Here is a 72,089-nt window from a genome sequence, read left to right on the forward strand (position 1 = left end):
TGCCAAAACCATGAGAAACCCCTTTCCATACACTCAGTGCCCTTCGGTTTGAGAACTCCTCTCAAACCTTTCCTGGGGAGTCAGCATCGGCCTCACTCTCACCTGGTTCCCATTAACTGTGATCAGGTGTGTTCCACTGCTTCAAAGCACTTTCCCTTGACCCATCACTGAGCACACCACACCAGGAAGTGCATAAAGTAGGGGTATTTATTTGGTTTTTGTTTGTAGAGTGCCATTTATCTGTTCAGAAAGCCACAGGACTGTACACTCTGAATATTTTAACCTACATTTGTTTGATACCTCATTTTCAGGACTCAAAAATTATTTGGAAGAATTCATTCATGCTCTCTTGCATACACTGAAAAGCCTTGATGCTGCTGCTGTAAACATTTGCTCATTAAGTAGTTGGCAGAGATATCAGTCTCAAAAGTCCAATTTAGGTATTCTTGCCTCTAGGTTTGGCAACATGGAAGCAAGGGTTTGGTAGCTTAGTACTTAGTCTTTGTGTGAAGAATGCATGTCTGGAAACGTCCACATAACCAAGAACCACCTGGAACAAGTGTGCCTCCCTTTCTGAAGAAAAATCCAAGTAATTGGGGCTAAAGATTTCATGAAACTGCCAATTATTCTAAGCTTTTCCCTTTTCTGTTTGAATCAAGCTGCATCATTTTCTGAAAGGTATCCACTTTAACAATAGTGCTGGGGATAAGATCTCCTTTGACCACAATGGGGAGTTGGTGGCTGGATTTGATATTATCAACTGGATTATCTCCCCAAACCAAACCTTTCATAGAGTGAAGGTGGGGAAGATAGATCCCCAGGGTCCTCCAGAAAAAGCATTCAGCATCAGTGAGGATGTGATAACATGGCACAAGTGGTTTAATCAGGTAGGATCCAATTTTGTGTTTGGAAAATAGTTCAGTTTTGAGTGACCACTGATGACCTCTTCTTTTCCAAAGCTATCTGAGTTGGTAGCCATCACTGCCTCCTGTGGAAGTCAGGGTCCTGAACCTTCCAACATTCACCATCACTGGAGGTCCATGAGTAGAGAGTGTTGGTGCATTCGGGTCCTGCTTCTGGGCTTTCCATAGGCATTTGGTCAGCAATAATAATAATAAAAAACTTTAAAAGAGCCTGCTGGATCAGGCCAATGGCACATGTAGTCCACCATCCTGTTACCAGCCCAACGTCACTTGGGATTCCCAGTAACTGGCATTCAGAAATCCCAATGTCACTTGGGATTCCCAGTAACTGGCATTCAGAGGCAGTAGAGATAGAAAGCAGCTATCATGGCCAGTATGAGAAGGCAATGCTGCTCTAGAGGGCCCTGATGTGGCAGAACTATTCCTAGGTTCTCATGATGAGTACCCATCCTACAATAAGCATCCATCTTGAAGCACAAAGCAGTTGGGTCTGGAACATGCCTATTCTTCTCCCCATCAACCTCCCAGCATTTCCAAGTTTAGCACAGCAGCATAAGATGAAACCTTAAAAGAGTAGTTCCCATGCTGCTTCAATATCATATAAAAGCCCTCGTATCATTAAGATTCCAATGTTATTGTTCTCAAGATTAATATCCTGTCATTTCCGGTATGAAATAGGTCCAGCCTCTTTCTTTATGCACTGAGCATTGCAATCCTGGCTTTAGAAAGAAAATGAAGGAGGGGGAGCCATTTTGCTGCTATGATTGCATCCCATGTCCAGACGGGAAGATTTCAGAACAAAGGGGTAAGTAATATTTTGTATAGTTGAACTATTCCATTTTCAAAATTTTTGTCTAACTGCTCCATTTCACATTAAACTTGAGCTTTAACATGATGTTAAAGCCACTTCTGGATATATGTCAAGGAGCTTTCAGGCAAGCACAGATCATCTACAGGGCAGGAAAGAACATGAGGCATGAAGTGCAATTAGCTTTTATTCAGAGAAAGTAACAACACAGCAGAGTTCCTCTGCCTCATCCCATTCAGCTGGAGCCATTGCTGAAACTGACCACTGGCACCGCCTTGCTCCACTAGCTTCCCCCTGTGTATCAATTCCAAGCAGACAGACTGTGACAAGGGGGTGGGCTCCTCCTCTGAGCCTGTCTGGCCCATTACTTATTTCACCAATTAATTTCTATTAATTATCCAAATTTTTAACAGGTTAACAACAAATTTATTCAAATTTAACACAATTTATAAAATTGACTTTCCACCCCCCTTTCAAAATGCTACTTTCCCCTCCCTCTTTTACTGTTCACAATAAAATACTTTAAAAAAAAATTCTAATACTTTCCCATCTATTCTATTTCCATCAACAGATCATGTTCCATTCCTGCTGTAATGGTTCTAGGGGTTGCTCGTGCGTAAGCCTGTGCCAACACCTGGCTGGGTTGCCTGAGTGAACCTTTCCTGTCCGGACAGCCACTCACCCGTGGCTGTCTCAATCGCTGGCAGAATCCGTCAGTGGGCGTTTCTTAAACTTCTTCCAGCAAAGAAGTTCTTTGATGCCCAGTCTCCTCCTACTCTCACTGCGCGGAAGCCTTCTGCGCAAGGAGGGCGTAGGCAGCGGAGGACCCTTCCTCTCCCCGCTGGTCCCCGGCAAGGAGTCATGTGACCGCCTCTCTGATTCCACCATTTGCCCCCCTTCTCCACTGGAGCTAAGCTGATTCCCTTCCCCAGAAGATGGGCTGCCTCTCCCAATCCCGGGACGCTCTCTGGGATCCCTCTGGAACTTGCTCTCTCCCTCCGGCACTGATGGCAGTTCCCTGACATCCACCTACTCCTCAGGACCCCTCCCACCCCTGGCGCGATTTTCCAACACAACCTCCTCTCTCTCCTCGGCCGACGATGCGGGGAATCCCCTGAAAGAGCTGTCATCCTCTTCTGAGGATTCAAAACCAGCCTCCCATCCACTCGGATCTCTTCCTGCTGGTTGAACCTCCCAGTCTGATTCTTCTCCCTCGGACACCTCCTCTCCCTCCTTTTCGGAGGCAGGAAAACCCACAAAGTCCCCTTCATCGTCTGTGGGTCCAAATTCTTCCTCCCAAAATCTAGCTAATGGTTTGGGCTTATCCGGGAACAAACTGTGGAATTCTTCCACCAGATACCCATCAGTGATTGATTCAGCAGGGACCCACGTGTTTTCCGACCTAGGTTCCCCCTCCCAGGCTACCAAGTACTCTACCTGGCAACCTCACCACCTTGAATCGAGTATTTCCGTGGCTTCGTTACCGTGTTCCCTCTCCTCGACCCGCAGGTGGGTGGTAACCCCTCCCTCCCATCCCGGGAATTCCCGCCCCTCCCTGTAAGGTGAAAGTAGGGACGTGTGGAACACCGGATGTATCTTCATGCTGTCAGGCAACTTGAGTCTAAATGCCACTGGGTTCACCTGGTGTATTACCTCAAAAGGCCCCAGCCACCTCGGCTGCAACTTCTTGCACCCTCCCTTTAGGGGCTACTCTTGGGATGACAACCACACCCGGTCTCCCACCCGTATGGCCTCCCCCTCCCGACGGTGCCTGTCTGCCTGCCTCTTGTAAACTTCCTTGGCCCGCTCCAAGTTCAGCCTGAGTTGCTGGTGTAAGGCCTCCATTTCCTCCACAAATTGCTCAGCCACAGGTACGCTCCATCCTTCCTCCCCCCGCCCTGGGAATGCCCTGGGGTGACACCCGTAATTGGCCATGAAATGGCTCATTCCCGTGGACACGTGTTCAGCGTTATTGTACGCAAATTCAGCCAAAACTAATTTCTCTACCCAGTCGTTCTGTCTCTCACTGACATAGCAGCGTAGGTATTCCTGGAGTATGTCGTTAGCTCTTTCGGCTTGTCCGTTGGTTTCTGGGTGCCTCGCCGTCGAGAAACTCACCTCGACTTGTAGCAAGCTCATGAGTTTCCACCAGAATTGGGATGTAAATTGTTTCCCGCGATCTGAGATTACCCTCAAGGGAGCCCCATGCAGTCTAAAAATGTGATCCACAAACAGTCTGGCTGTCTCCTCTGCCGTTGCTGCATGTGAGCAAGCTACGAAATGGCACATTTTTGTCAGTAGATCGACTACTACCATGACCGCTGTCTTTCCCCTTGACTTGGGCAGATCTGTCACAAAATCAATGGACACCACCTCCCAGGGCCTATCCGGTGTGGGTAAGGGTTCCAGTAACCCCGTGGGGACAGCCCTTTCCCCCTTAGCCCTCTGGCATCGGTCGCACCCTCGTACATATTCTCTTACGTCTTCCCTCACCTTTGGCCACCAGAACTGCCTGGTGACAAGTAGCATGGTCTTGTGCTGTCCAAAGTGCCCAGCTGTTGGGTTGTTGTGGAGTTGTTTAAGTACCTTCCCCCTCAAAGTCTCCCCCGGTACATACAGCGCCCCCTTATAGTACAACAGCCCTTCCTTTTCCTCGAACCCTCCATTGACTTCCTTTCCGTCCCTGAGTTCCCTGATTTTTGTCTGAGCAAACTCATTGTCTCTGGTGAGCCCTGCCAGTTCTCGTTTCCCAACCAACGCTCCCCCCCCACACCCACCGGTCCTCGGGGAACATGTGCCTGGTCTCTGGTGGCCCCTCTCCTTCCATGTACTCTGGTTTCCGGGAGAGAGCATCTGCCCTTACGTTTTCCTCTCCCAGCACGTATCAGATCTCGAAGGAAAACTTGGCGAACTCCTGGGACCATTTGATCTGTCTCTGGTTGAGCACTTGCGCGGTCCGCCAGTATTCCAAGTTCTTGTGGTCAGTTCGGACCTGGATCTTGTGCCGCGCCGCTATCAACAGATGTCTCCATTGCTCAAATGCCGAATAGATAGCAAGCAGTTCTCGGTCATACACTGTGTAGTTTTGCTCTGACTTGCTCAGCTTCCTCCAGTCTCATGGGCTTCTCCGGATCCACGTGCAGGAGCTGCTCTTCCAAGGCAAACACCCTCTTCAGTTTTTCAAAGGATTGCTGTGCTCCCTCTGTCCACGCGAACTTCTTTTTGCTACTAAGACAGTCCGTTATGGGTGCTGTCAAGTGAGCGAAGTTCTTTATGAACTTCCTATAGAAGTTGCTGAAGCCTAGGAACCTTTGCACATCCTTTCTGTTTTTTGGGGCTTTCCATTCCAGCACTGCCTTCAACTTGCCCGGATCCATGGCTAGTCCCTTGTCTGACAGCCTGTACCCCAGGAACTCGACCTCCCTGGCGTGGAATTGGCATTTTTCCAGCTTGACCCACAACTGATGCTTCTTCAATCTCTGTAGCACCTCCCTGACGTCTCTGACGTGTTGCTTTTCCTCATCCGAATAGATTAAGATGTCATCCAAAAAGGCTACACAATTCTTGTACACCAGGGGCCCCAACACATGGTGCATGAAGGCTTGAAAGCAGGCCAATCCCGATTGTAATCCAAATGGCATGACGAAGTACTCAAAAGCCCCCAGGGGGATGAACATGGTCGTTTTCCATTTGTCCCCCTCCCTTATCCTAATCAGATTGTATGCTCCCCTGAGGTCCAGCTTGGTAAAAATCTTCCCCTGCCTCACACGTGTCAAAATATCGTCAATCCTGGGCATTGGGAAAGTCACGGGTTCTGATACCAGGTTTAGGGCCCTGTAATCCACAACTAATCTGGGCTGATTAGTCTCTTTTTTGTCCACAAAGAACACTGGACTGCCCCCCACCGCCTTAGATTCCTTTATGAAACCTCTCTTCAGGTTCTTGTCAATAAACTGCCGCAGCTCCTGCATCTCCCGGTCGGACATGGCATACAGCTTACCCACTGGTAACTGAGCCCCTGGAAGCAAGTTGATTTGGCAGTCAAAGGGCCTGTGGGGGGGCAGTTTGTCTGCCTCCCTTTTGCTGAAGACCTCCTTCAAATCAGCATATTGTGGTGGCACCTGCCCTTTTTGCTCCAGGGCCAACCCTGCCACCCTGGCTACAGTCATTCTTGGTTCCTTCCCTCCCAGACAGTGTTCTGAGCAGTAAGCTGACCCAAAGGTGACCGACCGCTGATGCCATGACACCACCGGGTCATGTATTGCCAGCCAGCTCATTCCCAGTATTATTGGGGGTCCTGCCAGCGTGGCCACGTGAAAGGCAATGGTTTCCATGTGCCTGGAGACCCTCATTCGCATTGGCGGTGTCTGGTGTGTCACTTCCCCTCCCAGGAGCTCCCTGCCTTCGATGGTGGTCACCTGCAAGGGAAAATCTAGTGGCAACAGGTGGAGTTGGTGCTCCAGAGCGAAGTCTCTGCTGAAGAAATTACACGAGCTGCCAGAATCTAGCAGTCCCTCCACCTTGACGGGGTGCCCGTTTAGGAGTTCTAGCACCACCTCTATGGCTATCGCTGCCTTGGGGGGGTCAGGCTGGGCACTTCTATTGGTTGCTGGCCTGGCTGCAGGCCCTGCTGGTTGGCAGCCAGGCATTGTCATTTCCCTGCACCTGCCCCTCCTCCCCCTTCTCGTCGTGGCCTGCAGCCCCCATCATGCCTTGCCAGGCCTTTCGTTGAGGGCAGACCTTTGCAAAATGTCCCGGTCGCTGACAGAGGAAACACTTCTTGGTAGTTTTCCACTCCTTTCCCTCCCTTTCTCGACCTTCACCAGCGCTTGAAACTTCGTGTGCGCGCGCTGCATCAATTTCCATCGGCTCCGCCACCTGGGAAGGCTCCCTTGGCATCTCAGGAATGCGGTTGTCATGGAAACGTTCCTACCTTATCTCCTGCTTCTCTTGAGCCCGCACTTCCTGGCGTACACCGATCGCAAGCACAGTCTTTGTGAGTTCATCCATCGACCGCGGGCGGGGCGCTCGGGACAATTCGTCTTTCACTTCAGGGGACAAACCCGCCTTAAACATTTGCATTGGTTCAGAGCCCAGATCCCACCCGAGCTTGTGGACTAACATCACGAAACGCGACCTGTAGTTTCTGACGGACAGGCTCCCCTGCTTGCACCCCATCAGCTCCCGTTGTGTCACGCTTTGCTCAACCTCGCTGGAGAACATCGCATCCATTCCCAGGTAGAATTTCTTGAGATCTTTCAATGCATCATTCTGCGTCGCCATTAGGGGCCTGATCCACTCATGCACCTCATCCTGCAGATGTCCCACAATGTAAGCCACCCTCTCCCCGTCATCAGCAAAGTCATTTTTCTGCAATTCCAAAGCGTACTGGATTTCCGTTCGGAAGGCATTGTAGTCTTGGGGCTTTCTACCAAATTTGTGTACCAGCCCCTGAACCTTTCTCCCTTACTGGGTTGGCTGTGACCTGTGCATCCTGAGCCCGTCTCTCCTCCAGCCGCGCCGTCAGGGTAGCTACATGCACCTCCAGGTCTCGGTTCCTCTCGACCAGACCTCGCACCAAGGCTTCTTGCTCTGTTCCTCCGGCCGGCTCTGTTTGGCTCATCGTGCTGCCTCTCCGGGGCTGCGCACAAGCAACGTCAGGGACTGACGGATTGCTATAATGGTTCTAGGGGTTGCTCGTGCGTAAGCCTGTGCCAACACCTGGCTGGGTTGCCTGAGTGAACCTTTCCTGTCCGGACAGCCACTCACCCGTGGCTGTCTCAATCGCTGGCAGAATCCGTCAGTGGGCGATTCTTAAACTTCTTCCAGCAAAGAAGTTCTTTGACGCCCAGTCTCCTTCTACTCTCCCTGTGCGGAAGCCTTGTGCGCAAGGAGGGCGTAGGCAGCGGAGGACCCTTCCTCTCCCCGCTGGTCCCCGGCAAGGAGTCATGTGACCGCCTCTCTGATTCCTCCATCTGTCCCCCTTCTCCACTGGAGCTAAGCTGATTCCCTTCCCCAGAAGATGGGCTGCGCTCTCTGGGATCCCTCTGGAACTTGCTCTCTCCCTCCGGCACTGATGGCAGTTCCCTGACACCTGCTTAGACTTTTATTTAGGAATATTTATTTAGGAGTGTGTATTAAGTCAAGTTCAGTTCTACATACATTGGATGCTTACTCAATTTCTATTTATGAAAAACCCCAAAACACCCAATTGGCTTGGCATGACAAACTTCCTTTAAATTGGGATGATATCTGATGTTCTTGCTAAATAGGTATTCTGTTGGTACAGCACCTTAAAAGATTCAATGGAAGCATGCTATCCATTTGAAATTTCCTGAATGTTTTTTTAAAGAAACATCAATAAGTCTTTGCTTCATAACTCAAACTTTTTTGTGTGTGAAACCATGAACTTGCCACAGTGCTATTTGTGATATAGCCTCAGATCTCTGGCATACTATAATATAATATAAAATTTTTATTTTGTTTTATATGCCCAGATCTCTGGGATACTTTCAATACTATGAAAAGGGTATGTGAATTATTTTAAAAATATAGAGTTCATTTCCTCAAGGAACAAATTGCAAACTTCTCCAAAGACAACCCAAATAAGCAACAAATATGGAACTCTTCTGAATCCTCAAAACCACTGTAAATTTGCTACTATAAACAGTAAAACTCTAAAACAATGGAGAACAGACACTTCAGAGCATCAATGTGTTGGTGCAGTTCATGACTTTTAAAGCTTAAGACCCCTTTTTTTCAGACCAGAGTGACTGCTGTGAATGTAGGAATGAAGACTATCCAAACAAAAACCAAGATGCATGCATTCCCAAGGCTATAACCTTCTTGTCATTTGAAGAACCTTTGGGGATCAGTCTATCCTGTTTGGCTTCTGCCCTATCTTTGATCACCATTATGGTGCTAGGAATGTTTGTGAGGCACCACAACACTCCCATCATCAAAGCCAACAACCGGGACCTTACCTACACTCTCCTCATCTCCCTTCTGCTCTGTTTCCTGTGTGCTTTGCTATTTATTGGCCAACCTGGGAAGGTGACATGTCTCTTTCGACAAACTGCTTTTGGTATCATCTTCTCGGTGGCTGTTTCTTGTGTGTTGGCAAAAACTATCACAGTGATTCTGGCTTTCATGGCCACCAAGCCAGGATCTCGAATGAGGAAGTGGGTGGGGAAAAGACTGACCAATTCCATTATGTTACCTTGCTTCTTTGCCCAAAACGGAATTTGTATTGTTTGGTTGGTAACCTTTCCCCCATTCCCAGACACCAACATTCACTCATTTGCTGAGGAAATTGTACTGGAGTGTAACGAGGGGTCTGTAATTATGTTTTACTGTGTGTTGAGCTACCTCGGCTTTCTGGCCATTGCCAGCTTTGCTGTGGCTTTCTTTGCCAGGAAGTTACCTGACAGTTTCAACGAAGCCAAGTTCATCACTTTCAGCATGTTGGTCTTTTGCAGTGTTTGGCTGTCTTTTATTCCATCCTACCTGAGCTCCAAGGGAAAGTACATGGTTGCAGTGGAGATTTTCTCTATCTTGGCCTCTAGTGCTGGTTTGCTGGGTTGCATTTTTGCACCAAAATGTTACATCATTATGCTCAGGCCCGAATTGAATAACAAGGAACAACTGATAAGAAGGAAAACTTGAATAACTGAAATGTCTGTGCATTTAGCTATAGACTGCAGTGTGGAGCTTACTGTGTGTGACTGAAACCTCAGACTATGTGAAATCTTTGGGATTAGGTAGAATAAAACATGACAAACAATGAACACATTTTCTTTACTTGGAACCATAATTACTGAAAACAATACAGCACATGCCCACAAAGAGGTAAACATGAAAGATATTCAATCTAGTGAAATTCTTTTTATCTGCCATGGCATCACACTTTATAATGTTAAGTTGATTTGAAATCTTCTGATGAATATTATGGATTTTCCTTTACCTGGTGATCCTGCTGTTTTGTTTTTACTCTTTCATATCACCTTGCCTAAGAATTTTCACTGATGATCTATATATACATCTTCAAAATACATACATATGTTCCTAAACAGAGCAGTTCTAGCATTAAACATATTTACTTCTTCTCTGACTCTTAGACAACACCTTGGACTTCTACAAAGACAAGCTATAGCAAGCTTGTATTTATACCAATATGTCAGTGTAAGTTTTCCTTATTCCAATTCCGTTCAGGAGCCTCTGAGAAGGCTTTCTGTCAGGTAAGACATCAGATGAGTGTGGGCCTGGATTTTGAGGATTGGGCCCTAGATGACATGCCTGAGCTGAATTGAGTTTGAATAGATGCAAGTCTCTCCTTGTCCTACCCACCACCACTTCTCCAAACACACCCTTTTTGGATTTATGCCAGTTTAGGTTATAGCACCCTAGCTCAGCCAGGGTGAAAGAATTACACAAACACAGCCCTTCTGGATCAGGAAACTCCAAGATCCACTAAATGCAAACTTCATAACATACTGCATTTTTTTCAACGTAAGCCCATGTCCCTTCTAATCCAAGTAAAGGGGGGGGGGTTGATTCTTTTCATAGGGGACAAATGTATTTTCTTCAGTAATTTCACAGGGAATAACAAATTTTGAGCTGGTGTTTAACTTCATATTATCAAAAGGGCTTGTCAAATTCATCAGCATGTCAGCAACCACCACTAGAAAACATAGCATGCTGCGATGGATTATATAAATTAGAACATTTAGAGTTACAGTTAGAGAGTGAGATATGCAGGCTGCTCTATGATATTTTACACATTAGACTTGAGGCTTCAAAAATGAAAATAGTTGGCTATTGGAGAATTTGTGCCGAAAGAACTTCATTGACATGGGTGCGTTTGCTTCCTCGCATGGTATACAGTGCACACATTGCCATGTCCATAATCCATACCATCCACTTCATGAATATAATAAAAAGGAGACCTCATCATAGGTGGCATTGCATGGCACAGTTTCATCATCTCTAGCACAGTTGACTTTGCCCACAAACACCCCCACCATTGCTTGTAGAGCTTGAATAAATTTATTTCTATCTGTCTCTTTCACAATAACTCAATCAAAATGAGTATTTCTAGTTCTCTCTATTTCCTTTCCCTCTGTGTGGAATGATGACTCCTAGGAGCTCAAATCCTAAATAAATCCTAAATAAATGTGGTTTTCTTTATAAAGAGCTGGTGGCCATATCTGTAGCTGGAGATTATATGTAAATTGTAGTACAACATTTTCTTACCACAGAGTTTTGTACCACCAAATGAAGGCTGTTTCTGTTTTCCTTAATTTTACGTTATATTTTCATAATCTTACCATTGATATAAAAATGTTCATTAATCCAGCTATGTGCCATTCCTTTAAGGCCATTCTCTTTCAGTTTAGCTCTTATGTTGGCATTTTATGTGGTTTTCACGTTACCAACTTGAGATATAAAATTAGTTTTAGAGATGTATAATTGAATGGTTTGATTCTTCTTTTTCTGTATCTTTATGGTTCCTTATGTGAAACTCTGAACTACAAACTCTGAACTACAAAATTCCTTGCCTATCTATCTCTGAAGGATTTTTTTTGCATAGCATGAGGGCATATAAAATCAGAAAGTTTAGGCTACAAGCTTCAGTGAGATCCCCCAGATTGTAGGAAACTGTAAGAATAGTATGTTAAGGATGTTTTGGAGGACTGATTGTCAAGGATGATGGATGATAGGTGGGTGAAGTGAGGCGTTCCCAAAGAAAAGGAAGGATTGAACTCTGATTAATAACAATACACACAGAGGCTTGAACCAGCAAGACTCTGGGAAGGGTGCATATAATAATAATCCCTGTCCACCCTCCGGCCCAGGTCGTTTTATTCACAAAAGAATTTTTTGCACTGTGTTCATAAGAACCAATCAGATTTCCTCTGAGCATTTCAACAAACCCCACATGGGGACAAAGTTACACTACAAAAGCTAATTAAACATGCACTTCTGGGGTAAATAAAACAGAACTACAAAGGAGCGCATCCAGCAACCCCGAAGGTCATAAACAAGCAATATACATGATAAGAAGGATGGTAAGGAGGATAGAGATCATTATCACCTTTATGTGAAAATCTGTTTTCTGGCCCTAAGATTAACATATCAGAAAGGCTACATCAAAGAAGCTGCCCACTATCTTTTATGGCCCAGGATGCCTGCCTGGCGAAGCAGCTGGCAGCTGGTCTGTGTACGTGACTTATCAAGCAGAGAGAAATGGAACAGGGATGCAGAGGTGTGGATTGATCAAAAATCATATCAAAATAGTTTAAACCCAGTCAACGCAATGCTTTCATTGCTGACACGGATGGCTTACTCTATATTTGTTATAATTCCTCATAGCAATCCCACCTGATCACTACAGAGAAGCATGATTCCTGAGACTCCAGAGTACTGGGGTACAGAAGATAATGTAGGAAAGAAGATAAGACAGTGAAGCCAGACAGTTTGAACCCCTTGACCTGTGACCCTTCTTTATGCATGCATGCATGATGTATCGTGCTTGAACACCACCATAAAAGCTTTTTAAAAATGTGACTTGAGGGCAGTTCCCTTAATTGGCAATTCTCTGAACAACTGGGTTAGGGAGGCTGCCCTATTTCAATAGCTCCTCTAATAAACTGGGTCCCTAGGGGATGCTGAGCGTCTATATCTCTCTTGGCTATGTGGTTATCTAAGATGCTATTTCCTCACCTGGGCATAAACCATTAATAGGTGATTTAGGAGTAAATTCTCATCACAAACTCATCTCATCATCATTCTGACTCACTATCATTCACATTATTTCTGTGATGCATTAGCTTGAATTATAAAGGGGCTGTTTGTATCATTTAATATACATTTGTAGACATTGAAAGGTGTCTTTAGATGAGGTTGCCTCTGTTGTCTCTGTGCCCTTGGATTGTTCATCTGGTAGTTCTAAACATATTCTTGCTTTGGCTACCATAACCTTGAAAAACTCAAACTGAAAAAGTCTCCCTTTTGGAGGTGTTTCCTTCAACAATTCCCCTGAGATTTCTCCTTCTTTTTCCTCTAAAGGTGCCATAATGTATTATTTTATGTATTTCATAGAATCATAGAATTGTAGAGTTGGAAAGACCCAAAGGGTCATCTAATCCAACCCCCCTGCAACGCAGGAATTTCAGCTAAAGCTTCCATGGCAGATGGACATCCAACCTCTGCTTAAAAACCTCCAATAAAGGAAAGTCCATAACCTCACAAGGGAGTCCATTACAAACAACTCTTATTATCAGAAAGTTCTTCCTGATGTTGAGGCAGAAAGGCATTTGTCACAATTGAAATTCAGTTTGTAAGTGTGGATCCAGTTCTCCCATCTGCTAAGGCCATCTTGAACCCCTCCTTGTTAGGAGTCACCTCCAAATTTGATGACAATCCCTTTAATTCCCACAGACATATTGTTTATAAAAACGATTAACATCAAGGGGGACAGAATGGAACCCTGTGGAACCCCAACTGTCACTTGCTGATATGAAAACTTCCACAGGGAGACAAGAATTGCTTTCAGTATTCAATAGCAATCATGTGAGAATAATATTATACTGTACTATTATGAAAGGAAATGTAATTTGTGGGTTTCCTAGGGAATGTTTGATTCAGCCTTCACCTTAAAATTTGCAACCATGTGGAGAAACTAAAAAGAAAAAATCAAAATCAAAATGGATAATTACATTATTTGAGATTTTCTCCTTATCAGCTGTTCCTTGTTGTTCAGCTCAGGTCTCAAGATAATTATGTAACATTTTGGGGAAAAGATGCAACCCAGTAGTCCAGCACTGGAAGTTAAAATAGAGAAGATCTCCACTGCCACCATGTATTTTCCCTTTGTGCTCAGGTAGGAAGGAATAAATGATAACCAAACACTGCAAAAGACAAACATGCTGAAAGTGATGAACTTGGCTTCATTGAAACTGCCAGGTAACTTTCTGGCAAGGAAAGCCACAGTGAAACTGACAAATGCCAGGAATCCCAGGTAGCCAAGCACACAGCAGAACATAATCACAGACCCCTCATTGCATTCTAATACAATTTCTGAAGTGAAGGAGTGCATGTCAACATCTGGGAATGGGGAAGCGGTTGCAAGCCAAACAGTACAAATAAGTGCTTGCAGGAGGGAGCAGGAAAGAACAATGCAGCTGGCTAGACTCTTTCCCACCCACTTCCTCATTTTGGATCCAGGTTTGGTGGCCATGAAAGCCAGAACTACCGTGATGGTTTTTGCCAGCACACAAGCCACAGCCAATGAGAAGATGATGCCAAAAGCACTTTGTCGGAAGAGACACATCACCAGATGGGGTTCTCCAATAAACAGAAATGCACAAAGGAAGCAAAGCAGGAGTGAGATGAGGAGAGTATAGGTGAGATCCCGGTTGTTGGCTTTGACAATGGGAGTATTGTGGTGTTTTATAAACGTTGCTAGCACTAGAGCTGTGATCATAGAATATGAAAGAGCTAAAGAGGCTAAACAGAGGCCCAAAGGTTCTTCATAAGACAAGAAGCTGACATCCTTCGGAATACATTGGTCTTGTCTTTCGTTTGGATATTTTTCATCTGGGCATTTATGACAATCAGTTGCATCTGAAAAAAGGATGGAATCTTTGTGTAGCTAGAAATTACAACATCATGCAATAAACATATGGCTGTAATCTTTTAATGCCTTTGTAAATCAGACATTTGAGTATTTTAATATACTTGAGATCAGGCTTGGCTATTGTTGCAGGTTTGGAGGCCCATTAAAGCAAAAGTACTTGTCCCCACAGTCCTAAGATGGTGAGACTCACAGCACTGACTGCATCAACAGATCTCATTTCTCCATTGAATGTAGCACAAATCCAGCATGTCTTTGTCTCTCAGCTTTTCAGCCTTCTGCCTGCTTCCAGCTCAGCTCTCTCACACCACATTGGCTATGATTCTCTACCTACCCATCAGGTAGTTGCCAGAAGGCCCATCCATTTGCCCAGAAAGTACTATTTGTACTGGCCAGATTACAATAATGATATTGTAACCCATATCGTTATTTTAGGATGGGGGTCTTAGTGCCCAGCCACAGCCTAAATAATTAAAGGGGTGTTTATGAAGGTGCTTAAGTGACACACTAAGGTCATTATCTTACAACTGCCCAGTTAGCAATGGAATCTTTCAACGCACCATCACCTGCAAACCCACAACAATATTCAAAGCTAAGCTCAAGTATATGACAATACTTAAATGTCCGATTTAAGAAGACATTAAGACATTACAACCATCTGTTTCTGAATGTTGCACTAGAAATTATCCACTGGTGCACAAAAGAAAGCCAGGACAATCTATGTAAGGAAATTAAGCTCCACTCTGTTGAGAGAGAGAATTATCTGGTTTTTAATCATAGAATCATAGAGTTGGACCATCGAGTCCAACAAGGGCCATCGAGTCCAACCCCCTGCCAAGCAGGAAACACCATCAGAGCACTCCTGACATATGGTTGTCAAGCCTCTGCTTAAAGACCTCTAAAGATTGAGACTCCACCACACTCCTTGGCAGCAAATTCCACTGTTGAAAGGCATGGAAAAGTGTTTCTTCAGCTGATATGCTGCTGCTCAAAAAGAAACCCAAGTCTCCATGTCCAGTTATTAAAAGGAAGCTGAGCAACATCTGTCTGGTAATGCTGTTACCTTTCTGTTCTGAAATCTTTCCTTCTGGGCATGGAATGCAATCATAGCAGCAAAATGCCTCGCCCTCCTTCACTTTCTTGCAAGAACCGGGGTAACAACTCTCACTGCACACAGATAGAGGCTGTGCCTAAAGTGTAAGTGAAAGGGATTAATGATGATCTTGATGATAAGGAGCTTGGAACCCTTAAAATCGAGAGCAATTCTCGAAAGTTACACAACAATCACAAAATCCAGTATTTAATAGGGGCAGTAGAGTATTATCCAAAATTGTCCCTACCTGGTTAAATCCCCTGTGCCATCTTATAGCATCCTCATTGATTTCAAATGTTTGTTCTGGAGGAGCTTGGGGATCCAGCCTCCCAACTTTCACTCTATGAAAGGATTGGTTTGCGGGGAAAATCCAATTCATGATATCAAAACCAGCTGCTAACTCCCCATTCTGGTCAAAGGAAACTTTCCCCCCTGCACTGTTGTTAAATGAGACACCTTTCAAAAACCAGTGGAGCTGAATTGAAAGGGAAAGAGCAGGAATTAGAAAATTCTGCAACTTGAGCTTGTATGCAAAATGATAAATGTGACATAGATTCCATTTTTGCAAGGTTTCCCAAATATAACGTATTTTGAATGCTATTTTCATTAAAAAGCTAATTTTGGGGTTCACAGTATGTTACTTTTTTGCTCACAATATTCGATTGGAGAACAACACTGTAAAATCAGAAGAATTTTGGATTTCAGAGGAAAGCTGCATTTAAATTTCTGTATTAGTTTGGGAAATGTGGATTTGTATGCATTAAAATATACACAGAATGAATTTTCCTCCATCTCTAATATTCATTACCTGCCAAAGGCATTGGCCCTGACAGTTCTGCATGCCTCTGTTCTGCATTGCACTGTGCTTGAAACTAGATGTAGACATAGCATGTAAAGCATGGGCCATAACATAGACAGCATTGTAGATACTGTAGCTGTGGGAGATCATGTTCATTTCAAAAAATGATGCAGGCAGACTCTCCAGCTTTTCCTCTCCTGTGCAAATGTCTCCATCCACCTTGACCGCATCTGTATTTGGGAATATGCAGCCAAAGGCCTGTTGCCAGAAGTTCTTGATAAAACCATCTCCTGTGGCGCTGGATGGGTTTCTGCTTCTAACAAATTCTTGAAATTCTGGTAGATCATTGGAGTGAATTGTAAATGAGAGAGATCCATGGATTATTTCTGTATCCCAAGTCTTCTGATAGACCATTGAAGTGAGGTCAGTCTGGGCTGTTATTATCCACACTATACCTTTTGACTTCTTCTTTATATGTTCTTGTCCTGACAGATATGGAAACCATCTCAAGAACACAATCCCATAGGATTCTCCATATGCCACCACTACATGGGCTTTACTGTCTCTGATTTTATCATCTATTTTACCCCCCTTGTTAAATGTGTCATTAATATCATTGACAACGGTCAATGTTGGGCTTCTTTCTATGAAGGCAAAGCAGATACCACTCTGAGAAAAAGGTGGAACCACATTTTGAACAAATCTTTCTCCATTGTCATTATCCATAGTTAGTAGTCCAATCCAAGTCCACCTGAAATGCAGAAGCAAAGAAAGAATCCCTGCAAACTGAATGTGTTCTCTGGGCACCATCTGGTAGAAAGGGATGCCTGGCGTTTTGTCATTCATCACTGGAGCAGGGCCATAGATGAGCTAAAGAAAAGGGTGGAAAGGAAAGAATGGGATTTTGTTGTTATGAGTTTGAGGGAGGAAGTAGGCTGGATGCCCACATACATAAGACCCTTAGAAGGTTCTTAACCATGTGGTTCAAATCAAATAAATCAAATTGCAAACTAAAATTGCCCTCACTGAACAGCAGCAACACCAATCAGTATTGTGTAGAGTAATGGACAGCATGCACCAGGGTATCAGTAAATCTATGCTGATGAGCAACCACATGGCTCAATATTGTCTGCACTGACTTTCAGCAACGCAAACCACAATAACAAGTAAGACCCCCACAGGAAGCGGGACTTATTATCAATAATGACTACACCGACAAGCAACTATCCTTATCATAAAAAACATCTACACTGACAAGCAGCCACCTGGCTCAATATTGTCTACAGTGACAGGATTAACTACACCAGGGGTCATCAACCTTTTTATACCTACCGCCCAGTAATGAATCTTTCTTGATGGTAAAAATTCCTTACTGCCCACCAGTGCTCAATGGAAGGAGGATTCAGCTTGTGCCGTAGAACCCTCTACCACCCACCTAGAATCCTGAAATGCCCACTAGTGGGAGGTAGGGGCAGGTTGACAACCCCTGGAATACACAAACCGGCAGCTGTGCGGTTTAGTATTGCATATACAGGCCTGCCACCACGTGCAATGCTTAAACCACTCAGACGAAGAGGTAAGGAAAAACAAAAACCCACCCTGAGGATTCTAACCAGCAACAGAAGGAAACACTGCTAACTTCCAACTGATTGAATGGTACACCATGGAGAACAAACTTAAATTAAGGGCAGTGGGACACAGACATGCTCCAAACTGCCGGGAAGGCTGCTTCTCCACAGTAAACCCACAAAAGCTCAAGGCAAAAAGAAGGGGTAATGGCCAGCCTGCCCACACACCCCAAGCTGCAGAGTAGAAGGCACACAGCTATCCAAAGCCAAACGACAAGAATCGCAACAACACAAAAGTAAGCACATTCACACCCAATCTCCAAGGGGGAGGTTGCCAAGAACACATGAAAATGAAATGACTTAAATAATGAGGGAAACAAACACACGCAGCATACGAAGGCTTTGTAAAAGAAAGGGGGGGATTCCAAATGACCTCGCCCAATCCTTTAAAGAAGCGTGCATGCGCCCGATGGCCAAGCTCCTTTCAGCAGCAGAGAAACGCGCTGCCTGATCCTAGGGCTTTGCAGATCACTAGATGCGGGCACCTGGCACACACAGACAAGAGGAAGCCACTTTCTGTGTAGATGTAGAAAGCTTTGCTGGGGAAGACAGCAATGATGAAACAAAACAAAGACTGACGGCAAGAGCAGGAAACGACGAGGAAAACAAGGGTAGAGATCTGATGAAGCAGATTAATGGAGGCTGCCTTCCCAGCCATGCTACAGTTTAAACAGCACATGGCCACCCCCCCAGCCCCGGCTAAGCCAATTTGTCAGCAGGGGGGCGTGATGCGGCGGGGTGTCCTATTGATGTGAGGAGCATCCCTCCGCCCACTGCTGGGTCACTGTGAGGTCCTAGAACCCCTCCCACAGTCAGCTCACCCCTGCTCCACAGAAAAGGGGAGCTGTCCTGCTAGAACAAGCAAGAAATAGAAGGAAGGGTTAAAGTTGTTATATAGCCACAATGGATGTGGCCCTGCATCAGATGACAAATGAGTAGGGTCCCTTCCCTCAACTCTTTGGTAGTTCCTGTAGTTAGAAATGACAAAAGACAAAGCTGAGTTGTGTGTGTGTGAACTGGAATAAGCAAGCTGGGAAGCCAGAAAGAGACAGCCATGCTGGATTTCTTTTTGAATCTGGGGTTGTGGCTATAGGAGAAGTAAGATCCCTTTGAGGTGTTTATGAATCCAAGACTGCAGCTATGGGAGAAGCAAGAGTGTGAACCTCCCCGTTATAGGCTCAGGTTGTATATATGCATAAAACCATGTATCATAAAGACTACACAGTCTCCACTTTACCCCATTTCAAGGGAAACACAACCCTGGGTAGGTGCCTGGAACCCCTGGATTCTCAAACTGCCCAGAGATTGGGGTGGCAGGCAACAGTATTTTATGAAGGCCTACTCAGGGTAGAGCCACTGAAATAAATGAATCTCAGTTATGCATGTGTATTCATTTCAATGGTTTAATAGACCTGTAAGTAGGACCAGTGTTGAATACCACCTATAGACAGAATTTTCGAAGAAAAAATAAACCCACAATTTGTCAATAATATTTTCAGTAAACATGTAATGTTAGTGGCTTTTCTTTCAGCAGAGGTTCCTGTAGCTGAGCCAGTCAACTTCTCAGTAGCATAAATAACAAGTAGGGATTTTTCTTTTAGTAATTTGAGAACATGCACAGAGATTTCACAACTTACATTTGACATTTATAGGAAGGAATGGCCATATTATTCTCTTTGTATACTAAAAAAAAAGATAAAAAGGGAAATGTGATGAAGTACTAAAACTGTATAAGTACACATACTATCAGTGCTTTTTTCCGGGGGTACTCAATGTTACATAGGTTAACCTTTCTCTCTCCAAATGTTAAAAGTGTGGCATTTCCTGTAACAATCTCATGGTGAGCTTTTTTTCTTAAAAACAAAACAACAAAAAAAGCACTGTATAACACACACACAAAGAGAGACCCATCATACCTGTGGAATCTTGTAAATATCCACCAGTGTTGCCACTTGAAGTGAGGTTGGGGGGTCCAGTCCCCCAATGACCCCAATCAGGTTCGTTTGGACATCACAGTTGTAATTTGGAACAAAACCTCCCAAGGTGTATATGAGTAGCATTGTAGCATGGTAGGTCCACTTGTCAATGAAATAGCTGTCATAGATGTGGAAGCCCAAGGTGACATTGTGTAAGAGCTGAGGGTTTTCATTGATCTCTTTTACTGCAAATGCCAAGGCCAGGATGTGCTGATAATTCTTAGGTACCACACTAGAAGGTAAGTTGTATTCGGAATCATAAGGAACCATCACATGTTGTAAAAAGTATTGCAAATTTTATAAAAATAATGTTTTCTGTATATAGTCTATTAATTATTATTATTCATATTTATATAGAAACTTTCCTGAGGTAACCTTACCTTTAGGTGGCCCATACAAATTTTGCAACAACAACCAAACATTGCCATTGTTCATAACATATATTATCCTATCCAAAATAAACAGTATAATTTAAGATCTTCAGGATATGATATTTCATACAAACGTCAGAACACATCTTTTTTTTTAAAAAAGAGTTGTTTCTCTGGATAGTTTATTACCTTTCAAAACAATTCATGGAATGACAATTAAGACTGATAACGAATAATAGTTTGAAAATATTACAATGAAGCCCTTACACAAGCTCTTCAGGCAAAGGTGATGGGGGTTTTTCCATGAAGCTGATTGCATTGGAGACGATGAAAGTGTGGGAAGCGATAGCTCCAATGATTAGGTCTCCTGACTGGTGGTACTCATGAAGCGGAGGATCTGGATCATCAACCATGCACTTAATGATGTGCGCTTTGCTTACCATGTGAGGAAGCAGTACCAGAAGCAAGAGGAACAATAACAGCATTGTGAGCAGAAATGTTTTCTCTAGATGCAAATTTCTTATTTTTATCTCAAAAAGCTCAGAAATCAGACTGACACATTCCTGTCTAATAGTCTTAAATCCTAACCTCAGTCCTAGATTACTGGAGGGTATATTTATACAATTATTCAGAACTATGCTATTTGTTTTGCTGGAGTCCACAGTAAACTGCACTGTAGTGTTGGAAAGTATCTCAGTTGATTAGAGTCCTTGGATAATTAAAGAGGGAAGCAGTCACCAATTCAACAAGATGCATTCCATGTGGAATTGCTGAAGACATGTTTTTCATGTCTGAAATTGACTTGTTCCTTTTTTCTATCCCTTAAGGATCTCAAGGGGCACCTGAATTGGCTGTGAGAAACAAGAAATTTGCCCAGAGCCAGGGGAAATGGGGTTGTTTGAGCATGAGATTGTCTTGCTGCAGAACAGGGGTACCCAAAGTGGTTCCTCCAAGAGTTGTTAGACCCCCCCAACCCCATCATAACTGATGACAAACCAGACAGATGGGATTTTTAGTCCAAAAACCTATCGAGTACAAGACTTTGTCTATGCCTGTTTTAGGACACAATCAGTGGTTTGAAGTTGGTGCCCATTGGAACTTGTATGGCAGAGAGGCCAGCCATGGATGGAAATAGAGCTAATGAAAAGCAGAGCCAAAGTTAGTGGTCAGCACAGTCAATTCTATTTGAATACAGAATCGGGGGAGGGGGGCAACAATAAAGGCAAGAGCTGAACACACACAGCTAAATAACATCATATGAACTGCAAATCTGCCAACACAACATTTTCCTCTTTTGCATTGCCCAGGCAGGAATATAATGTGATCCATGAGAGCAGCAAATAACAAGATTGTACAATAGTGATGGGATTAAAGCAGGCCAAATCTTTATTGACAGCAGCAGGCAGGGTAAGAGTTGGCATGGCATTGTGTCCCAGAACCAGTTCATCATTCCACAAGCCCTATTTGGATGGAGTGGGTCTGCCAAGTTTGGAGTGCCCCAAATCTGTTCCATGACAGTTGGCCAGTGTTGAGTTTTGTAGTGTTGCTAGCCATGGAAGTAAGTTCTCTCTGGGTGAATAGGAATGACTGAAAATTAGCTAGGGATGATTTCCAGTTTTAAATGAGCACAGAATCAAAGTTAGTTTCATTGGACAATATGAAACCCTAAGTCCAACCACCTGTAATGCAGGAATCTTTGCCCAATGAAGGGCTTGAACCCACAACCCACCTGTATTTCAGCAATGGGTCCAATGAATCTACCTTATGAATGAACCTCAGTGATAAAAACTGATACATTCAATATTTAGTAGAGGTATTTTCCTAGGGTTGCCATACATCTGGAATTGTCAGGCGGCAGCCAGAAGCTCCTATGGCCAACTCCCCAGAAATATACAATGACAAGGACATTTTTCTCACCATCTGCTTTTTATTCAGTATTTACAGAGAGGGGTTTGGAACACATTCTCATTATCCCAGGTAAATCTCCACACGCACACACTGTCTCTCCCTCTTCCTCATTCATTATCTCTATGGGTGCTGACAAGTGCCCTCTGCGTCTGAGCTCTTCACTTGCAAGCTACTTGCAAGGCTTGCCAGGTTCTGGGAGGGGTGTGTGTCCTAGAATGCTTTATAAAAGACACTGTTTCCATCAGCTCTCCCCCCCCCCCCGTGCTTCCTCCTCCTCCACCTCTGCCATTATTTCTCCACTTTTGCCCTCATCTACCTCTGAGGTGTGACCTCCCTCAGACCCCTGTTGTATTTCTGAACTGTATTCCTCTTCTCTGGAAGGGTCAGGCTGGCGTGGTTGTCTCCACCATTCCTCCTCTGCCGAGTCCCTGACATCATCCTTCTCTCCAGAGCCCTCCTCCTCCTCGGTGTTTTGGTTGGTTGGGGTAGCATTGGCAAAGCCTATTTGGTGTTTCACAACTTTCTGACTAGTTGCAGGACCTTAGCCAGACCTAGCAGAGTTCACGCAGAATCCACGGAAGCAATTGGCGACTTGGCTGCAGACAGGATAGACAAAGCAGGAACCAGGAACTTGTAGTTAGGTCTTTATTATATACAGTGGACTATTTACAGGAACAGAACACGGATCTTTAGCTAGCTCTCTCATACACGACTCACAACTCACAACCTCCAACTCCTACACTGACACACAGAACTCTGAACCTCTGAACTCTGAAATAACACATTCCAGTTAGTAGGCCATTAATTATCACTCCTTTGAGAGAGCTTGACCAATCAGGGAACTGTCTCCATGTCTCTGTTATCACCAGGCAGACTTACTCCTTCACATGACCTTCTGGCTGTCTGCCAAACCTTAATTGACTCTGTGTGAGTAGCTGCACGTACACAGTTTCCCAACAGTATGGAACACCCTTTGCAAGTGTGGGGCATGGACATGCTCTGTGTACTCTCATGATCTTTCTTCAAGACCATACTCCCTCCATGCAATCAAGTATCACAACTTCTTTCTTTACATCCTGGAGTCTAGAATTAATTCTGCTTCGTACTCTTCCTCTCCTTCTGCCATGACAGGAAGTGCAGGTGCATGTCTAGGTGCCTGATAAGGGTGTGAAGGCACGTTGGCTGATGTGTGGAAGACAGGGTGAATCTTCATAGTTACAGGCAATTGAAGCCTAAAAGTCATGTGGTTGATCATCATTCCAGCTATGTGCCACTCCTTTAAGGCCATTCACTTTCAGTTGAACTCTTATATTGGCATTTTAGGTGGTTTGCACATTACCAACTTGACAAACACACACACACACACACACACAGGCATATATATATATATATATATATATTAGCAACTCATTATAATTATCTATTTATGATAATTGCATTTATTTTCTCTATATGAACTATGTATAAATGAATGGTTTGATTCTTCTATTTCTGTATCCTTATGATGCTTTGTGAGAACCTCTGAACTACTATATTCCTCACCTGTCTATATCTAAAGGACTGTTTGAATAGTTTGAGGGCACAACAAATCAGGATGTTTAGGCTACATGCTCTACCTTCATTGAGATTCCCCAAATTGTAGGAATTGGTAAGAATAGTTAAAGATGTTTCGGAAAACTGATTGTCAAGGAAGATGGACGATAGGTGGGTGAAGCATGATTTCAGAGACTCCAGAGTACTTGGGTACACAAGATAATGAAGGAAAGGAGATAAGGCAGTGAAGCAAGACAGTTTCAACCCCTTGACCTGTGACTTCTCTTGATGCATGCATGAATGCTATGACTTAGTAATGTATTGTGTTTGCAAACCCCGTAAAAGCTTCGTTTAAATGTGCCTTAGGGCAGTTCCCTTAACTGGCAATTCTCTGAACAACTGGTTTTGGGAGGCTCCCGTATTCCAATAGCTGCTTTAATAAACTGGGTCCCAACTGGATGCTGAGCTTCTATATATCTCTTGGTTCTGTTTATCTTTAAGGTGTTATATTCTCATCTGGGCATAAGCCATTAAGAGCTGGTTTAGGAATAAATACTTATCACAAACTCATCTCATCATAATTCTGACTGACTATTCTTCATGATATATCTGTGATGCATCACCTTCAACTATAGCAGGATCTGCTTGTTTCATTTAATATATATTGTAGACACTGTAAATATCAAAAGGTGTCTTTAGAGGAGGTTGCCTCTGTTGGCTCCATGTCCAAGGATTGGCCATCTGATAGTTCTAAAAAAAAATCTAATTCTTGAATAGGCTACAATGGTATTCAAGAACTCAAACTGAAAAAGTCTCCCTTGTGGAGGTGGTTCATTCAACAATTCCCCTGAGATTTCCCCTTCTTTTTCCTCTAAAGGTGTCATAATGTATTATTCTACATATTTCAAAATGGACAATTACATTCTTTGAGGTTTTCTCCTGATCAGCTGTTCCTTGTTGTTCAACTCAGGTCTCAAGACAATTATGTAACATTTTGGGGAAAAGATGCAACCCAGCAGTCCAGCACTGGAAGTTAAAATAGAGAAGATCTCCACTGCCACCATGTATTTTCCCTTTGTACTCAGGTAGGAAGGAATAAATGATAACCAAACACTGCAAAAGACAAACATGCTGAAAGTGATGAACTTGGCTTCATTGAAACTGCCAGGTAACTTTCTGGCAAGGAAAGCCACAGTGAAACTGACAAATGCCAGGAATCCCAGGTAGCCAAGCACACAGTAGAACATAATCACAGACCCCTCATTGCATTCTAACACAATTTCTGAAGGGAAGGAGTGCATGTCAACATCTGGGAATGGGGAAGAGGTTGCAAGCCAAACAGTACAAATAAGTGCTTGCAGGAGGGAGCAGGAAAGAACAATGCAGCTGGCCAGACTCTTTCCCACCCACTTCCTCATTTTGGATCCAGGTTTGGTGGCCATGAAAGCCAGAACTACCGTGATGGTTTTTGCCAGCACACAAGCCACAGCCAATGAGAAGATGATGCCAAAAGCACTTTGTCGGAAGAGACACATCACCATACGGGGTTCTCCAATAAACAGAAATGCACAAAGGAAGCAAAGCAGGAGTGAGATGAGGAGAGTATAGGTGAGATCCCGGTTGTTGGCTTTGACAATGGGAGTATTGTGGTGTTTTATAAATGTTGCAAGCACTAGAGTTGTGATCATAGAAGATGAAAGAGCTAAAGAGGCTAAACAGAGGCCCAAAGGTTCTTCATAAGACAAGAAGCTGACGTCCTTCGGAATACATTGGTCTTGTCTTTTGTTTGGATATTTTTCATCTGGGCATTTATGACAATCACTTGTATCTGAAAAAAGGATGGAATCTTTGTGTAGCTAGAAATTATAGCACCACACAATAAACATATGGCTGTAATCTTTTAATGCCTATGTAAATCATCTGAGTATTGTAAGGAGCTTAGCCTAGAATCTTGTTGCGGGTTTGGTGTGGAGGGGCATTAAAAGCAAAGTTAACTGTCACCACAGTCCTAAGATGGTGAAACTCACAGCACTGACTGCATCTACAGATCTCATTTCTCCATGGTTCACAGCTTTGGATGTAGCACAAATCCAGCATGTCTTTGTCTCTTAACTTCTCAGCCTTCTGCCTGCTTCCAGCTCAGCTCTCACACTCCACAAGGCTATGATTCTCCATCTACCTGCCAGGTGGGGTGGGATGGGGGAAGGCCCATCCATTTGTCCAGAAGGAACCATCACTTAGTTGCAGCTCTTGTAATCCAAATCATTATTTTAGGATGGGGGTCATAATGCCCAGCCACAGCCATTACCTAATTAAAGAGATCCTTATGAAGGTGCTTAAGTGACACACTAAGGACATTATCTTACAACTGCCCAGTTAGCAATGGAATCTTTCAATGCACTATCACCTCCAAACCTACAACAATATTCAAGGCTAAGCTCAAGTATATTCCAATGCTTAAATGTCTGATTTAAGAAGACATTAAGACATTGCAACCACATGTTTTTAAATGTTGCAGTAGAAATTATCCACTGGTGCACAAATGAAAGCCAGGACAATCTATTTAAGGAAATTAAGCTCAACTCTGATGACAGAGAGAAATGTCTGGTTTTGAAAGGCATGAAAAAGTGTTTCTTCAGCTGATATGCTGCTGCTCAAAAAGAAACCCAAATCTTAATATCTAATTATTAGAGGAAGCTGAGCTATATCTTTCTGGTAATGCTGTATATAACATTTTTTTACCTTTCTGGTCTGAAATCTTTCCTTCTGGACATGGAATGCAATCATAGCAGCAAAATGCCTCACCCTCCTTCACTGTCTTGCAAGAACCAGGGTAACAACTCTCACTGCACACAGATAGAGGCTGTGCCTAAAGTGTAAGTGAAAGGGGTTAATGATAATCTTGATGATAAGGAGCTTGGAGCCCTTAAAATCTAGACTAATTCTCGAAAGTTACACAACATTCACAAAATCCAGCATTTAATAGGGGCAGTAGAGTATTATCCAAAATTGTCTCTACCTGGTTAAATCCCCTGTGCCATCTTATAGCATCCTCGTTGATTTTGAACGCTTGGTCTGGAGGAGCTTGGGGATCCAGCCTCCCAACTTTCACTCTATGAAAGGACTGGTTTGTGGGGAAAATCCAGTTCATGATATCAAAACCAGCTGCTAACTCCCCATTCTGGTCAAAGGAAACTTTCCCCCCTGCACTGTTGTTAAATGAGACACCTTTCAAAAACCGGTGGAGCTGAATTGAAAGGGAAAGAGCAAGAATTAGAAAATACTGCAATTAGAGCTTGTATGCAAAATGATAAATGTGAAATAGATTCCACTCGCGAGGTTTCCCAAATAGAACATATTATGAATGCTATTTTCATTAAAATTCACATTTTGGGGCTCACATTGCCCCCAATATATGTTCCTTTCTCGTTCACATTATTCGATTGTAGAACACCATTGTAAAATTAGAATAATTTCCAATTTCAGAGGAAAGCTGCATGCATATTTATGTTTTAATTTGGGGAGTGTGTTTGTATACATTAAAATATAAATAGAATGACTTTTCCTCTATCTCTAATATTCATTACCTGCCAAAGGCATTGGCCCTGATATTTCTTCATGCCTCTGTTCTTCATTACACTGTGCTTGAGACTAGATGAGGACATAGCATGTAAAGCATGGGCCATAACATAGACAGCATTGTAGATACTGTAGCTGTGGGAGGTCATGCTCATTTCAAAAAAAGATGCAGGGAGACTCTCCAGCTTTTCCTCCCCAGTGCAAATGTCTCCATCCAACTTGACCACATCTGTATTTGGGAATACACAGCCAAAGGCCTGTTGCCAGAAGTCCTTGATAAAACCATCTTTTGTGGTGCTGGATGGGTTTCTACTTGTAACAAATTCTTTTAATCCTGGTAGATCATTGGTGTGAATTGTAAATGAGAGAGATCCATGGATTATTTCTGTATCCCAAGTCCTCTGATACACCATTGAAGTGAGGTCCATCTGGGCTGTTATTATCCACACTATACCTTTTGACTTCTTCTTTATATGATCTTGTTCTGACAGGTATGGAAACCATCTCAACAACACAGTCCCATAGGATTCTCCATATGCCACCACTACATGGGCTTTACTGTCTATGATTTTGTCATGTATTTTACCCCCCTTGTTAAACATGTCATTAATATCAGTGACAACAGTAAATGTTTGGCTTCTTTCTATAAAGGCAAAGCAGATACCACTCTGGGAAAAAGGCGAAACTACACTTTGCACAAATCTTTCTCCATTGTCATTATCCATAGTTAGTAGTCCAATCCAAGTCCACCTGAAATGCAGAAGCAAAGAAAGAATCCCTGCAAACTGACTGTCTTCTCTGGGCACCATCTGGTAGAATGGGATGCCTGGCGTTTTATCATTCATCACTGGAGCAGGGCCATAGATGAGCTAAAGAAAAGGGTGGAAAGGAAAGAATGGGATTGTATTCTTGTGAATTTGGAGGAGAAAGTAGGTTGTATGCCTACATACATAAGACCCTTAGAAGGTTATTAACAGCTAGAACCAGCAAATGTTTAAATCTAAGGGAGGATTCAAGTCGTTAAATACCCAGACAGGCTTCTTGCTAACAGTCCTCTAAGTATGGGTCGTTAACGTAACAAAGAAAGTGTCTCTGTGTCTGATAAAAATTGGGTGGGTGCCCTTCTCTCAACTCATTGGAAGTTACCGTATTTTTCGCTCTATAACACGCACCTGACCATAACACACACATAGTTTTTAGAGGAGGAAAATCCGTAGGCATGCCACCCATAGGTATTCCCTCCATAACACGCACAGACATTTCCCCTTACTTTTTAGGAGGAAAAAAGTGAGTGTTATGGTGCAAAAAATACGGTAGTTAGAAATGACCAAGACAAAGCTGAGTTCTGTTTGTGTGTCAGCAAGAAGCTGGAAATAGCAGGCTAGGAAGCCAGAGAGAGATAGCCATGCTTCATTTCTTCTTGAATCAGAGGCTGTGGCTATTGGAGTAGACCCTTTGGGATGTTAATGAATCCAAGACTGCAGCCATGGGAGAAGCAAGATCCTTTTGGTGTGTTAATGCTGTGAACCTCTCCATCATAGGCTCAGGGTGTATATATGCATAAGCAAACGATGTATCATAAAGACTATGCCGTCTCCACTGCATTTTATTTCAAGGGAAAGAGAAACCCTGGGTAAGCGCCTGGAACCTCAAATTGCTCAGAGATTGGGATGGTAGGCAACAGTATGTTATGAAGTCCTAGTCAGAGTAGACCCATTGAAATGAATGACTCTCCATAATGCATGTGCATTAACTTCAATGGTTTAATATGAGTAGGACCAGTGTTGAGTAGACAGAATGTTCGAAGAAAAATACACCCACTTTTTGTCAGTAATATTTTCAGTAAACTTGAAATGTTAGTGGCTTTTCCTTTCAGTAGAGGTTCATGTGGCTGAGCCAGTCAACTTCTCAGTAGCATAAATAACAACTAGGGATTTATTTATTTTAAGTAATTTAAGAACATGCACAGAGGTTTATTTCACAGATGTGAAAGAGGAAATGTGACAAAGTACTAGAACTGTAAAAGTACACATAGAACCAGTGCTTTTACTGGGGGTATTCAATGGTACATAGGTGAACCTTTCTCTCTCCAAATGTTAACATTGTGGCATTTTCTGTAACAACCTCATGGTGAGTCCTGGCACCTTTTTTTCTCAAAGAAGACAAAAAGCACTGCATAGAACAACACACACACACACGAGACCCAGCATACCTGTGGAATCTTGTAAATATCCACAAGTGTTGCCACTTGAAGTGAGGTTGGGGGGTCCAGTCCCCCAATGACTCCAATCAGGTTAGTTTGGACATCACAATTGTAATTTGGAACAAAACCTCCCAAGGTGTATATGAGTAGCATTGTAGCATGGTAGGTCCACTTGTCAGTGAAATAGCTGTCATAGATGTGGAAGCCCAAGGTGACATTGTGTAAGAGCTGAGGGTTTTCATTGATCTCTTTTACTGCAAATACCAAGGCCAGGATGTGCTGATAATTCTTAGGTACTACACTAGAAGGTAAGTTGTATTCTGAATCATAAGGAACAATTACATGTTGTAAAAAGTATTGCAAATGTTATAAAAATAATGTATTCTATATCTCATCTCATTATTCATATTCATCTAACAATTTTCTTGAGGTAACCTTACCTTTCGGTGGCCCACACAAATTTTAAATCAACAACAACCAAATGTTACCATTGTTCATCAAAACATATGCTTTCCTATTCTTTATCAGTAAAGTAGCAATTCAGAGCAGGGTGTTCCAAAATGGTATAATTTAAGATCTTCAGGATATGATATTTGATACAAATGACTGGGCATAGCTTTCCCTCTTTTTTTAAATAACAGTTGTTTCTTTGGATAGATTATTGCCTTTCAAACAAATACTTAATGGAATGAAAATTAAGACTAATAACTAATATTAGTTTACAAAATATTATAGTTAAGCCCTTACGCAAGCTCTTCAGGCAAAGGTGATGGGGGTCTTTCAATGAAGCTGATTGCATTGGAGATGATGAAAGTGTGGGAAGCGATAGCTCCAATGATTAGGTCTCCTGACTGGTGGTACTCATGAAGCGGAGGGTGTGGATCATCAACCATGCACTTAATGATGTGCGCTTTGCTTACCATGTGAGGAAGCAGTACCAGAAGCAAGAGGAACAATAACAGCATTGTGGGCAGAAATGTTTTCTCTAGATGCAGATTTCTTATTTTTATCTCAAAAAGCTCAGGACTAAAATATATAGGGTCAGAAATCAGATTGACACAATATTGTCTAATAGTCTTAATTCCTAAACCAGTCCTAGATTTCTGGAGGGTATATTTATATATTTATTCAGAACTGTGCTATTAGTTTTGCTGGAGTCCACAGTAAACTGCACTGTAGGGCTGAAAAGTAGCTTGTTAATTAGAGTACTTTGGATAATTAAAAAGGAAGAAGTCACCAATTCAACAAGGAGCATTCCATGTGGAATTACTGAGGACATGTTTTTCATGTCTGAAATTAACTTTTTACTTTTTACTTTTTCCAATCCATTAAGGATCTCAAGGGGCAACTGAATTGGCTGTAAGAAACAAGAAATTTGTTCAGAGCCAGGGAAAAAGGGGGTGTTTGAGCATGAGATTGTCTTGCTGCAGAACAGGGGTACCCAAAGTGAATCCTCCAAAAGTTGTTAGACCCCCCCAACCCCATCGTAACTGATGACAGACCAGGCAGATGGGATTTTGAGTCCAAAAACCTATTGAGTACAAGACTTTGTCTATGCCTGTTTTAGGACACAATCAGTGGTTTGAAGTGGTTCGCGCTGCCAAACACCCCACCCCCAATTTGGTGCTGCTGCATTGGCCTTGCTTTGGATTGGGTTGCCTGCTTTGGAGCAAGCACTGGGTAGGAATTTTTCCATTTGGCAGATTAGCTTCGGCCACTTGGTTTTCGCCTACCCCCTTAGCAATCGTCACAACTTTGTAAGGTTTGGTGGTTAGGCATTGGTTTATAGAAATGTGTGGAAGGGGAGGTGTGGCCATTACCTGCCCCTCCAGAATTAGGGTATTCCAGTAAAGTAATCTGGGGGTCCTGGATCTCGTCCAAAGTCAGCTTGAGGGGCTAGGGCAATGCCAGGACGACAGGAACCATGGGGTGAGCTTCAATCGATTTTCACCAATATTGCTACCCTGGTTTGGTGTTTACCCTTTCAGAATGCGAGCTAGATAGGCAGGAATCACTTATATTCCCTGGCCAATGCCTAGGCCAATACCGCTCAATTTGTTTTGTAATCAATAAAGTTGTGGCCTAAATTTTGCCCTAAAACTTAAATTAAAATTATGTATCCGTTGAAGTTATTTACTTGGAAAGGGCTTGGGGTCCTCAGGGCACAAATCACAGTTACATTAGACAGGAGAGGAAGTGAGAGGACAAACAGAATAAGCCAGTAAAAGGAACACCAATAATTTTTTAATTTTTTTAAATTATTTTCATGGTGGATGAAGTTACAGCCGTACCTTGGTTTTTGAACAGCTTTGTTCTTGAATGTTTGGGCACCTGAACGCCGCAAACCTGGAAGTGTGTGTTCTGGTTTGCGAACTATTTTTGGAAGCCAAACATCCAATGGGGCTTCCATGGCTTTCAATTGGTTGCAAGAGCTTCCTGCATCCAATCAGAAGCCATGCTTTGGTTTCTAAATGTTTTGGAAGTCAAACAGAATTCTGGAATGGATTCTATTTGACTTCCAAGTTACGGCTTTATATGATATGCAATGAAGTTGTACTCACGGTAGGCATATTGAAATTAATTATCTTGGTGATGTCAGGTCCATTAATTCCAATAGATCTACTTTGAATAAAACTTCATTGAACACCACTCATTATTTTTAGGATCTAAGCTGATATCCCTCTAAATATCAGTGGTGGGGAAACATGATCAGGAAACAGTTATTGTGTTCAAATCCTGTTTGTGAGCTTCATATAGGTATCTGATTGGACATCCAAAGAGAATACGGACCTAAATGTATCTTTGTCTGTTCTGTTTGCGTTCTCTTTTCTTTACTATTTTAAAATGTTTATTTGTTAAATGATTGTTACTATTTATTTACTGTTACTTTTTATTTTTTAAAATAAAAAATTCCTTCCAGTAGCACCTTAAAGGCCAACTAAGTTAGTTCTTGGTATGAGCTTTCGTGTGCATGCACACTTCTTCAGATACACTGAAACGGAAGTTGCCAGATCCTTCTATATAGTGAGAAGGTGGGGAGGGGTATTACTCAGAAGGGTGGTGGGAATGGGTGATTGGCAGATAGCTGAGATGAGCCTGTTGACGACTCTTAACGGCTGCAATAGGTCTTACAGGAAAAGGCAAGTGGTGAGAAGGTGAAAAATGGCTTAGTCATGTATAATGAGATAAGAATCCAATGTCTTTGTTCAGACCAGGTCTCTCCATGGTTTTAAGTTTGGTAATGAGTTGCAATTCAGCAGTTTCTCTTTCCAGTCTATTTCTGAAATTCCTTTGTAGTAAAACAGCTACTTTGAGATCTTGTATAGAATGTCCTGGGAGATTGAAGTGTTCTCCTACTGGTTTCTCTGTTTTGTGATTCTTGATGTCTGATTTATGTCCGTTTATTCTTTGGCGTAAGGTTTGGCCTGTTTGTCCAATATAGAGAGCTGAAGGACACTGTTGGCATTTGATGGCATACACAATGTTAGACGATGAGCAATTAAATAGTCCCGAGATGTTATGTGTGATGTTGTTGGGGCCAGTAATGGTGTTGTCCGGGTGTATGTCCGGGTGTATGTGGCAGCAAAGTTGGCATCTGGGTTTATTGCAGGCTCTTTTTTGTTGCTGTTAAAAGAAATATATTTTTCTCATATATAATAAACTTCATAGGCATTACGAGTCTGCATTTCCTGCTCATAAATATATAATTTTTCATTACATATTTTACAGGATCAGCAAAGAATAGGGCAATGAAGAAATACATACACTAAACTCTGATAAAAGCAACTACTGTATGTTTTGAGAAATTTGGGTCTGATTACATACTTTTGGGTCTGATTACATCTTTTCTTCTTTCAGATGTGAATGACTATTATAAATGCACCAGTAAAGATTATCCAAACTGGAAACAGAATGTGTGTATTCCCAAAGATTTGACATTCTTATTTTATGAACAACCTTTGGGAATCTGCTTAAGCTTCTCTACTCAACCCACCCTCCCCCAAATTCCAGATGCTGATAGTAAGTCAGTTGTTGAAGAAATAATATTACAATGTAATGAGGGGTGTGTTTTATGGTGTCTTGTGCTACATGGGCTTCTTGGCCATTGCCTGTTTTTCTGTGACTTTCCTTGCCAGGAAATTACCAGTCAGTAAGTTCAAGATAAGTTGATCACTTTCAGCATGTTGGTCTTCTGCAGTGTGTAGTTCGCCTTTTTCCAACCTATCTGAGCTCCAAGCCAAGATTGATGGTTGCTGTGGATATTTTTTTTATCTTACCTACCAAGGCTGGCTTGCTGTGTTGCATCTTTTCTCCAAAATGTTACCTTTACCTACATTATTGTCTTGCGGCCAGAACTAAGCAATATGGAAAAGTTCATAAGAAGAATGAACTGAAAAACGAGTCTCTGTTCCTTCAGTGGAGCTTTTTGAGACACATTAATTGTTTTTAAGTTCTGAAATGTGATGGTAGCTATCTTAGAAGGAAACTCTCAGAGGCATTCTCATATACAATAGAATTCACTTTTTGAATCAAAGCAGTAACAAGTATTACAGCAAAGGGTCCAATGAATCTCTCCTATGAATGAACCTCAGTGATAGAAATGGATACATTAAATATTTAGTAGAGGTAATTTCCTAGGATTGCCATATAGCTTGAATACAGAATTTGTCAGCAGTGTCCTGGTGGATATTGCTTCCATCCCCCCAAAAAAGTTCAGGAAAATTCAGCCAGCCCTTACTAAATTTTCAATTTCAACATTCTCTACATAAAGTATTTTCTGTATGCTTGATTCTTCTGTTCTGTGTATTTATTTGGAATAAGCAATGACAATGCTCATGGGCCCTTTTCATTTACCCTAGTTTATTTATTAATTTATGCACGAACTCTTAAAAGCTATTAAATTGGTGGATTGTTTTCAAAAACTGCTTTCATTATTGTGAACAGCATCAGTTGCAATGGTGCTAAGAAACATAGCTGCACCAACCACACTCTAACAGTGAGTGGAGGACTGACAACCCTCGGGAACAGAGGCTTAGACATTTTCTCTGCTCATTTTCCATGTCTCCCACTCTAAAGAAGATACTTGTAGAACATCTTCTAAGCCCTCTAGTTTAGTGCTGCTGCTACAGGATGCCCATAAATCACAATTGTGAGCTATATGTTTGCATTTGTGAATGAGAGTTTGCCATGACTCCCTCTCATTCAAGGAACTGAAACACTCTTATTTTCAATCTTTCCATTTATAAAATCAATCAAAACCTAGTTTAAAAAACATGAATCTTCTATCTAGTCCCACACCTAAGACTCATTCTTTCCTTGCCATAGGCCAGTCCAAGCCCACCACGATTATTTTTGTTCAAATAAGTTCAAAACTTCTGCTAACACAGAAGAATTATTTTCTTCTTCAAATCCACAATTCCCTGACTTTGGCTTGGCAATTACTTCACCCATTAATTATCATAAAGAGTGTAATCAATTCTGCTGCTTGTAAAAAAAAAAAAAGCTCTAAGGCAAAGTTAAAATTAAAATCAAGAAATCATATTGTATGTGAAGGATGTCATAAATATACCTTCTTGCATTCAGAGAAAGGTTTAGGCACTAGAAACAGGAACTTTAGTATGATTACTGATATTTGTGTTCAGGGATCTTGATTTCAGGTTTCTTAGAAAACTGTCTGAACATTCTGGTCAGGCCATTAAAATCATATTCCTTAAGCATAGCATCATAGATAAAAAGAGAAAAACCTACAAATATAGTAGAATAACGAGCATTTCTGTCTAGCATAATGGCATTAGTGGTTTTGCTGCTGGTACTGCTTCCCCATATAACATCTGAAACTCACATTCGTATGTGCAGGGTCCAGCACCCACCTCAGCCTGTTCATAGATACTATCAGAATGGAGACCTCATCATTGGTGTCATTGCTTCTCAGAGCTTCATTGTCTCTAGCTCAATAGACTTCACTGAACAGCCACCTCCAACACTGAACGAAGACTTAATGTGAGGAAGTGCTGCCTTTTTTAAATTTTTTTTTTAAAAATCTATTTCCTACCTTTCCTCCCCCCCCCCTTCTTTTCTGCTCGGAGGTGAGATATTGCAGTAAGATCAGTTTTTGGAGCATCAGGCTCCCAGTAGTGAATTATGGTGTTAGATTGTAAAAATGCTAATACAATTAAATCAATGCAAAAAAAGAGGGGGAGGAGACGCTGGTTTAATTTTATATGGCCACAGAAGAAGTGACCTTATGACTCATAATGATTGGGTCCATGGTACTGACTTTGGCCTTACATTAATGCTCAGTGGGGAGGATCCCATTAATCATTGGACTGGAGTAGCTATGCTAGAACTGTTTTAAGCACTATCTTATCTTACTTTATCAATTCCTGCATGTCACCAAGTTACTCCAATTCACTTACACATCATCCCATCTTACATCTTCCTTTCTCAATTTATGCATTCATGCTCTGTGAACATTCCTTTCTATGCTGTAGAAGGTAAATGAGATTGCTTCAACATTTGTTTCTTTAGTTTGATCGAAATAATAGGAATCTATCAGCCAATGAAAGTGTAATATTCTTTAATTAAATTATATTAGTTCCTCCATCCTCTGTTTTATTTCATCTTCTTGTACAATTCTGTTTCATCAAACTTTTTATTTTGTTATAAATATGTGTAAATACCTATCTATGAAAGGTTAAATAAAAAGGGCAAAAATAAGACATTGGGTGATGAATGCTGATAGTGCAGAAAAAGGATGTTATCAGTAGAAAGTGTATTGTATTAGAACACAATTGCAAAGAGTGGATAGGTTTGAGACGGCATTAAATCACATTTTCAAATTGATTTAAATCATATGGATCATTTTAGTGCATTCTACTCTAAATAGTACTTTTCCAGAGACGTATCAGTGTTGCATTTTTAATGATAAACAGTGATATTGGCAGCTGTTTAATATTTTTGTAATTTGTATTTGAATAAGCCTCTATACTGAAACAATCCTGATGATGAATAGGCAGATAAGAGTGGCATCTTCTTGTTCTTGTTATATCTTTCTGATACACAATGAAACTATCATTCTAGTATAGTACCTAATAATTACCAACACATCCTGGCCTTGGCCTTCTCAGTAAAGGAGATCAATGAAAATCCTCAGATCTTACCCAATATCACCCTGGGCTTCCACATTTATGACAGCTATTTCAATGCCAAGGCGACGTATCATGCCACTATACTACTTACTTCAACTCTGGAGAGATTTGTCCCCAATTACATATGCAATATCCAGAATAATCTAATAGCAGTCGTTGGGGGACTGGACTCTGAAATCTCCCTTCATGTGGCAAATGCCTTGGATATTTACAAGATTCCACAGGTAGGATGTACACGTGTGTTGATATTATTGCCAGTGCTTTTTTTCTGGGGGGACGCAGGGAGACACATACCCCTAAACATTTTTTGAATCCAAGTTTGGCCTAATTGAAGGGCAGTTTTTCGATATGAATAGGAAAATGAAACTACCCCTAAACTTTTTTTTTTTTAAAAAAGCACTGATTATTGTTATTTTTATTAAGCTCCATTTATGTGCAGGTTTCCATCCCAAGGCACTTAACATATAACAAAATAGAGCAGGGAAGCAACAGAGCAAGTAGTGAAATGGTAGCATAGATAATAGGTAGAGAATTATTATGTCAGTATTAGAGTAGCACATACTTTGGTTTAGTTGCAGTAAGTAAATGGATTGTGGCAGTGGTTCCAAGCCACTGACAATTGCTATGGATCTTGGGAGACCACTTAATAGTTTTTCTGGGTCTTGTGCCAATTGTAATACGCTGTGTTGTATTATATTTAATTGTATTTTACAGACACACCACCAAACCCCTGGATGCAGCTTATGGCCACTTGGACTAAGGGATAGGTAGTTGAAAGGTTTATAACCAGACATGCCCAAATCAACAGATTCAAGTTCAGGCAAAACATCTGAGAGTGTCTTGTTGGGTAGCTACCCAACCCCTTCAAAAATGTACACCTAACTTACAGTTTGATTATAAGGACAATTGATATGTTACTGCAGAAATATAAGCATCTTGTTTTCCATTTCCACTTTCCATTTATCTTTAGCTAACATACAGTCCTGCTCCAGTGATGAATGATAAAACTCCAGGCCTTCCCTTCTACCAGATGGTCCCTAATGAAGCCATTCAGTATACAGGAATTCTTTCTTTACTTCTGCATTTTGGGTGGACATGGATTGGGCTTGTTGTTATGGATACCTCAGATGGAGAAAGATTTGTGCAAACTGTAGTTCCACTGTTTTCACAGAATGGGGTCTGTTTTGCTTTCATAAAAAGAATTCCAATATTGACTTTTATTGCTGACGTTAAGAATGTGATAGAAGAGGGCGCAAACATACATGATGAAGTAATGGGCAGCAAAGCCAATGTATTGGTTGCCTATGGAGAATCGTATTCCTTGGCATTTTTTAGATTTCTTCCATATATATCACAACAAGAACACAAGTCAGGTGAATCAAAAGGTAAAGTCTGGATAGGAACAGCGCAGGTGGAACATACTTCATTTGTTTTTCAAAAGTCATGGGATGATGAACTATTCTATGGTGCTCTCGCCTTCAGAATTCACTCCAATGATGTCCCACAGTTTCATGAGTTTGTTGAGAGCATAAATCCATTCAACAGGACAGGAGATGGTTTTATCAGGGACTTCTGGCAAAATGCCTTTGGCTGTGGATTTCCAATTCATGCTCTGGATGAGGAGAAGGGGGGCTTTTGCACTGGGAAGGAGAAACTGGAAAGCCTCCCTCATTCTTTTTTTGAAATGAGCATGACTGGTCATAGCTACAGTATCTACAATGCTGTCTATGTTGTTGCCAATGCTTTCCATAAAATGTCCTTCACTAGACTTAAAAGAAGTGCAGTAGTGGAGGAAGAAGGACTGAAACATCAAAAACAACTTTCATTGCTGGTAAGGAACTTAAAGTTCGCTTGTAGATGAACGGAATATTTTGAGTGAAATAATAGATCATAATGTGCAAACAAAATGTTTGCTAAATTCTTTATGATCTCATATTTTCATCTTAATTCTAGTTACCACAATCCAGAATGAAAGAAAAAAAGTTCAACTTTCATACAGCAATCTTGTTTCTTCTTCTTGGGGCCTATGAGGTTAACATTAGCCCAGATCACACTGCTGCACTTTTGGCTTACATTGTATCACCTCCTGTGTTGTTTAGTGTAGTGATGGATAGAATCCATCTTCCCACATCTTCACAGAAATGAACTAGTGTTATTTCCATAGCTTAAAATGATGAATGGGTTGGTGAAATATTTTCATGTGCACAGCTACTCAAATCAGCCCAAACAGTCCTTGTCTTCTGTTCATTCTGCACACACCATTACTATTTTGTCTGAAACATTCAACCCCATCACTTTTGATCAGGAAAAAATGTTCAAACAATAAATGGGTTTAAGCAACAAAAAAGACTTTTGATTGTGACCTGCATTGTGAGGTTGCTTTATTTTGACAACTGCCACAATTGTTTTTGGTATCCCTTTCAATGTAGCTCCATCATTCCCTGAGAAGTATCTCATTTAACAACAGCGTGGGGGAAATGGTTTCCTTTGACAATAACAGACAGTTTGTAGCTGGATTTGATGTTACTAACTGGGTTAATTCTGGAGAAGAACCTGTAGTGAAAGTTGGGAAGATGGATCCCAAGGCTCACCCAGGCCAAGCATTCACCATCAATGAAGATGCCATAACATGACACATTTGGTTTAACCAGGTAAGATTCACCAGCCAGCAATCTGGTAGCTATTCTTTAATACTTGTATGAGAAGAAAGTCACTGTCTTTGTGTCTGTGCGTGTGTCTCTGTGTACTTTTAAAAATTTGCTAAATAATGGCAAACTCCAAAAAAAAGTAATTAATGTGAATAGAAACACAATAAATTTATGGAAAAATATATCAACTGACCATTCGAAAACTATTATTAGTTTTAAATATATGATGGGCCTCTGCCGTTTTATCCCAAGAGAACACAGTATTATAGGATGAAGCCATGGAATAGTGAATCCCATGGATGTCTGCACCCCCAGTAAAAGTCTTCTTTCTTTTTCATGACTAGACGCAACCTCTTTCTGTGTGTACAGAGAGTTGCCATCCTGGTTCCAGCAAGAAAGTGAAGGAGGGGGAGCCATTTTGTTGCTATGATTGCATCCCATGTCCAGAAGGGAAGATTTCAGACCAGGATGGTAAGAAATAGACTGTACAAGATTAAGTCCAAGCCGATATAGCATACAAAATTGTTTTTGTTTTCTTCTATTGGGACTGGATGTGAACCTGAAGAAGAATAAAAAATAATTTGTACTATATCTCTCTGGAGAATCATGTGCCCCTCCTTATATACTAATATTCAAATAGCCATCATTCAGTGTTCAGCTGGGATACATGAATGCAAAAACATATATGCAGATAGGCATGTGCAATATCCCCGCCCCCAAATATCACTAGCCACACTTCTGTGTGATCAAAAGAAAAGTCTGAAGGAGCCTTGTCAGTGCATTTGCCAGAACATGTTTATAAGCCTCCTTGTGAAGATAAGGCCACATTCCTGATCAGGCCACATTCCTGATCATGAGGATACTTTTACGCATACCAGCAAATGCATGTACACATCACTAGAAAGTGATGAATTGAGTTTTCCCCATCTCATGTTGCTTTCTCAGATATGCAGTAATAGGTCTGTTACTACAACTGTGCAAGTGATTCAGCTGAATCAAAGTTTTTATCCACATCTGGCAGATTTGGGCTGTTCGAGGTGACACTCAACTTAGCTTGAGACAGCTTTGGATTGTTGAAGGTTGGTGACCCAGAATAATCTAGGGCTGCCTGAGGGAAAGGCATAAGGCAGAAAGGAAAGGCAGGAGTTAGGTGGGAAGAAGGAGATACTGCATAAATAAAGTAGGCCGAAGCTTCTTGGCCATTCATGTATTTCCCAGTGAAGGTAGGGATGGGGTGGGGTGGGGAAGCTGTTGGAATTTGGGATGCAGGCTTTCTCATTTAGCTTCTCTTTCCTGGCTATTATCTCCCCCTTCATGGTCACCACACCACCCCTTAATGCAATACCATGCAGGATGAAATCCTTCACTTAGCAGCTGGTAAGCAAGTGATTCCACCCTACAGGATTCAGGATTGCTCCTCCTTCCTACGAGTCATCCCTTCTGGGGAGGTACTTGTGCAAGAGGAATAATATGCTCCATGCGAATCAGATCCTTTACTAAGTATAATATTCAATCCTACCTGCTGCTCCTTCACTAGGGGCTTCTCTGTTGGGAGCGCCCTTGTTAAGAAGCTGAACACCACAGGATTGAACCTTCCTGCTCTCAGTGCAATGATGTCTACTCCCTATATCTCTTTTACACACACAAACAATTTATTCTTTTGGCTGTAAGCTACCTCAATTCTTTTAAATATAAGTGTTAGGTATAAATAATAAACTCATTATGAACTTGTATCTTGAAGAAGCTACACTTAGAAAACTGGGCCTCTATCATCTATCTCGTATCTATCGCTCTATCTATCATCAATCCATCTATCTATCATCTATCATCTATCATCTATCATCTATCTATCATCTATCATCTATCATCTATCATCTATCATCTATCATCTATCATCTATCTATCTATCTATCTATCTATCTATCTATCTATCTATCTAATCTATCATCTATCATCTATATCTATCTATCTATCTATCATCTATCTATCTATCTATCTATCTATCTACCATCTATCTATCTAATCTATCTATCATCTATCTATCTATCTATCTATCTATCATCTATCTATATCAATCATCTCATCTCTCATCTCTCATCTCTCATCTCTCATCTCTCATCTCTCATCTCTCATCTCTCATCTCTCATCTCTCATCTATCATTTATCTATCTATCAGCTATTTATCATCTATCTATCTATCAATCTTTGATGAGATGTGTACCACTTATCACTAAGGTAGTGATAGGTAAATCACTATTTTATTCTTTTCCAGATTTGAGTGATTGTTATGAATGCACAGATGAAAATTATCCAAACAAAAACAGAGATTTGTGTATTCCCAAGAATGTAAGCTACCTGACATTTGAAGAGCCTTTGGGGCTCACTTTAGCCTGTTTGTCTCTTTCATGTTGTTTGATCACAGCTCTTGTCCTAGTGACCTTTATGAAGCACCATGACACCCCTATTGTGAAAGCCAACAACCGGGACCTCACCTACATTCTCCTTATCTCCCTCCTACTCTGCTTCATTTGTGCATTGCTATTCATTGGCAAACCTTGGAAGGTGACATGTCTCCTCCGGCAAACTGCTTTTGGCATCATCTTCTCTGTGGCTGTTTCTTGTGTGCTGGCAAAAACCATCACAGTTGTCCTGGCTTTCATGGCCACTAAGCCAGGATCTAGGGTGAAGAAATGGATTGGGAGAAGCCTTGCCTACTCCATTGTCATCTCCTGTTCTGTCATTCAAGCAGGCACCTGCCTTGTGTGGCTGGCAACTAATCCTCCGTTCCCAGATGTTGACACACACTCTGTGTCTGATGAAATTATACTAGAATGTAATGAGAGCTCTGTAACTATGTTTTACTGTGTTCTTGGCTACCTGGGCTTCCTGGCTATTGTTAGTTTTACTGTAGCTTTCTTTGCCAGGAAGTTACCTGACAGTTTCAATGAAGCCAAGTTTATCACTTTCAGTATGCTGGTCTTCTGCAGTGTTTGGTTATCTTTTGTTCCAACTTACTTGAGCACTAAAGGGAAATACATGGTAGCAGTGGAGATATTTTCTATCTTAACCTCTAGTGCTGGGCTGCTGGGCTTTATCTTTTCTCCAAAATGTTACATTATTTTGTTGAGGCCTGAGCTGAATGACAGGGGCCTGCTAATAAGAAGAAAGTCTTAAAGAAAGTCCTTGTCTGTGTCTTGGTTATTGCCTATGATACAGTGATGTTTGTTGCATTTATGTAATATATTTTCATGTGTGGCTGTAAGAAACAGCATTATGAATATATACCAACTCACTTTCCTCAAGACTCTTTTTCAAATTCTTCATGCATTCCATAAATTCCATAGATTTCAGACATGTTTAGAAGTTTGGATTCACAGAAGTTTGGATTCAATGGACTGTCATAAAAGTCAGACATATGATAGCATAATGCCCTAATCTAATATATGCATTTATTTATTTCTATACTGTTTGGTCATAAAAACCTCAAAGCTAGGGTTCTCACTCATCTGCCTGCTATGGCAACAGTAGTGCCTCCCAACGTCTCCTGAACTAAACTGGGAGTAGTGGTTACCTCTGCCAGTGGAAGTTACACCAACCTAATTTATACCAGCTTCATATATATGCCAGCTCTCTTACAGAACTATCATAACTTTAGGAAGCCAGCATGAATTACCTCTAATCCGGACTTCCGGGCTAGCGGAGGGAATCTGCTCCGTGGAAGACGGGTCCTGCCGCGGCGACGACGCGGGGACCCTTAGAAACCACAGGCACGGATGCCTGTGGACTTGGTGACTCAGTGGGCATCATTTGCGCCCCCGACCCGCGAAGAAGCCTTTTTGAAGGCTTCGGAGCGGGTGACGGAGAGTGGCGTGGTGCTGTGAGTAAACCGCTTCTTCTACGGAGTGAAGCCGCAAGCCATGGCCGGAGAGCGCTGACTTTTTTCCTTGAACATTCGGACTGCAAAGTAACAACCTGTGAGTAGTACGGAAATTGGACTTAAAAATCTCTTTTCCTTTGAATTCGGTACGATCGGGGGAAGCGTTAAAAGGAAGTCCGCCCCCCCCCTTCTCGCAGATAATCTAAAGCAAGAATTGGATAACTAAGGTCGAGAGACCACTTTTCTCTGTGTGAGACAAAAGTTATTTTTTCCACGATTTGGCGTTTGAAGTTTTGTGCTGGAGGATGAGAATTGATTTTTAGGAGCTGACGTGCAACCCCCCGGGATCCGGGAGCGACCCACGAGAGAGCCTGTTGAGGAGATACAAAGAGTTTGACAGCTGTCAAACGAGCTGTCAAATTTTGGAAAATCTGTTTTTTGCTATTTCTGCTGGTTAGCTTTGATTTACCTGACTTTAAGTTGCTGGAAATAAAGAAGATACAAAATAAAAACCTGACTGTTGGAGAAAAAATACAAAGTAACTAGAATCCCTCTAGAGGGGGTTCTGAGACATTACAATGGCTGCAGATGGAAAAATACAGGCTGAGTTGGATAGGATGTTCTTTCTCCTGGGAAAATTGCAAGATCAGAGTAAAGCTTTGGCTACAGACCTAACGACCTTGAACTCTAAAGTAAATAAATTTGTGGATTGTGCCAAGGACTTGACTCAAGAAAATTCTGCAGCTAAACAGGAGGAGATACGCGTTGAATTGGAGGACTGGGAAGGAGGAGCTGAAATGCCGCAGGTGAAAAAGGACAACCAGAGGCCTGAAAGAATGGATTTTAAAGAAAACAAGAACTGGATGATGAGAATGTGGGTTGAATTTGAGAATCGAGATTAGAGAGATCTGCCTATGGGGAGATCGGAAGACTTATGGATTACAAATTTGATTAAGACGAAAATTGAAGCTCTTGGGACACTTGGGACATTTGGACTTAAAAGGAACAAGAAATATGATTTGGGCTCCGATTTTGAATATGGAGGTCTGGTTGGAAAAAACATAGATCCCACTGGGACAGAGCTTCTCCGAGATTCGATGTCCAACATAAAGGACTACCAACAAAACCGGCAGAGAGGGACTGAGAGAGATTTGAGAGCCTCGGACGTGAGGAATCCAGGCTGAGAACTGAGAGATTGATGGATATTCTTTGGGGATCGAAACCGGGAAAGGGGGGGTGAGAGTTTCGGAATCCAAAGGGTGTATAATTATATCTTGTTTTATGTTATTATGTTCTTTATTCTTTTAAATAGTTTAAAAAATGGGAAATTTGTGGAAGGGAATGTGGGTCGACCTTAGAAAAGGATTTAAATGATGAGTATCGTGGTTTAATTGAGGTTTAAAACTAAAATCTGGTTAATTAAGAAGAATTAAGTAAAATATTAATAAGGTAAAAGTTGGAGATAAGAACTTGCTGAGCTAACTATTGGAATCAGGATGCAAGAAGGGGAGGTGTGGGGAAGTCATGGAAAGTGGTTATGAAAATAAGGTTTTGAAATTATGCATGTTTGTCTTTGTGTTTGTGTGTTTGTGTTGTGTCTATATAAACTATGAAAACCCAATAAAAATTTTATTAAAAAAAAATGAATTACCTCTAATACAAGCTGTTTTTGACAGTGTGCCTGAAGCAGCCTAAGCTGGCATAGGGCAGAAGAAAGAAAAGTGGGAGGCATCTGAAGAAACTAGTGTGGCTGCATAAGGCTGAGGTTTAAGAAGGGCATGCATAAGAAATGGAAGAAAGGGGAAATCATGAAGGAAGAGTATATATGTCTAGCCAACAGTTGAAGAGAGAAGGTCAACCAGGCCAAAACTCAGAATCAGCTCATGCTTGCAAGAGTGGTTAAAAATAATACTAAAAATTCTTCAGCTATATTTGACGCAAGAGGAAGAACTAGCATGTCATTCAAGATGACCTTAACAGACTGGAGACGTGGACCCAAGCTAACACCAAGAATTTCAATAGGGACAAATGTAAAGTTCTACACGCAGGAAGGACCAGATGCACAAATATAAGATGGGGACATCCTATTGCAGATATTGTGCAGCATGAGGCAACTACATGCAAAAAAACTGACTCCTTTTGGAATGAAACAATGTCCAGACCCATTAGATTGCTCTAAACTTCACTTGCAGAACTTTCTTCAAAACAAAACAAAAACATCGAAGGTACATCCAAATAATTCCACACAAGAATTGTGCTGTCTAGCACAGGCTCAGCATCTTAGAAATAAAAGAATTTATAATCAGAGTTAACAAAAATAGCTCTGTCTCACATAAGCTCCATTAGCCTGCATTCCAGCCCTTAAGGCTGTTGAGCTCCCAGAGAGGCTTCTTATTCCCACAAAGCCTGAGAACAAAGACTCAGCCACCAGCATGATGGTGAATTTTCAGTTCAGTAGCCTCCCATGTGATCTAAGGTTAATCTCTCATGAATTATCTACTAGAGAACAATAGCATTTAATTATCAACCCATCAAGGAATTCAGAGACCACTTTGTATACTTCAATGGAATTTCTCCATATTAAAGCCATCAGTAATACACATTTAGGCATTCCCCATTTCAATGTTAATTAAGCAATTATCTTTAACACATCTGGCTTGCCAGTAGTGCATGTGAAAAGGATCTGGGGTCTTAGTAGACCACAAATTTCATATGACTCAACAGTGTGATGCAGCTGCAAAAAAACAACAACAACCTATTCTAGGCTGCATCAACAAAAGTGTCCAGATCAATGGAAGTAATAGTCCTGTTCTATTCTGCCATAGTCAGTGCTATCAATGAGTACATTAATTTCTTTTGTAGCTGTAGACTGAAGGCTTGTATGTCTAGTATTCATTCTTTGTTGTAGGTAATCCCAAGGCCAGAAATCATTTCCTATTAAACTACATGCAAAAGAAAAAATCCTGTTCAGATGTAGCAAACATGTATCCTTAAGGAATCCCATAGGCAATTTACAACTTTGAATTTCTGATTACTATCCTTTTATTATTATTGTTGTTCAGACTATAATTAACCACTGCTTGTGAACAACCCCTTTGTAATTTTAGTTCCATTATTAAAATTAATAACACTATGTGGCAATTGTCATATAAACCACCATATAACACTTAGAGGGATTAGAAAGATGCATTTATTCACCAGCCTGCTTATGGGGGTCTTGCATTTGACATCGTTGGCCTGAGAACACTCTAAACATTCAATGCGCACCACTGTAATCAAGCAGACTGCTGTGGCAATGTTATAAACTTAAACAGGGAAATATTTATGTAGAAGGAATATTTGCATCCGTGTGCAGGATGGTTCTAGTGCTACTGCTGATACTGCTTCCTCACATGCCATACAAGGCTCACACTGTGAAATGCAGGATCCAGTATCCACACTATCCTCTTCACAAGTATCATCAGTTAGGAGACCTCATCATTGGAGGGATTGCTTCATATGGTGGCTTTATTGCCTATTCGATTGAATTCACTGAAGAACCTCCATCGCCACCTTTGGAGGATCTTATGTAAGGATTTAACTCTTGCTTGTTCTTGGTTCCATTTGTTTTGACAGTAGATTGGTCCACGCTAGAGTCACAGCCTCTGAACTGTGACATATTAGCTGAGGCTGTTCAAATAAATTAAAGGATACCTTATATTTTGGGTACAAAAGGCTGCTTAATTCTATATTGTCAAACCAGATTTGCATGTAGGTCTGGTATGGATTGGGATCATCAAGATGGGGAAAGTGGTTTAACTTCTTTCAAAACTTCTTTTTTTGCATTATGAATAGTCTCCCAGATTTATTTACTGATAAGGGAAAGTATTCACTTATCAACTCTACCATTCCTACACTGTAGCTGCTTTTCAAAAACTTCTTGTGTTATATCTCTTTAGTGTTCATGTAACGATTTAAGAAACTTGGTTTCACCAGAAGCGTGTGACATAATCAGTCCTTGATTAGATTTATGATACTGTGAGATTTCTCCCTCACCCTTAGAGCTTTACTGCCAGTTTCTATTCCTTCTGGTATTTCTGAGACTTACCGTAGTTTCATCTGTCGACAGTCCTGTTGACAGTCCTATTGACAATATATTCATAAGCAACTTGGTAAATAGTTAGAGTTGTGTCCAGCTAAGTCCTTTTCAGAATAGACTCATTGGAATTAACGAGCCTGAGTCCTGTCCATTGGGTTCAATGAGTCTTCTCTGAGTAGCTAACTTAGGATAAAATTCATAAAATGTGGAATACCAATATCATTATTGCTATTGAAGAAATTACTGTATAGGATTTATAAGAAGAAATTATCAGATTTTGAATATGAATTCAAATATATGTAAGGCCTGCACATCTTGAATGAGAGTGAAGCATTGCAACCTGGAAGCATCCATTCTTTGTTGTGGGTCATCTCAAGCCCAGGAGTCATGGTTATTGTTATTGATTTAGTATTTATATATACTAAAGCTAATTATTTCCTTCATAGCAATTATGCTTGTGGAATATGCTTCTGATACAGAATCTGACTCTCATTGTAGAGTATTGCCTAAGAATTACCAGAACATCCTGGCCTTGGCCTTTGCAGTAATGGAGATTAATGAAAACCCTCATATCTTACCCAACATTACCTTGGGTTTCTGCATTTATGACAACTATTACTATGCTAAGTGGACCTATATTTCCACAATGTTGCTTACTTACACATTGGAAAGATTTTTTCCAAACTACAACTGTGATATACAGAATAAGCTAACTGCAGTAATTGGTGGACTGGACTCCCAAACATCTCTCGATATGGCAACTATTCTGGATGTCTACAAGGTTCCACAGGTATGATATGTGAGTGGTGTATGACAGATTAATTATTCATACATTTCCTTTGTCAGATAGCTCACTCTGTGAATTGATTAATAAGTTAACAGAACATTTTTGGAAGCTTCTTCTGTGGGCCTACATTTTATTCCTAGAAGTGTCTAGGAAGATTTTGTGCCATAAGTAATTTGAGGAGTTTAAAAACTGGTTGTTTATTGACCATTAATGATTATACAGTTGCACAAAACTTGTGTGGAGGTTACGTTATATTGGCTGTGCAATGAGCATTCATCCCAAAATATTTGCAAGCATTTATTTATTTATTTGTAAAAATCAGTGAGGTATACAATTAAAAATTAATTAAAACCCCTATAAATAATAATTAAAGTGACTAGCTGAACAGCGGCAAAGGCCTGTTGACATAAAAATGTTTTTGATGGGCACCTGAATGTCAAAAGTGTGGGTGTCTGCCAAATCTTTGCTGAAAATGTGCTCCACAGCATGGGACTTGTGATACTGTCTGACTCAAGCTGAAGTCAAACCTAACAAAGTTTATTGATTACAAGTCCATCAAGACATTCTCATACACAAACAATTAAAACAATAGTATGCATACATGAAAATACATTTTGCTGTACTAGAATATGATTAAAATTATAGCATATCTGAAACTCATTGACAATGGCAGCTATGAGCTAAATAAACATATCTCAAATGCTTTGATCAACTGGAAGTGATAATTAAATGCTATTTTTATTTTCTAATCCATTTCACCCTCACATGTATCTTCAGCTAACATATAGCCCTGCTCCAGTGATACGTGATAAACACCCAGGACTTTCCTTCTACCAGATGGTTCCCAAGGAAGAGCTTCAGTATGAGGGGATTCTCTCTTTGCTTCTGCGCTTCCGATGGTTTTGGATTGGGGTTGTTGTTATGGACACTGATGATGGAGAAAGATTTGTGCAAACCGTGCTTCCAATGTTTCCCCAGAAAGGTGTCTGTTTTGCCTTCATAGAAAGAGTTCCCACAACTGCTTTTATCTCTGACATTGCAAGTATGGTGAATCGGGGGAAAGAAATAAATTTTAAAGTGATGAACAGCAAAGCCAATGTAATTCTGGCTTATGGAGAATCCTTTTCTTTGTCCTATTTCAGGTGGTTGCCATATCTGTCAGATATAGAGCACCTGACAAAGAAACCAAAAGGCAAAATTTGGATAACTACAGCTCAGATGGAGCTCACATCTTTTTCCTATCAAAGGAATTGGGATACGGACAAATTCCATGATGTTATAGCCTTCTCATATCAGTTCAAAGATCTGCCAGGATTTCACCAGTTTGCAGAAGGTAGAAACCCTTACAGCATTTCTGGAGATGGTTTCATCAAGGACTTCTGGAAAAATGCCTTTGACTGTGTATTTCCAAATACAAATCAGGGTGAGATGGAGGGGAATATTTGCACAGGGAAAGAGAAGCTAAAGGACCTTCCTTTTTTCTATTTTGAAATGAGAATGACTGGCCATAGCTATAGTGTCTACAATGCTGTCTATGCTGTGGCTCATGCTTTACAGGCCATGTCCTCAACTAGGCTAAAACACCGACCAATGTTGGATGGAGTGGGTCTGAAGCTTCAGAATCAACAGTTTTGGAAGGTATCATATTTTGAATTTAACAGGGGCAATATTGTAAGTTCTGGATCTAACAGCAGTAATCTGAACAGAAAGCTTTCTCCACAGACACTTCCTATCCTTAAAGTTATGTCTTCCTTCTTCTTTCCACCAGTTAGAATTGTAAATCGTTTATTGATCCCTCGCTACTTTCCTTTTTTGTCGTGGTTAACACTAAAAAGCTAACAGCCAGTACAGAAGTAAATATTGTATTCCAATGTCCTGGACATTCCTAGAAAATAAACTAATAGCTGACACAAAGTTCTGAAGTTGCCTCTGCAAACAGATAAACAAATGATGACATACATAACAAATATGAATGCACTTTTAGAAACAAATAAATGCATGGATTGAAGTTTCTTGCTCTGTTCTCACATATGTAGCATTTTCTAAACCTTTTATTATTATTTCAATATAGCTCCATCACATTCTGAGATATATCTCATTTAACAACAGTGCTGGAGACAAGATATCCTTGGATGAGAATGGGAAATTAGCAGCTGGATTTGATATTATCAACTACATTCTTTTACCAAATCAATCAAAAGTGAAGATTGGGAAGGTAGATCCACAAGCTCCTTTAGACAAAATGTTAACCATCAATGAGGATGCCATCACTTGGCACTACTGGTTTAACCAGGTAGGCTCCAATACATACACAGTTTGGGTCATCTTTGACTCTTGCTTGTATACTAAATCTCAGTGTTTATAGTGATACTCGAGCAATTCAGTCTTGCTTCATTGTCACATCTTTTTGCTGACTATAGCATTAACTGGGAAGGGCATCAGAATTAGACAAATCCTGAAATCAAAGGCAAAGCAGGGTGCCTCATAGGAATACTATGCTGGTCAGAGGTGAAGCAGAACCTGTAAAAGGAGGCACAAATTGTAAGAGGATCTTGTGGAGTGCTCTGTGGTGTTTTGGCAATTCTAAAATTAAAATAGTGCTATACAAGAATGCCATCATGCTAGGATGGAATGAAGGGGGGGGGGAGGAGAGCAAACACCAAGAGTGGAAAGGCAGCATACAGAAATTTCTGTGGTCATTGACATATCAACCTTGTAATCACAAAAATCATTTTACTCAGAAAGCAAATCCCTTTGAGTTTCGCTCACTCAAAATCAATGTTAATGTTTATTAGTACAAAACCCCTTGACCTCTCTTTCTATGATTTCGTAGTTTTCTTGCCAGGGCATCCTTCTCATGACCGATTTTCAGACAATTGCTCACAAATCTTTAATGGAGTTTAAGTTATAGCTTTTTATTCATACCAAAATGCTAACAGCTGGCTTTGTGGAAAAATTGTCTTTCTGCAAGCTATAGTTCTGAAATTCTGGAGTATTGATGCTGTCAGATCTTGCTGGAAATGCCACCCAATTCCATAAAAAGGGAAAGTAAAAGAAAGGGGAGGGAGAAACAGTTCATATAACAGCTTCTTAAACCATTTACCTATATTTTATCAGTATTCATTCCCTCTTGGGGCACTAGTGTGCTTGCAAATTCCATGAATGTCTGTCTTGTCTTTCTTTTTAAAAAAATCCCAATATTGAATGGGTGTGAGGAATTGAAGCAGACTTGGATGCGCTTGGGTCAAGCGTTATAGCTCCTCAGACAACAATTGTGTAGAATCAGTCTGAACCTAATGCTGTTATTGGTGCATTCACCTATTATGTATCTGCTTTAAAATTAGAAATATTACTTTCTTTTCTCCTGAGGTTGCTCAGAATAATAAACTGCCTGAAGAACAGTTTATTATCTACATATCAGCATTTTTTAAACAGTGGGTTTCTACAAAGAAGACACTTATCTTTAGGTTACATTTGAGCTCCCTACACAAAACACAATATAGTTGCTATGAAGGTCCGTGATACTTTTAGTACATGTTCACCCTACCATGTTAGAAATAAAGATTAACTATATTAACTTAATGAAACACTTTCCTAATAAATCCCTTTGAACACTTGATTTTCTGCTCTGGAAACAGGAAAATAACAAATGAAATGTAGAACTAGTCATATTTTAAGCACTTCAGTTAAGAAAGCTAAGATATGAGTTCAGAAGTAACGTTAGTTTCTGGAGGAGCCAAAGAGAGTGAATAAACATACTAGAATTAAAATTATTGGCAAAATTGCAAAAAATGACGTTTTTGAGCTATTTTTGAGGGAAATCGGCAAAAACGATACTGCCAACACGGGTTGCCATATGTCTGGATTTTCCCAGACTTTTTTTGCTGATCTCCGTCTACAATATTCCAGGTATGTCCAGGTGATCATCCTCAATATTTGTTTTCTCCTCTTTCCTCTATGCATTAGACACGACCTCTTTCGTTATGTAGTGAGACTTGCCATCCAGGTTCTAGGAAGAAAGTGAAAGAGGGGAAACCATTTTGCTGCTATGACTGCTTCCCATGTCCAGAAGGGAAGATCTCAAATGAGAAGGGTAAGAACTATATTGTAGAAGTTAGTATTAAGATTGGCTGTAATCCAGAGGAACTGATATGTAAATATCATTTTACTTACTTGTTTATTAAGGATTTTTCTTCACCATATATTCACATATATACTCAGAATAAACTCACCATAAGCTAAAATAACAGCAGATAACATAAAATCATAGACTGGTAGAGCTGGAGGGAACTCCAAGGGTCATCTAGTCCAACCTCAGCAATGCAGGAATCTCAACCAAAGCTTCCATGACAGATGGCCACGCAACCTCTGCATAAAAACCTCCAGTGAAGGAGAGTCTGAGGGAGTCCATTCCACTATTCAACACTCTTATTGTTGGAAAGTTCTTCCTGACATTGGGAGGTTCAATTTTGAATGGGATGTACAGCTTTTCCTATAGAGTCAGTAGAGAGAGGGAGGGCAGGTTAAAGGATCTGACAACCACACCCTAATAAGCCAGGGGCAAGCTGTGTTTTCTTCTAAATCTTTTCACTGCACTTATTCATTGCGCGGACAGGCGGAGTCCCCAGATCCTGCACGGTCCCCCCTTCATGTGGAATAACGACTCAAGACAACGTGCTATGGGATTAAATTGGCCACAACTTTATTAAATTTCAAATGTGGGTAGACCTTGGCTCAGGCATTGGGCGTTCTCCCTCCCTGGTCCCCAGACGGGGACCTAGGGAGCATCAGGGTTATCCAGTGTGGGGGGGGGATGGGCCGGCTCTGGAGAACATATGTTCAAGCAGAGATGGCCGCCCCCGTAACGCCGCCGCCGCAGGAGAGAGCAATGACGACCTTTCGGTGTACGGCCAAAGCCTCCCTTCAGAAAACCCCTTTAACGGGGAACCCTGGTATCGCCGCCGCAAGAGGAAGATGGACAAAAGGATTCCGCCCAAGGCCTGATACCGCCAAAGTTGTGACGTTTTGCTACGGGAAAGGCGAAACCTGCCAATGCAGGGAAATTCCTTTCCGGCCCTTTAACAGCAACCTTAACGTAGCAGCGCCCGCATACCTGTGAAGAAACGTTAACCTGCAAAACCTGTGAAGAAAAGTTAACCTGCAAAATAAGACATTAACTGAGGGTGGGTAGGGTGGGAGAAGCTCTGGAGCAAAGTGAGGATTCCTAGGTAAGATCCTCCCTCTATTGTGTGGGCAGGTAATCCCTCCCCTACCTGGCCAGGTCTCCTTGGCAACGCTTTCCCCAGGTGGGATTGGACAACTGACTGAGATAGGCGGAGACCTCCAGGTATCCCACCTGAGGGAAGGCAAAGCCAAGCCTATGCTGTTGGGGCCGCTCCAGATCTAGGGGCTGCACGCGCCCGCGCAAAGGGCGCCCCCCGTTTTAAGTGGGGAGCGGTCATTATTTTTCTGGTCATGAACTGTTGAAACGCTGTATGAGCTAAGTAGAATGCATCCTCCTAGCTCAAATTTCCTATAATAAATGCTTAAGTTCAGCTGCTGAAATTAACAGAAGAACCCAGTGTTATCAAATATCATAGCATCAATCAAAGCAGTGATATGAACAAACAATGGGGTGAAATGAAAGGCAGGGTAACCAAGAAAAAATTTACATTTTACATTTTATTCCAACTTAAGATCTGCGGTGTGTGTGTGTATGGAAAGCAATATCTTTGGTGGGAGACATGCTGTGCTCCTTCTGGGTAGTTTGTCCATCACTGGTCCCCCCTGCTGTACTTGGCTCTCATTTGTGACTTCTAGAAGCTGTCAGCATCCTATAGTGTCCATACCCCAGGAACAGCTTCAACTGGCCAGCTAACCAGGTGAAGGTAGCCAATGGATTTCAAAACTTCAGTGAGTTAGGGACTTGCCATTCAAGAGAAGACAGGCTTCAGCAGACTGAATGGACAAGACCAATAGTGGGTCCAATGATCAAGAAGATGGTTTCTGCACATGCTGCGGAGAGAAGTGAGGGGCAGATGGGACCATCAACCTGTGAAGGTTTCCTAATTTCATCTAGGAAAAGGAAAACTCTGATCCTAAACTTTCACTGCCTTGTGGCTATATTCATTTATGAGGAAATATTCAGGAGTAAACCCCAAGAACGATGGATACCCACTGCCTTGAAAGGACATCTCTTGGAAAAGAATAAGCTGAGAAGTAAATCAGGCATAGGCAAACTTGGCCCTCCAGATGTTTTGGGACTACAACTCCCATCATCCCTAGCTAACAGGACCAGTGGTCAGGGATGATGGGAGTTGCAGTCCCAAAACATCTGGAGGGCCAAGTTTGCCTATGCCTGAAGTAAATCATACTCAAATCTAGAGCTGAGGCCCTAATGCACTTGAATGGTGTCTTCTTTGCCTCCTACCAGCAATTCCCACAGCCACGCTGGTGCCAAATGTATTGCTTTCCTTTCTTACAGTGGTGCCTCGCAAGACGGAATTAATTCGTTCCGCAAGTTTTTTCTTCTTGCGAGTTTTTCGTCTTGCGAAGCACGGTTTCCCATAGGAATGCATTGAAAATCAATTAATGCGTTCCTATGGAGACCGCCTTCAGACCAGGTCCAGGGACAGTCTGTCCCCAGACCTCTTCTGAAGGCTGGCGGGGGAAGAAGGACTTTTCTCCCCACCGCCAGCCTTCAGAACAGCCTTCTGAAGGCTGGCGGTGGGAAGAAAAGCCCTTCTCCCGCCGCCAGCCTTCAGAAGAGTTCCCGGAGGGCTGCCTAGGCTGCGGATAGCAGCCTGCTGCCCGGTGCGAGGCAGACATCTGCAGCTTGGGGTGCCCTGCAGGACTTCCCCGCAGGGCTCTCCAAGCTGCGGATAGCAGCGTGCTGCCCCACACGAGGGGCGCTCTTAAGCAGAGCGCCCTTCGCGCGGGGCAGACACCTGCAGCTTGGGGAGCCCTGCAGGACTTCCCCGCAGGGCTCTCCAAGCTGCGGATAGCAGCCTGCTGCCCCGCACAAGGGGCGCTCTTAAGCAGAGCGCCCCTCGCGCGGGGCAGACACCTGCAGCTTGGGGAGCCCTGCGGGACTTCCCCGCAGGGCTCTCCGAGCTGCGGATAGCAGCCTGCTGCCCCGCACGAGGGGCGCTCTTTAGCAGAGCGCCCCTCGCGCGGGGCAGACATCTGCAGCTTGGGGAGCCCTGCAGGACTTCCCCGCAGGGCTCTCCAAGCTGCGGATAGCAGCCTGCTGCCCCGCACGAGGGGCGCTCTTTAGCAGAGCGCCCCTCGCGCGGGGCAGACATCTGCAGCTTGGGGAGCCCTGCAGGACTTCCCCGCAGGGCTCTCCAAGCTGCGGATAGCAGCCTGCTGCCCCGCACAAGGGGCGCTCTTTAGCAGAGCGCCCCTCGCGCGGGGCAGACATTCACAGCTTGGGGAGCCCTGCAGGACTTCCCCGCAGGGCTCTGCAAGCTGCGGATAGCAGCCTGCTGCCCCTCGCGTGGGGCAGACACCTGCAGCTTGGGGAGCCCTGCAGGACTTCCCCGCAGGGCTCTCCAAGCTGCGGATAGCAGCCTGCTGCCCCGCACGAGGGGCGCTCTTTAGCAGAGCGCCCCTCGGGCGGGGCAGACATTCACAGCTTGGGGAGCCCTGCAGGACTTCCCCGCAGGGCTCTGCAAGCTGCGGATAGGCGCAGCAGGCTGCTATCTGCAGCTTGGAGAGCCCTGCGGGGAAGTCCTGCAGGGCTCCCCAAGCTGCGAATGTCTGCCCCACGCGAGGGGCAGCAGGCTGCTATCCGCAGCTTGCAGAGCCCTGCGGGGAAGTCCTGCAGGGCTCCCCAAGCTGTGAATGTCTGCCCCGCCCGAGGGGCGCTCTGCTAAAGAGCGCCCCTCGTGCGGGGCAGCAGGCTGCTATCCGCAGCTTGGAGAGCCCTGCGGGGAAGTCCTGCAGGGCTCCCCAAGCTGTGAATGTCTGCCCCGCGCGAGGGGCGCTCTGCTAAAGAGCGCCCCTCGTGCGGGGCAGCAGGCTGCTATCCGCAGCTTGGAGAGCCCTGCGGGGAAGTCCTGCAGGGCTCCCCAAGCTGCGAATGTCTGCCCCACGCGAGGGGCAGCAGGCTGCTATCCGCAGCTTGCAGAGCCCTGCGGGGAAGTCCTGCAGGGCTCCCCAAGCTGTGAATGTCTGCCCCGCCCGAGGGGCGCTCTGCTAAAGAGCGCCCCTCGTGCGGGGCAGCAGGCTGCTATCCGCAGCTTGGAGAGCCCTGCGGGGAAGTCCTGCAGGGCTCCCCAAGCTGTGAATGTCTGCCCCGCGCGAGGGGCGCTCTGCTAAAGAGCGCCCCTCGTGCGGGGCAGCAGGCTGCTATCCGCATCTTGGAGAGCCCTGCAGGGAAGTCCTGCAGGGCTCCCCAAGCTGCAGGTGTCTGCCCCGCGCGAAGGGCGCTCTGCTTAACAGCGCCCCTTGTGCGGGGCAGCAGGCTGCTATCCGCAGCTTGGAGAGCCCTGCGGGGAAGTCCTGCAGGGCTCCTCAAGCTGCGAATGTCTGCCCCGCGCGAGGGGCGCTCTGCTTAAGAGCGCCGCTTGCGCGGGGCAGCATGCTGCTATCCGTAGCCTAGGCAGCCCTCCGGGAACTCTTCTGAAGGCTGGCGGGGGAGAAGGGCTTTTCTTCCCACCGCCAGCCTTCAGAACAGCCTTCTGAATGTTGGCGGTGGGGAGGAAAACCTTCCTCCCACCGCAAATCTTCAAAACAGGTCCGGGAACAGAGGAGAAGAGCTGCGCTCCTTCCCCTCTGTTCCCGGACCTGTCCTGAAGGCTTGCGGTGGGAGGAGGGCTTTCCTCCCCACCGCCAACATTCAGAATGCTGTTCTGAATGTTGGCGGTGGGGAGGAAAAACCCTCCTCCCACCGCAAGCCCCCGGAACAGAGGAGAAGCGCTGCGCGCCTTCTCCTCTGTTCCCGGACCTCCCACCACAAGCCTTCAGGACAGGTCTGGGAACAGAGGAGAAGGTGCGCTGCGCTTCCCCGCTGTCCCAGGAGATTTCCCTATGGGCTTTCGTCTTGTGAAGCAAGCCCATAGGGAAATTCGTCTTGCGAAGCCTCTAAAAATCGGAAAACCCTTTCGTCTTGCGGGTTTTTCGTTTAGCGAGGCATTCGTCTTGCGGGGTACCACTGTATTGATCACATCAGTGAGGCCAAAATAGGGTATTGTCATCTGGGCAGCCCAGGACCTCCATACACATGAACCAGGATTTCACCACAAAGTTAGGGAAATACTTGGGAGTGCCAGGTCAGGTTGATAAGCTATGAAATGTAGACCAAATTTATCCCCCATTACTGTCCTTGAGTCTAGAAATATCACAGGTACTTTTGCTCTTTTCATTGAACAGGATGTTGTTCTCTCAGTCTTGTAGGAATAATTGGACAAATGATAACAGTGCCCCTTAGAAATCTTAGAACAGCTTTTACTCTTACTTCAAGATTTATAAATAGCTGCCTACTCAAAGGAAAATCAGGATTTTATAATCACTGTGATTTTAATGTAGCTGTCCTATTGCATCACTGTCCTTAATCATGGAATATAACTGTTGTTTAGATGTACATATGGTGACTGTCACAAAACTGCCATGGACAAATCACTACTTCCAGTGTGTTAGGGTGGTAGGGCTACATATGCTTTAACTGTGCATGAGGAACATTTACATCTAGTTAGTAAGATTTGTGGAGTGAAGATTAACATCAGACTTTTCGTTTTCAGATATGAATGACTGTTTTAAATGTCCAGATGAACACTATGCAACCCCCCCAAAAGATGCATGTGTTCCCAAGAAAGTAAGTTTCCTGTCTTATGAAGAACCTTTGGGAATCAGTTTAGCCTGTTTTTCTCTTTCTTCTTCTATGATGACAGCTCTGGTGCTAGGGACGTTTATAAAGCACCACAACACTCCCATTGTCAAAGCCAACAACCGGGACCTCACCTACACACTCCTCATCTCCCTTCTACTCTGCTTCCTGTGTGCTTTTTTATTCATTGGCAAACCTTGGAAGGTGACATGTCTCCTCCGACAAACTGCTTTTGGCATCATCTTCTCAGTGGCTGTTTCTTGTGTGCTGGCAAAAACTATCACAGTGGTTCTGGCTTTCATGGCTACCAAACCAGGATCAAGGGGGAGGAAATGGTTGGGGAAAAGACTGGCCAATTTTATTGTTCTTTCCTGTTCTCTTATTCAAGCAGGCATCTGTACTCTATGGCTTGCAACCTCCTCCCCATTCCCAGATGTTGATATGCATTCTTTGACTTCAGAAATTGTATTAGAATGTAATGAGGGGTCTGTAACAATGTTCTACTCTGTTCTTGGCTACATGGGATTCCTAGCACTTGTTAGTTTCACTGTGGCTTTCCTTGCCAGAAAGTTACCTGACAGTTTCAATGAAGCCAAGTTTATCACTTTCAGTATGTTGGTCTTCTGCAGTGTTTGGATATCCTTTGTTCCTTCCTACCTGAGCACCAAAGGAAAATATATGGTTTCAGTGGAGATCTTCTGCATCTTATCCTCCAGTGCTGGGCTGCTGGGTTGCATCTTCCTTCCCAAATGTTATCTGATTGTGCTGAGGCCTGAGCTGAATAACAGGGAACATCTAATAAAGAGGAAGGCCAAATGACTGTTTGGTACGTTTTGCTATAAATTGTACACCTGGGGGGTTTTTGTCTGCACTCAGTATAAGCCTGAATGTTCCTCTTGCAGCACCTATCATGTTTACACTGCTACCTTTGTAATTTTCTGAATGGTTCCCTTATTGTGGTTAGATTTTCCTTAAAGATCTCCAAACACACACTCTCAATCTATTACAAGATCGGCTCATGTTTATGCATCTGAATGTACAAAAGAAGCCATATCACTTGCCATTCAGGCAAAAGCTATTTTATTTCACTTATAATTATAAAAATATTCTGCTGCATAATAAAATATATCAAAGCAAAAAGAAATTAAAAACATTTCTTAGTGACCTCTATCTATCTATCTATCTGTCTATCCTCACTTGCAGAATGTTGCTATGGCGTATTGACATTTATTTATTTATTTATTTATTTATTTATTTATTTATTTATTTATTTATTTCCTTCCTTCCTCACTTGTGGAATGTTGCTATGGCATATTGACATTTATTTATTTATTTATTTATTTATTTCCTCACTTGCGGAAGGTTACTATGGTGCATGTAAAGTGAGTGCAAATTGTGGGCCCATTGAATTGCACTTATTACAGAGATTAAGTGCATGTAGGATGTTTATGCCTCCTTTTGCAACATTCTATTTTGCCTGCTCTTTTTTCTGCTTCTTATTACCAGCTTCACTAGGTCCTAGATAGCTTACAATACAGCTGGAACCTGTGCACCTTTAACTGTTCACAGTGTCATAGAATGCATTGTATCTTTCTCCCCAGAACATTGAGTGGTTCAGTTGTCTAGTGATACTGAGTCTAAAATACTTTGTCTCAGTGTTTACATATCATCAAGCCTCTATGCACTCTGGGAGCAGTGTATGAACCTTGTTAGTTGCTCATTTAAGGAAAATTACAGAAGATATCCAACTAGAATCAAAGCCAGAGAGGTGTTTGGGTCTTGCAACATTGAGGTGAACATTGGCCAATGGGCCATGGTGCACATGTGGTGTGTGTACACGCACGCATATAGAGCACATGGCAAGGTGAAAGGAGTTCCCTTGGACCTTGCTGTGAAAACACAGCATGTGATAGGCAACTGACTCGGGAGCTAGGAAAGTTGAAATCCTCCCATTAATCCACCTCACTGCCCGGACCTCATTAGTTTTAATAAATATATCCTGTTACCCATCTTTCTTGTGTGTATTGGCAAAGGCTCCTCGCCTCCTTTTAAGTACAGAAGAAGTGTGTGAGCAAAATCAATTGTCCAGTTCACAAAGTTAACAAAAGTAATGCCTAACTTTCACCCAACTAAGTGAAAATTAAAACTTCTGTTAAGATAGACAAATAAATTCAGTTTCACAATTCCTCAGAGAATTGATAGATTTCTGTTGGTGAACGTGTTCCCTTTAATTATCATAAGTATAGTAATTCTCCAATTTCTCTATCCCCCCATGAACGTGGACACCATCAAAGCTAATGAGACAGTCTGTAAAAGATAATACACACAAATCTTCCCCCAAATGATGTCCTCCAACTGTTTTGGAATACAACTTCAATAGAACCAGCCAGTGGTGGATGCTGGAAATTGAAATTCAAAACATATGGAAGGTGATCAAGAAGACTGGCAATCTTTAGCGATCACAGCTAGAATTAGGGAATGTGAATAGACAAGGATCTTTCAGCATGATCAGGATTTTTTTTTAAAAAAAGACAAAACGTTATCTTGCATTCTGTATTTTATACATTTAAGGAGACTAAATTGCCAATGTTTTTTCTCAATGATACTGTCATAGTAAGAAATATGTTTTTCCAGTTTTAAGGCAATGTTTATAGCAAGGATAGTGGCATTGTTGGTCTTGATGTTGATGCTACTTCCTCATGTAATAGCCAAGACTCGCATTGTTAAATGCAATGTCCCTGATCCACAACCACCACTCCATCAGTATCATCAGAATGGAGACTTCATCGTTGGTGGAATCGCCTCTCACAGCATCATCATCTCCAACTCAATAGCCTTCAGCCAAGAACCCCCACCAGCATTACCTGAAGAGCTTAAGTAAGGAATTAATAATTTCAGGTTTCCTGTAATGTGGTGTGATATGTATTGTTTCTTGATGGAAAATTAATAAAAAATATTTTTTAAAAAAAAAATTAGATACCTACGAGATCAAAGGTTCATAGAGGACTGGGGAAAGTTAGTTGAGTACTGGGAATGTATAAGTGACAAAGAAATAACGTTAGTGGCATTTAAAGAAGCTCTGTAAAAACTTAAGAAATATTGCAAAAAAGAAAAACAGATGTGGAAGGGTATGCCAAAAGGCAATAGCAAATTTAGGAAATGTGTAATTAAAAAAGCTTAATTCGGATGATTGTCAGAGAGGCTGAAGGAAGTCCAAAAAATTAGAAAATCTGTGGAAGTTGTAATGTGGTGTGATATGTATTGTTTCTTGATGGAAAATTAATAAAAAATATAAAAAAAAATTTCAGGTTTCCACTTTGATTCATACTTTAATCCCTTATATACCATGGCAGGCAACTGGGTTCATTACACGTGGCAACATTTGCATGGGAGTTCAATCCCTGGCAAAGTATTAATGCATATCATTTTCTAGACCCCTCGAATTAGAATGGAAAAAGAACAGTTGTCTCCTTGGTTTTTTTTAAGTGGAGTGGAGGGGGACTCTGGTTATTTTTTAACCAAGGTAAGGGAATCTTTGATGGGCTGGTCCATCTCAAAAAACCTTAATGAATACCAAGGTGGATTAAAGCTTTTAATTCCTCTGTCAAGTTATCTGCCAAAAATGTTTCTGCATGGTTACTCTGTCCCATTGTGTGCCTTGTACTCCATCTCTCCTCCTGCACCTCATGTTGTTATATATACCCTGTGTGTGTGTGTGTGTGTGTATCTCACAATCATTTTTCATAATATATGTTGTTGTAAAATAACACGTATATTTGCCCACATATTTAGAAATAGTTAAATCTTCTTTTTGCCTTCTGCAAACATGGTATTTAGTATTCTAGAAAATGATATATAAAATAGACCCTCTTCTGAAAAAACAAAACAGATTTCCACACTTATCCCCTTTTATTCTCACAACCATTTCAAAGTTCTTTGAATTTTATTCAGACATCTACTTTTCTACTGAGATAAGTAGAAAAGATAAGTTGTTGGAGATTTAAGCTGCGTACAGGTTACTGTTTTAAAACACATCTAGATTATGCATTTTCTTGATTTGGATTAAAGATGGTTTGGGGGGAAATGCATCAAAACACTGGATTTTATAAGAGGACATGAAGGAGCACATACAGGATAGATATGGATTGCTGCTCATGTCATGTGTACACCATGTCCCAAAACAACAGTAGCGGGTGGGGAGTACTGGTTGTAGAGTAATTGGGAGAGTGGATACAGCCTTAATCTATATCTATATGTATATAAAATGTTGCCCACTTTCCAAGCTTTGGCATAGTGTCATACTTATCTCCTTTGGTCAAGGCTTCATGGCAATTTGGGGGCTGTAGTTTGCCCCCCCTCCACATTTAAATATGTTTTTTTTTTTTAAAAAAAGCACAGGCTACTTTGGTTGAAGCCATAAAAATTTATTATTTGCAATGTATTTCTGAACTGATGCTTTATTACCTCTGAGATTTCTCAGACACGAAGTAGAGTTCATTCATTTCATTTAGTAAACATTGCAGGCATTGCTATTTTTCTAGGAAAAGAGGTACCAGAACTCAGCATGAATGCCACCAGTGTTCTCTTATAATGGCAATGGCACCCACCTAAGTGGTGCTAGCACTGAGTTCCGGCAAACTTTAGCTGAAAAAAGCCCTGGTTGCAGGAAATCTATCACTTGGTTTCTAAATGGTCAGTATTCCTCTCATGTGAAGACAGAATCACTCCTTTGAGGTCTGCCCCATGGGCAGCTGCCTAGTTGACCTAATGACAAGCACTGGAACTCAATGTAGAACATAGCTGTGAAGCATTTACAAAGTGTGGCATACTTTTCTGATAAGGAATGCAACTCTCTTTCTAGTGTGGTGCCTAAGCATTACCAGAACATCCTGGCCTTGCAATTTGCAGTGAAGGAGATCAATGAAAATCCTCAGATTCTACCCAATGTCACTCTAGGCTTCCACATCTATGACAGCTATTTCAATGCCAAATGGACCTATCATGCCACAATGTTACTCACATCCTCACTGGAAACATTTGTCCCCAACTACATCTGTGACATCAAGCAAAACCTTTTAGCCATCATTGGGGGGCTGGACTCCCAGACTTCCCTTCAAGTGGCAACAATATTGGATATCTATAAGGTTCCACAGGTGGGGTATTTCTCTCTTGGTGTCCAGAATAGGGATTTACTCCATCTATGTTGTATGATGTAGTTTGGAAAAACAAATCTGTGCATTCCAAATAACCAGAGGGACATATTTGTGCATGAATGTTGGATAGGAGATTTTTTAAAAAATGCAGCCTACTCCTGAGGCAGAAGTTTTTATTTTTCATTTCAACCACTGCAGTGACAATTTGGGGAGCATTCAGGGAACTTCTTTTCTCTCGAAAACTTTTGGCTCTGCTTCAGGATATATATATGTCATCTTTTTACAATTCCATATCTAAAGAGTGTGACTTTTGAGCCCAGAAGTCCTCAGTGTTGTTGCAATTATCTGCTACACCTTGAATCTATTGGAAATCCTTACACATGACACTGTTCTCTCTGCTTCCGCCAGTGACACAAATATAGGTGGGTGTGAGCGGTTTCCTCACACCAAGCTGAGGAAACAACAATAAATAATTAAGGAATTATTGTGAAAATAAGAAATATTTAGGGGAACAACAAATGTTGTCCTTGCTAAGGGCACCATATTACAAAAGTCTGCACCTGCTTCCACTCTCTATCCATACCAGTTTTCTAGCACCGTTGGAAGAATTGTTGATATAACAACATGTTTCAGGTTAAAGTGGTTATCACTTCTGTCACTTTCTCCTATTCCCACATTTCTATTTAGCTCATATATGGATCTGCACCACTGATGAATGATAAAACTCCAGGACTTTATTTCTACCAGATGAGCCCCAAGGAAGACCTCCAGTATCAGGGGATTCTCTATTTCCTTCTGCATTTCAGGTGGACATGGATTGGGATCCTTACCAGCAATGATGAATATGGAGATAGATTTGTACAAACTGTAGTTCCACTTTTCTCCCAGAGTGGTATTTGTTTTGCCTTCACTGAAAGAACTCAGAAATTCACTTTTATCACAGAAGTTAATGCTTTGTTTAACAAGGGGGCAAAAATTCATGATAATATAATTAACAGCAAAGCCAATGCAGTTGTGGTGTATGGGGAATCGTATGCTGTGCCTTTTTTCAGATGGTTGCCGTACCTGTCAGAACAAGAACAAATGTCAAGTAAGCCAAAAGGTAAAGTGTGGATTATGACAGGCCAGATGGAGCTAACATCATTTGTTTATCAAAGGACTTGGGATACAAACATACTCCATGGGGCTCTCTCCTTCACAGCTCATTCTTGTGATCTACCAGGATTTCACAAATTTGTTGAGAACAAAAACCCTTCTAGCTCAAAAGGAGATGGTTTTATCATGGACTTCTGGCAACAGGCATTTGGTTGTGTATTCACAAATCAAGTTACTGGCAATGTGGAAGGAGATATCTGCACCGGGGAAGAGAGATTGGAGAATCTTCCTGGTCCTTTTTTTGAAATGAGCATGACCAGCCACAGCTACAACATCTACAATGCTGTTTATGTTGTGGCCCAAGCTTTGCATGCCATGTCTACATCCCAAGTCAAACACAGATCAATGGCAGGCTGTGGAGAACGGAAGCTTCAGAATCAACAGCTGTGGCAGGTAAGGGACTGAGCATCCTCATCCGCATTATTTGCCCTGCCTCTTCACTGTGTACCACTGAAGAGGGAATGTTTGAAAACTGAAGTAGAAATCTACAGCGAAAATGAAAATATGAGTTTTATTCCAGCTGAGTTCTAGTCTGTGTTTTTCATTCCACCTTCATCAAGATGTTTTTTTACAGTTTTTAAAATAATTTTTCTTCTCCACATAATAATGTGGATAATGTGGCTATATTTGTGAAATCCTTATGTTTGTGCAATGCAACATTATTCCTTCCTGAACTGCCATTTACTTTTCAATCTAGCTCCACCAATTTCTGAGAAGTATCTCATTTAACAACAGTGCTGGGGACAAGATTTCCTTTGACCAGAATGGGGAGATAGTAGCTGGATTTGATGTCACCAACTGGATTGTTTTCTCAAATCAATCCTTTCAAAGAGTGAAAGTTGGGAAGATTGATCCCCAGGTTCCTCCAGACCAAGCACTTGCTATCAGTGAGGATATCATAACATGGCATAACTGGTTTAACCAGGTAGGAGGTAATCATCAGCCATTTGGGAAGAGTTCCGATTTTGAATGAACACTCCTGGATGTTATTTTGCTTAGCATTGTTCAGCCCTTATTAAAACTGTTAGCTGTTGTTAGGATTGAGAATAGTACAACTGTCAGAAGCAGTTGTCAACGGCAGGTCAGCAATAACTCACACGGTGCCCATGAAGTTAACTCTTTATTAAAAGAAACAAGATAGCTCAAGAGACCAGGCCTAGTGTGCACAGCAACTAGTCCTGTTGGATCTAGCCCCTATGAGGCAGTTGCAGGGACTGAAGATCCCCATCTTCCCACAGTCGCCCCCCCCCGGTCTTTCCCAAGCAATCTGATACTTCATCACCTTGCCTGTCTCTGCTCTGCTCTCTTCATCTCTCTTTTGTTCTGAGACCAGGGGGGGAGGGGAGATGGTTGCAGCAGGACAGGAAGACCCCGGATTCTTCAACAGCCTGCCTCGTCTCTCCCTTACTACTGACTTAAGAATAAAAATACAACTGCTGAATGAAGCAAGCTGCTACAATAAATGATCTTTCAAACAATCATGTTAAAAGAAGAGACTGCCTTCTTTCAAATGCTTTTCAGCGATTCCATCTATTTTACATGGCTACAGGCATCTTCACTTAGTTAACAAGTCAGACTGATCAATAAACATGGGAAAACAAATCATTTCTTCAACAAGAACATTTTTCCAGAATGTGCAATGCAATTATAATGGCAATGTTGATACCCTTGTGGCATTTCAAGTGCACTTAAGAAGTTCCAGAGAAATTATGCTGATATAAGGCAGGGGTCATGATAGCTCAGTTGGTTGAAGTATAGTGCTGAAAATGCCAAGGTTGCAGGTTCGATCCTTGTATGGGACAGCTGCATATTCCTGCATTGGCAGGGGGTTGCACTAGATCAGGCATGTCCAAAGTCCATTTTGGGAGCCTAATCCGGCTCACCAGTCAGTTAAATCTGGCCCCTGTGGTAGTTTATTTCCTTGGGTAAAATCCTTTAAAAAAGCTGAACTTCATTCTTTGAAAAAGGTCAACAACTTTGGTTGGCCCTTTGGTCGGCCCCCATGGCCCTTCAAATCTGGCCCTCTTTGAAAAAAGTTTGGACACCACTGCACTAGATGATCCCCTGGGTCCCTTCCAACTCTCCATTTCTATGATATGCTAATTCATTCATCAGCTAATGAGCAGGATCTTCTCCTGTAACAATGCATATTTCTTTCTCCCCCACTGTCTGCTTAAAAAGAAATGTGGAGATCCTGAACTGCTAAGAAAGAAGTATGCCTATTACCTTAAAGTGCTTGACAAAAGCTCTCTTTGGAGAACCGTCTGCCACTCCCACAACAGATATCACTCAGGTGGGAGGCTCAATCATGAGTGCAGGGACTGTCCTTTGCTACTTCAAAAATGTCTCAGAAACTTGAGGATCATGGCTATTATTATTCTGAGAATCGCATTTTCTCTCTCTTTCATTTCTGAATTAGACACTGCCTAAATCTGTATGCTCCGACAGTTGTCATCCTGGTTCTAGCAAGAAAGTGAAAGAGGGGGCGCCATTTTGCTGCTATGACTGCACCCCATGTCCAGAAGGGAAGATTACAACCCAGGAGGGTAAGAAATATATGCACAAATTTATATATGGTTCCCTAAAACAAAGAAAAACATCCACAGGAAACAATATATTCACCAAGGTTCTTGTTTCCAGTTTTTGAAACTTGGTAGAAAGATTTGGGTGGCAATGGACCTAATCTTTTAGTAAACATATTTTTACACACAGCTCCATTAATTTGATTATGTTTTTTTTAAAAAAAATCCTCTTAAAAATGTATGTAAATCTGCATTTTCTCTCAATATGTGTTTAGCAGTATCTATCCAAGTTCTTTTCAATTGTGCATTTACATTCATAAAACTTATTTAGCTGTATATTTTAAAACTTTAAGCTTCAGGAAATCGAGTCATAATATTTTGAGAAATCCAGCAAAGAGCTAACTTCCAATCTGCACATACAGAGGTTTGCTAAGATTTAATTATTTTTAATTTACTGATTAATAAGAGTGGGTTACTAGACACATAAGTATACAGTGACACATTCCCTCTATTATGCTTTATTAAGGGGGCTACAGAATATTGACTGGAAACCCTTGGTTAGTTCTTGATAATGTGAAGTCAATCAGGAAGCATTTCCAACCCTTCTGCATTTTCACTCAGTTAATTATGTACTTCTGATTGGCTGCCTAAGCAGGATGGACTCCATCATTCACAATTGTAAATTTTAATTGTATATTCATGAAACCATTTTTTGTCTTTGTTTTTTAAATGGAATAAGAAAAAGAAAAGAAGGAAAAGTTACGGTATGTTGAGGAAACATCGTATTTTTGAGATTAATACAAAATATTTTCTTTTTCAGATATGATTGACTGTTATAAGTGTGAAGACAAAAAATATCCAAACAGAAATAGGAATTTATGTATTCCTAAGAGTACAAGTTTCTTGTCCTATGAAGACCCTTTGGGTATCAGTTTAACCTCTTTTGCTCTTTCCTTTGCTTTCATTACAGCACTTGTGCTGGGTACATTTATGAAGCACCATCACACTCCCATTGTCAAAGCCAACAACTGGATCCTGACCTACACTCTCCTCATTTCCCTCCTTCTCTGTTTCATTTGTGCATTGCTATTTATTGGCCAGCCTCAGGTGGTGACATGTCTGCTCCGACAGACTGTTTTTGGCATAATCTTCTCAGTGGCTGTTTCCTGTGTGTTAGCAAAAACCATCACAGTGGTTCTGGCTTTCATGGCTACCAAGCCTGGATCCAGGATGAGGAAGTGGGTGGGGAAAGGAATGGCAAACTCTGTTGTTCTTTCCTGCTCCATTATTCAAGCAGCCATCTGCACTATGTGGCTGGTGATCTCTCCTCCTTTCCCTGATGTTGACTTGAACTCAGTGGCTGGAGAAATTGTATTAGAGTGTAATGAGGGGTCTGTGGCTATGTTCTACTGTGTTTTGGGCTACATGGGCTTTCTGGCTCTTGTGAGCTTCACTGTGGCTTTTTTTGCAAGAAAATTGCCTGATAGTTTCAACGAGGCCAAGTTTATCACTTTCAGCATGTTGCTATTTTGCAGTGTTTGGCTTTCTTTTGTCCCAACCTACTTGAGCATGAAGGGAAAATATGTGGTGGCTGTGGAGATCTTCTCTATCTTGGCCTCCAGTGCTGGGTTGCTGGGTTGCATCTTTGCCCCAAAATATTACATTATTGTGTTGAGGCCTGAGCTGAACAGCAGGGATCTGCTAATAAGAAGGAAAACATGAAAATTGTACAGATCTCTGTCATTTTTTAATGATCTGCTGTATAAAGGTTTGATAACTCCAGAAGTATCCAAAACAGTACAGTTTGGAATGGTTTGTCTAGCACCTTTATTCAAAATGGCATATGATGCTTTCCAATGATTCATGAAAACTAGCTCAATGTGGGGCTCAAACCCATGACCCTGAGATTAATAGTCTCATGCTCTACCGTCTGAGCCATCTCCACATTGTCCCTTGTTGTCTAACTAAATAAATGAGAAATGCTGTTTTAATATAACAAACATGTTTTCTTAGCAATTCCACAGGGAAAGCCCAACTTTTAATTGGTAATTCACTTCCTTTTCAATTACCAAAAGGACTGTAATTAACTTTGCTGCTATCCAGCACATACACATTTGCAGTGACCACTAGAATAACCAATAGGATGATATAGATATAAACCATGCAGCATTCAAAGTTTGGTACTCAGAATGATATCATTGCTGGCTACACTTCTTGTACTACTTCCACCCATGGTGTGCAAAGCTCACATCATTAAATGCATGGTTGATGATCCACACTATCCACTTCATGAGTATCATCAGAAGGGAGACCTAATCATTGGAGCAATTGCTTCTCAGACCTTCATCATCTCTGAATCAATAACATTCAATGAAGAACCCCCACCAACATTGTTTGAAGAGCTTGCGTGAGGAGCTATCTTTTTAAAAACAAGCACAAATTGATGTATAATTTAATTACTATTGTAGTTGTTCTTAGTGTAGGTTGCTATGAGAACTGTGATTTTTGGCTGGTGTTGTATGTATACAAAATGTAAAGGCAAATTACATATCACTTGTGTATCCCTAAGAGTATAAGTTTCTTGTCTTATGAAGAATCTTTGGGTCTTAGTTTAGCCTCTTTAGTTCTTTCTTTTTCAGTGATCACAGCTCTAGTGCTAGGAATACTCATGAATCACCACAACACTCCCATTGTCAAAGCCAACAACCGGGATCTCACCTACATTCTTCTCATCTCTCTCCTGCTCTGCTTCCTTTGTGCATTTCTGTTTACTGGACAACCCCATAAGGCGACATGTCTCCACCGACAAACTGAAAAAAATAATGAACGAATTCCTATGCCCCACAAATAACCCAGAGATGCATTTTAAATAAAAGGACACATTCTACCAATGTAAAAACACACTGATTCCCGGACTGTCCACGGATTTAGAAGGCGATTGGGCTGGATCCGGCCCCTGGGCCTTAGTTTGCCTACCCATGGTATATTCCTTGCATTCCTTGTTACCAGATTAATATCAATGAATCCTTAGGATGAATTTTTGCAGTCCCTGCTCACTTACAGCTCTGGGGGAGCAGCATTTGCTGTGCAGCACGGCAGCTTTCTGCGCTGCCATAGGGGGAGACATTTAATGCTCCCCCTTCCAACTGTGAGGTGAAGGTTTGTCAGAAGGACCAATCCAGTTGCAGGGGGAGGGGCAGATCAGGTCCACCACTTGTCAGTACTTAAGAGGGCAACCTCGAGGACTTCAGCATAAAATTATCAAATGAGTTTCTTTTCAGAATGGATGGGGTGCACCTATTAGCTGCAGGGAATGAGTTCTGGTAACAGGGTGTGGATAGGGGACTCAGGTTGCAGCCTGGCAATATGGGGGTCCAGCTCAGATGGCAGATAAGGCATTGGGTTAGATCTTTCGCTAATTGGGTACCCTGTTAAAGATGTCTCTGTCCAGGAGCCCACATGGGGGCTAATGGACCATAGCACCGTTCTCAATGGTGACCCAAGCAGGGTTGATGCACCTGGTCCATGTCAGGGGCGACTCCCCAGTTATGTGTTAAACCCCGTTGTATTTATCAACTAGCAGGTGGGCTGCTTGATACTGAATTCATACCCAATGTCTTGGCCTAAAACTACCTGCATCTGTCATGTGGCCCATTTCAACCCAGTGCCAATCTCCTATGTTTATTCCTATGTTTTCTGGTCCCTACCAAGCTGCAGGCAGCCTGTGATTATAACAAAAGGGAAAGGATTCAAGATCTTACCAGATGGATAAGAAAATATCTGGCAATGCCAAAACCATACCTTGCATTGCAAAACCAAAGCCATAATTTACACTGACCCCACCACTGTCGCCTCTGAGTGAATATCCTGGCAGCTTCCACTAAAACAGCTCTGTAATCCTCTATATTGTCTTACCATCCCAGCCAACTCAATGTATTGGGTAGTGTATAAAAGGAATTCATCAAGGGAAGGGAGAATCAAGGCATCAGGCTATGTTTAAATTAACAACTTTCTAATTTAAATTTTTTTTTTTTTGAATTTCAGAAATGTATTTATGGTATCTGTTCATTTAAAAAAAAAGGCATTCTTACTGACGCTTCAGCTAAAAAAAGAATTGGAATGGATTACAGATTAATACAGAAGCAATACCATAAAACAAAACAAAATAAATAATGATTGCTAGTATAGTACACTGGAATAGCTCAGTTGGTAGCGCATAAGACTCTTAATCGATTTCTGTGTCCTGATGTTTTCATGTTAATGTTAGCTAGCATGATGATACTGTTAGTGGATCTTTCTGTACATCTATATCTTTACTTCAAAGACTCGAATGCCTACATATAGTAGATAAGAGTATTTAGCTTTGTCTTGTATCTGGAGACAATAAATACTTTATTGCTCTGAACTGTTTGGGAGAAGAGTTTTCCCCTTATCCTAGGTCTCTATAAGAAGCTGTCTGCTGCTGCTGCTGTTGTTTAGTCATTTAGCCGTGTCCAACTCTTCATGACCCCATGAACCAGAGCGCCCTTGGCACTCCTGTCTTCCACTGCCTCCGGCAGTTTGGTTAAACTCATGTTGGTAGCTTTGAGAACACTGTCCAACCATCTCATCCTCTGTCGTCCCCTTCTCCTTGTGCCCTCAATCTTTCCCAACATCAGGGTCTTTTCCAGGGAGTCTTCTCTTCTCATGAGGTGGCCAAAGTATTGGAGCCTCAGCTTTAGGATCTGTCCTTCCAGTGAGCGCTCAGGGCTGATTTCCTTCAGAATGGATAGGTTTGATCTTCTTGCAGTCCATGGGACTCTCAAGAGTCTCCTCCAGACCATAATTCCAAAGCATAAATTCTTCGGCGATCAGCCTTCTTTATGGTCCTGCTCTCATTTCCATACATCACTACATGGAAAACCATAGCTTTAACTGTATGGACCTTTGTCGGTAAGGTGATGTCTCCACTTTTTAAGATGCTGTCTAGGTTTGTCACTGCTTTTCTCCCAAGAAGCAGGCGTCTTTTAATTTCGTGGCTGCTGTCACCATCTGCAGTGATCATGGAGCCCAAGAAAGTAAAATCTCTCACTGCCTCCATTTCTTCCCCTTCTATTTGCCAGGAGGTGATGGGACCAGTGGCCATGATCTTTGTTTTTTTGATGTTGAGCGTCAGACCATATTTTGTGCTCTCCTTTTTCACCCTCATTAAAAGATACTTTAATTCCTCCTCACTTTCTGCCATCAAGGTTGTGTCATCTGCATATCTGAGGTTGTTGATATTTCTTCCGGCAATCTTAATTCTGGCTTTGAATTCATTTAGTCCAGCCTTTCGCATGATGAATTCTGCATATAAATTAAATAAGCAGGGAGACAATATACAGCCTTGCCATACTCCTTTCCCAATTTTGAACCAATCAGTTATTCCATATCCAGTTCTAACTGTAGCTTCTTGTCC

General features: G+C 42.0%; 2 protein-coding genes and 1 long non-coding RNA gene across 3 annotated transcripts; 1 reads left to right on the top strand and 2 right to left on the bottom strand.

Moving 5' to 3' along the window:
- Window positions 1-24,590: 24,590 nt before the first annotated feature.
- Window positions 24,591-30,348, bottom strand: LOC310692506 (vomeronasal type-2 receptor 26-like; the record flags this gene model as incomplete). The annotated part of the gene is made up of 6 exons (XM_083473452.1): window positions 24,591-25,501; window positions 26,416-26,542; window positions 26,693-26,920; window positions 27,261-28,121; window positions 29,465-29,756; window positions 30,203-30,348. 6 exons carry the CDS (start codon window positions 30,346-30,348, stop codon window positions 24,591-24,593), a joined length of 2,565 nt encoding a protein of 854 aa, XP_083329578.1.
- An 8,619-nt stretch (window positions 30,349-38,967) lies between these two features.
- On the bottom strand, window positions 38,968-42,062 carry LOC310691999. Its single transcript, XR_014518639.1, has 2 exons — window positions 41,744-42,062; window positions 38,968-39,810 (listed from the first exon to the last, which is right to left on the bottom strand). It is a non-coding gene; the product is annotated as an uncharacterized lncRNA (long non-coding RNA).
- Window positions 42,063-64,256: 22,194 nt separating this feature from the next.
- LOC310692507 (vomeronasal type-2 receptor 26-like) lies at window positions 64,257-68,374 on the top strand (the record flags this gene model as incomplete). Its single annotated transcript, XM_083473453.1, has 4 exons — window positions 64,257-64,523; window positions 64,828-65,055; window positions 66,550-66,676; window positions 67,473-68,374. The coding sequence occupies 4 exons, from the start codon at window positions 64,257-64,259 to the stop codon at window positions 68,372-68,374; spliced, it is 1,524 nt and encodes a 507-aa protein (XP_083329579.1).
- Window positions 68,375-72,089: the final 3,715 nt, after the last annotated feature.

The sequence above is a fragment of the Podarcis liolepis genome (assembly GCF_965112155.1).
Source record: "Podarcis liolepis genome assembly, chromosome: 13".
NCBI classification, from domain to species: Eukaryota; Metazoa; Chordata; class Lepidosauria; order Squamata; family Lacertidae; genus Podarcis; species Podarcis liolepis.